Below are 64211 nucleotides of genomic sequence, written 5' to 3'. Positions count from 1 at the left end.
GCCACTAATAATTGGGAGAAAAATGTGTAAGTACTACAAATATCATAATACTACAAAATATCCAGGAGATCAATACTATATATGCAAGAGCGGTTAGGGTCAATGTAAGTCAGGAAAGAAGTCACAAAAAAAAAAAAAAAAGTCATGAAATGGTTTGAAGACAAAAAGATGGGTGTTCAGGATTGGCCCAGTCAAAAGTCCAGAACACAGTCTCATAGAGAATTTGTGGCTGGGCTACACAATCCTCATCTAACCTGACAGAGTCTGAATATTTTAGCAGAAAGAATGACATAAGATGCAGACCGGATGCACAGCCTGACTGAGAACAATCAACACAGACTTCCTATTGTGACTGCAGCCAAAGGTCCATCTAACGAATGCTGACTGGCAGGGATGCTAACATTTATGCAAGCACTTATTTTATGATTCACTGTTTTATTTCATTGTCATTATTCAGAAGAAATCAGTTTTCACCTTGACAATAAATAAAGAGAGTTTTTTTTTCTTGTCCTTCTTTCTTTCATTTTTCTGAACAATGAAAAGGCTAAAACATCTAGACATTAAAGTAAATCTTCTTTATGTTCCAATGATGAATTTTGGTTCAGCTGGATAAAGACTGATGGCAATAAATATCTGCTTTTACTTGCTGAAAAATACTGACAGAAGGACAAAATAAGAACAAACTCTAAAGAGTCCCTGAGACATCATTTATGCACTTGGATCATTTGCTTCACCTGTAGGAAACAGTCACAGTCCTGCTGTTATTTTGACCACTAGGTGGCAGTAAGTAACAGTGATTTAGAAAGTGTTCAACGTTATTAAATACATACTCAGATCTGTATTGCATCAGACGAAACACATACAAATCATTTTTTAATGGAATCATGTAATTACTCCTTTGTTAACGTTGATCTGAAGAGACTCACTCAGAAAAACTTTTTAAAGATCAACTAATTTAGCCTTGTGACCGGACTCTGAGCAACAATTTTATTCTTAAGAATGAAAAAAAAGACCAAGAATGATGTCTTAAAGGTTTCAGCTTTATCTCTGTTTCTGCTGCTTCTCTCTACTGATCACCTGTGATGTGGAAACTCAATGCTCACTGATGACACACCGCTCATGACAATATTGAACGCCAGTAGAAAACGTGGCCTTAAGATTGATCTATGCCTCCATGTATGACGGCAACATTCCTGTTTTCAGTTCCGCGGCTCCGTCAGCTCATTTATTGACAGTCTGTTCACGTTCATGCACGCCGTGTCCTGTGCCTTATCTGCGCGTCTGCTGTTCATCAGAGCAGGAGATGGATTCACTTTCTTTTGTTATTGTTTTTCTTGTTTCAAATACTCACATGCAGGTTTTCTCCACTGGCTCAATAGAAATGTTGAACTTGTTTTGCACAACTGAGCAGGGAAGACCATCCTAAGATATTTCCCAGGTTTTTTTCATTTGGTTCTAATTTACATTGACCCTTATTGTCTCATGTGTCACCACATGCATTTGAAACCAAATGTTTATATAGCTTGAATATAAAAGCATAAAACATTTTTTCTTTCTTAATAGCTGCATTTTTTTTGACCTTATAATTAAGACATTTAAAAAAAAAAAAATTAAAAACTGGCTCATTGAAGCAACAAGATTTTTTTTCTGAGTTTTAATAATCAGACCACTCTTAGAATTATTGAAATTATTTCTATTTGTTAAATGCCATAATAATAAGAGAACGAGGAATGTGCCAATAGTCATACCATTGAAAAAGGAGACTGGTTCCGTGTGCCGGAGATAAGCAGGTTTTGAAATGTAATTTGCTAATAAAAACAAAAACAAAATACCTTGTGAAGATGCTGACTGAAACTGATGAGACAGAGTCATTATCCACTATGAAATATGGCTGTACATACGTAGAAAGGCTATTCTGCAGGAGGAAGCCATTCCTCCACAAGAAGCATACAGAACCCAGATTGCAGTTTAAAAATGTACTTTTTTTCTTCTGTCTGATGAAACTAAAGTGGAACTGTTGGGTCATAAAGATCATTGTTACATTTGGAGGAAAAAAAAGGAATGCTTGCTACCCTGAGAACGCCGTCCTAGCTGTGAGTCCTGCACTCATTGCGAACGTCTCACAGCGTACCATCGAGTTGCATTACTAATCTTGTACTATTTCAGTGCAATGGCAATAAAGGTTTTCTATTTATAAACACTTCTTGGGCAGATCTGAAATGGCGTCTGTGAATTATGGTTTCTATGGTTGCTGTTTTATCTGCTTTTTAGTGCTGACAAGTGGATCCAAACTGAATCCCAATAAAAACTCATTTACAATCATATTTTTATTTTTAGGTCATTAACAGCAAAAGTCATGACTTTTGTTTCTGTTATTATTGAAGCTGTGTAAGGAACTTTACCAACAAGAATGGTTGGCAAAAGCAAATTACAGCCGATAACTTTACATTTGCTCTTTTGACAGAGTTTTCTGCAATTCAACAAGAAATTACGCATAAACATTTAGCAAAATGCAGACCTTCCAATTGCAGCTTCTGACTTGATATTATTTATTTTGCATCTACCAAGTTTTATCTTGATCATCTTTAATTTTCTCTAGTTTCAAAACTTTAATACTTAGATACTTCAAACATAATTTTCTACTGGAATTCTACTAGAACTTTTAAAACATGTTTTGTGATCCGTGAAACCTTCATTTGAGTTGCGAACACATGAATAATGGACCTTTCATTGATTTTTTTGTTAAGTGCTTCAGGCTGACATTTGGTTGGAATTTGTCACCGTACAATTAGACTTAACGGAACTGAACTTTTCTCCAGCATTCAAAATAATAATAATAATAATAATAAAAATAAAAATAAATTCCTGGAATTATCTGAATAGACAATTTCCACAATTAAAATAGTTTTTTTTTTTAACTTTTTCTTAAATGTTGACGTTTTTCACTGGTCAGCCCTCTCTTGCTTTCATAGCAGTAAATGAGTCTATTTTCAGCCCCAGTGTCCACAATTTCTCTTTAAGTCTAACTTTTGGCAGCCCTGAAATGTTACGTCAGCCTGAGCTCTATGTAAGCTGTTAGACACCATCCTGCCCTCTGCACAGCCTCAGTCACATTTCAGCTGTTTTATTGTTCCCAAAGAGATGAACCAAGACGCAGCAATAGTTTTGATTCAGTTAGTCTTTATTTCACATGTACTGTGAAATAAAGTGTATTGGTTTGTGCTGCCTTTCTTCAGCGCTGACAAGCAGGGCTGACTGGAGGACTGTCATTAAGAAAATGTTCATTTTGGACGTAGTGGCCATCGTGCATAGCTGCCATTATTATTTGCGAAGAAACGTACCGCCTGAGCTCAGTCAGTGACTGACAAATAAGATTCAAAGCTGTACTCTCTGAATTATCTGATGAATAGGAAGATAGTTAGTTCCATGGACAAACATCAGATGCCAATTGAAGCTGTGAGTTTTAACTATTTGAGGATTTCGCGCCAGTTTTCAAAGCTGAGCACCTGCAACTCAGCTGTATCAGTAGCACAGCTCACACAGGCTGTCCTCAGAAGATTTTGCAGAGTACATGCTGTAACCCGGTGCACTTGGCGAGTCCTTGTGAATCCTGGTGACATTCGAAGCTGTTGGAAATGAGTCACCTGTCCTAAAGAATCAACCAAAGCCTGTCCGCCCGCTAACATAGAGTAATCTTCCTAATGATCTCAATGCTGCAAACTCAATGAGTAGGCCGCCAAACAATAGCACAAACTTATTTTTGCCACAGGCCTCGGGTCAATTCCACTGAATCTGCGTCAGGACTTCAAATTACCAGGATGGAAATTAACCCCAGCAAAAGGTCCTGTGTAGGAGTTTTTTCATTTCCCAACAATTGAACAATTGATGGAAACATGGCTGCAGTCAAACGACTCCACAGATTTTTGTTCAGGTTAATTCTGCCACATAAAATATATGCACATTTTTCACTTTCATCAGAGAACTATGGTTATAAACTACAGTAAATGAACTAGAAACTGTAATTGTTTCACAAGACAAAAATTTGAATTTAAACTTATTGAATAATATCACTATTCAGAATGCTGACAATATAACATGGTAGGTACTTGTTAAGATGAAATGAAAAGGAAAAGCTGCAGCTAGAAAAGTCATATAAGGTGAAACATTTGCAGAGATGGAAAAGTGAGCAAATGCATTTATTCAACAGCATGGCATGAATGTAATACAATGACTGCAGTCACTGCGAATCAATACATGATGTTTGAATTCATAGAACAAAGGACTTCAATGAGAAAGAAAAAAACAACAAGCAGCTGATGCTGATTTAGTGAGAGTGAAATCCAAACACTGATACAGGCATGTTGTCTTTACATGGGAAATTCAATCCTATCTCTGGTTAAAGCACAAAAACATGCAGAAACAATTCACACAATGATAACACCGAGAGACAGGAATCATGTAAATTGAAGAGCAAGTGGCTGGGAAGAAAAGCTGCAGAGCGTCGTCTCAAGAAAGAACCAATGTTCCTCCAAAGGCATTCGCAACAGCAGGTTAACGCTGAACATATATGTTGGATTTGACAAATACTGATTTCAGTCTCCTCAGTGACTTTGAAATAGCTTCGGTCTTGTGTAAATTATTTATATCTCACAGAGTTTTCACTTTGTTTTAACCTGCTTTATAAGTCTAGAATGTAGTGTATGCCAGTAAATCAATTTGGGGCAATCAATAAATAAAAAAAACAAAAAAAACCAACATGATTATTCAGGAAGAAATGTGAAAGTCTGAGCATCCATTTAAAGACTCTAAGATTCAATAGAGTATAAGACGTCAAAGGAGTGTGTTGTGGAAGTTTAGTGCAAACTGATTATAAATATCAAACTGAATTTTTCAATAAATAAAAATCATTTTGTTATTATTTGTTGGTAAAAATCCCAGAGAACCATTCTGACAATAACTTTGCCATTAGCGCACAGAAACATCCGCCAAAAGGCTATTGATAGCAGATCACTGGCTGATGCTGGAGAGATGAACAGCCAGAAAAAACTACCCCAAATGTAACATCTGGCCAAATGTCAGTTTGGTGGTTCAGAGGTTGAGTTCCTTTGGCAGCGAGTATGAAGACAAAAAAAAAAAGACAGGTCGTCATGAATTCAGTCTGTGAACAGTAAAATGTGGAAGAAGTCCGACTAGAAGTAAAGAAGCATCTCTTACATGTTCAGAGGGAGAAAATGTTTGACCCCCACGTTTGAGCAACCAAGTAATAAATTAGCCTGCACTTAAAAGCAGGGGTCCACCGATAAATCTGCCAGCCAAAAAATTGGCCCCAATTTTATGAATTATCAGTAATTGACTATATTTAAATGTAAATGCTGATCTCATCTTCCTCTGCAAAGGTATAGAGCCACTGTTCATGTTTGCTCCGCTGTGAGAGAGGTTTGACTGTTGGCCCCGCTTTGCAGTTCATAATAGTCACCCAACTGTTACCAACTCTGTGACGATCTTGCTTGCAACATTTCAGACAAAAAAATTGGTATTCACGTCTTATTCTTCATACTGTTAATTTGTTTATGCTTCAAGTTGGTGGGTTTTCATTTTTAAAATCACTCAGTTATTTCAGTTTATGAGGCTGTTTTTAAACATGACAACAGGAGAGTTAAGACACGATATGGAAAGCAGCATGAGCTCAAATGTTTTTATCCTTTTAATCATCAGCTAACATAATTAAGTTAATTTGCCTCAATGGGAATAAAATGTTTTTTTTTATTATTATTGCTGTCTGTTATGCAGAATCATCTTTTGGAATAATTTTGTAAAGGAAAGCCTCAACACATTTTGCGACTTCATTCTCTCTTCCAATCAGTTACTTCTCTCTCTGTCTTTAATAAATTGAGATTTATCAACTTCACTGCCCTCAGTTGTGCGAAAGAATTGACACGTTTATGTAACCATCGTTTCTTTTAATATGTGCATTTGGCATTAGTTATATTAAAACGGTGCCATTCATGGAGAACCCGTTCCCCAAAAATCCCACACCGTGATGATCAATTCACGCGGCATTAAGCGAGTTTGTCTTTCCAAGCTGTGAGATGCAGCCATGGATCAACGCAGTTGCACAAACCTCAGCTGCTTTTTGACAACGGACCGAGCAGCTGCGTGTACGAGTGATTAACCGATGTGCATGCCATTCGTCGTCATCTGTGATGCGTCCCTCATCGGCAGCTTCACTGCCATAATCACAGAGCTCTTTCAGAGCAGCAGCTTCCAGGAGCGGCTGCTGTCCAGCTCTCATTCAATTCGCTTCGCTGACATTCCGGAGCGTCTCATGGAACCAGCCTATTGTGAATCCATCTGTGCCCTTTCTCTTTTAATGGTGGCAAATCAAAAATGTTTGCAACGAAAAAGGTTTTAATCCCAAGCTAACGCGGAGTGAAAAGATAATTACATTTTAACTACACATTTGTCTATCTTCATGCTCTTAGGGCTTATTAAATAAGGTTTTTTATTTCGCTGCTTGTTTGTCTGGGTTCTACATTCTAGGGATTTTGAGGACGACTTGTCCATTCTATGATGCAATACAATGATAAAATGAAATAATAACATGTCATGATAGATGAGTTTGGAGCAATTTCAAAATGAAGAGAAGCAATTGGAATTGTCACGTGAGACATTATTTGATGAAAGATACAAAAGTTACATAACAGGCGATAGGTGACAACATGGAGGGAGAGTAACAAAGCGCTATGAAGGAACCAGTGGTGAGTTCAGGGAGGGAAATGTACAAAATTACTGATATCAGGGAGCAGACAACAGCTGTGGCAGTAGAGTAAATGGCTGTGTTTCCATTTTAAATGTGTAGAAAACTGTAAATATTTCACTGATGTCAAAAAAAATAAATAAAATAAAATCAAAATTTCCATTAAATAAGAAACACAATTAAAATTCCTCGTGAATAAGTTTGTTGACACACTATTATTTAATAAGAAACATACCAAGCCATCATCCATCCATCCATCCATTTTCCGGTCACCCTTCTCCCTAACGGGGAGTTGCTGGTGCCCATCTCCAGCTGCGTTCCAGGCGAGAGGCGGGGTTCACCCTGGACAGGTCACCAGTCTGTCGCAGGGCGCCATCATCCTCCAACCACTTTTTTTTCTGTGGTCAAAGTCAACTTTATTTATCTGATTTTTAGTCTCCTGTTTGTGTTCTGGGAGCAAAGACGTGAAACCAGCATGATAAACTTCACTAAAGAGCCTCGTTGATTTAACTGGACCAATAGAGCAGAAATCCTGAATCTGTTGCTAGAAGCTAATCATAGTTTAGTTTTTATGTTTCAGAGCAAAGTTGCAGAAAACATCAGAACCAAACAGAAAGATCCAGAATCTGAAAAGCAGGTTACTGCAGGATGCTACAGGATGTTGGAGGATGATGCAGGATGTTGCAGGATGTTGGAGGATGTTGCAGGATGTTGGAGGATGCTGCAGGATGTTGCAGGATGTTGGAGGATGGTGCAGGATGCTGCAGGATGTTGCAGGATGTTGGAGGATGGTGCAGGATGCTGCAGGATGTTGCAGGATGTTGGAGGATGCTGCAGGATGTTGGAGGATGTTGCAGGATGTTAGAGGATGCTGCAGGATGTTTGAGGATGCTGCAGGATGTTAGAGGATGATGCAGGATGTTAGAGAATGCTGCAGGATGTTGCAGGATGCTGCAGGATGTTCCAGGATGGAGCAGGATGTTGCAGGATGTTGGAAGATGCTTCAGAATGTTGCAGGATGTTGGAGGATGTTGCAGGATGATGCATGATGCTGCAGGATGTTGCAGGATGGGGCAGGATGTTACAGGATGCTGATGGATGGGGTCCTCCAACAACTTACTGTTTGTCTTCTTTGTCTTTTCTGCCAATAGTGATGTCCACTTGTTGATCACGTGACTTTTGTGATGAAAAAAAAAGTAGTTTTTTTTCCATTGCAGTTTTGCAAAATGCATTATATGACAAACTGAATGAGAAGATGGAAGCAAAAGCAAACCCAAACAGTGACAAATTAAAATAATAAATCTAACAAAAACAAATAACTTATAAGAAATAACTAAACTAACTGAAGGAATAAATTAACATATGAGGATCAAATGAATGCTAACTTCAAAAGAACAGTTAGCATTGAGAAATAAGTGAACTAAGAGAGGGATGTGGAAAATAAGATAAGGGAAAATAATGAACTTAAGAAATAAACACAAGGAAATATCAGAAACAAAAATCCATAATAACAAGAGGTGATTCCTGGTGTGCTGAGTCTATTCTTTGACACACTTTAGTCCTAAAACATTTCAGGTTAATGCAGCAGAGGCAGTTTAGTTCTTTTTACTTTTTATATTACATTAAGACTTCTATTGTTCACATTGAAGATAAGATGTTTGTTCACCAGCCCTCTGTACTCAACTTATATCAATCAATCAAATGACTGAAACCAAAGCTGTATCAGATGACAACAGTGACAGGTCTTCTGGAGGGACATTTAGACTCTCTAAATTATGAATGTTAACCTGTTGCATCTTGATTGATTGAAAGCTGTGCCGTGCAATGTGATGTTGCAGTGACACTTTTCCACGAATGTTGATGTAATTATAAGACTTTTCACTCTTCTTCACCAAAGGTACTAATAAGGGTGGAACATATCGATTTGTTTTGATACAGAACTTTCATTCATCCGTGAAGTTATCCTTCCAAGGGAATTATTTCCCATGTCCTGCAGGTAGATCCTGGGAAATTCTCTCTGCTCTATTTCAAATATCACACCATAACCAGCTCTCATTTCATTCTTCTATATTTTTGGGGGGTTAAATGGCCCTAAAATACTTCTTGTCTGTGGAATTAATTAGTTTATAGTGGAAACAAAGCACAAGTCACACGAACAATAATTTTGACCCACAAAAACATCAGAGAAAAGTCAGATTCATGACATTTCAGATTTTGTGTGCTCCCCTTTCATCCCTTTCTCACTAACTTTAACAATAGCTATGATCCCATTGACTGTAAAATTGTCTTTTATGAATCAATTAATTTGCTTTACGGCAATTTAGAAAAAAACTTGCTATTTGCACTTGGATGAGGAGGGTTTTTGGCTGTATCAACACAATGTTCTTTGTAAAACTGCAATGGGTACACTTTTTTGTTGTTGTTGCAATATTTCTACTGGTGGAAACCAAAGAGAAGACAAGAGGAAGATAAGTGTTTCTAAATGACTCACCTCATTTTCTTTCTTATTTAATGGAAACACCACAATTGCAACATTGTTTTTTTGCCATTAGGGGGATATTATCAAAGTTTTATAATAGAAACCCCATTAATGACTATAAAAAGACTGAGAATTCGCTTAGGCAATACAAGATGAAGCGAATAACAGACCTGAATGAATATCATGAGATCAGGGACAGAATTGTTTAATTCGTCTCTTCAAAGCAAACTTAGGGACGATGATTAATCTGTTTTAAAACAGATGGAAACAAAATCAAGATGATATTCAAACAACAGAGACTCAAGATTGTTAGATGGTTGGAAAAGAGGGCCTTTTTTTGTAAGTTGATGTATTTCTGAGGCAGTAAAATGATTTGCACAGCAAGTTTGTTTCTCTCTGCAGTTTTGTCTGAGAAGCAGAAGGCCACAGAAATTTCTATGTAGTTTTCATGTATATGAAAATTCATTTCAAAGTGTTTCAGTCACATTAAAATTGTTTTAAAATCAGAAAAAATGTTTCAGTTGCGCTTTAGAGACGCAGTTTGTTGTCACACCCTGCGGTCCGGTAGGCTTGGTTTGATCGGCTACCAAAATTGCAACATTTGTTTCATGTCAAACAAACTCAACCCTTTGAAAAACCTTTGAGACAATTCCTGAACCTCTATCTGAAAAAGACATGAGTGCAGCTTCTTTCTTTGCTAAATGTAAATGAAAATAGTGTTCGCTTCACCAGAACTGAGACTGAGGTTTGCAGCTTCTTTGGTGTGTATTAGAGTTGGATTCACTCCCCCAAAACAAACTGCATGTTTTAGACAAACTAACTAGATTTTGATTAACGCAGAATAAACAGAGCTGCTCTTGCTTCTATTGGATTTGTATTTTTAAAGTTTCATGAGTTATTTTTCTTATATATATATTATTATGTTTAACTATTTCTTCCTTAGACAACTCAAGCTAACATTTTCTGAAAAAAAAAAAAAAATCCCAACAAAAGAAAAAAGACAACTGAGCAAGAACAATACATGAAGTGCAGCTCAGAGCAGATGTCTGCATTTTGCAGAAAATCCACCCTTGATTTTCCCTTCTGCCAGACATGTTATTCACTAGATCTGGATTTTAATCATGCCATACCACTACCATTTTTTCCAACATGAAGGTCTCATTTCAAACCAGACCATCTGGGTACTTAAACTCCGTCTTATGTTACAAAAGACGTCCTGATAAACAAGCCTGATGTAACAATAGCACCAACAAGCACTGAGGAAGATATTTTTGGGTGTATTGTAGCAGTGGCTCTCATAGATCCAGGTTTACAGTCCATCAAGCAAATTCTCAGGAGTGCAGAAGAAAAAAAAAATCACTATATTCTGAATGCCGACTGGACACCACAGCTTGTGACCTTTAAAATATCCTGTCTACATCATCCATCCCTCATCACCGCTGCAGCTCAATAAGCTTCTTCCCAAAAACAAGTTTTTATGAGGAAAAAGGTGGAACCACCGAGAGTGAGAGCTGAGCAGGAAAAAAGAGAGAAGAAAATGCAGAGGCTGGCACTCACACCATCTTTGATTCAGCGCATGACCAATCACTAAAGTAAGGAAGGTCTAGACATTTGGAAAACAACATAGAAAATGAACATAAACTATGTATTTTTACCAATTCTCCTTCCTCATGTTTTGTTCTGTTCTTTTGCTTAATGGTTCTAAATGGAAAAGTAACTGTTTATCTCCAATCAGCAAATTCCTATAACTCATGATAGTACACATTACATTAGAGGGACATTACTCATTTGTCGTTTACTGTTGCTATGGACACACCATTACATTAGCTATTCTTCATATACTGACAGTACTGTGAGTGAAAGGACATTTGTGGGACTGAAGTGCTGTGCACTTCTTAAAGGTCAACTTAAAGAAGACAAATTATGAAGCACAGGTCTTTTTTTCTTTCTTTGTCTCTTTTTTTCCCCTTTCTTTCTTGAATCTACGTATCGGACTGTCTGAAGGAGGATAGTAACAATCCTCTAAAAAAAACTAACAAAAACCTGAGCCTGACAGTCAAGGAGGGCATAAGGGATTTCAGTGGTTCCAGTTTGCAAGATTTGGTTTAATTATTAGCAGGTAAGATTGAAGTTTATGTGCATATAAAAAGGCATTGGTTTTTATATGCACATAAAACCATATCAAAAACAACTGTCCTCATGCCTTCATTTTTTATTGTGAAAAAAGGGCCAACCTGTACTGTTGGAAACAGAGTCCAACTGCACTGCATGTTACCTGCCATGCAGGAGAGAAAAAAAAGATGGAGGACATTGCCTTCATATGGATGGAGTTAGTGCAGGACAAGCAAAAATTTGCACAATCCACGCATTGACACACACACAGACCCACGCACACACACACATTCACAATTTGCAACCTTTCAAGTGACTTTTTGGTGAATCAAAAAGAAATGACTGTTATTTTTTTTCAATGCTTGGCTTCATCAAGAAAAATGACTAAGTAGTATCTCTGGAGGTTTAGCAAGACTTTCAGAGCACCTTTGAAGGTCACGATGGGGGCTTTGAAGGAGGGCGGGCAGTGTTAACACTTGAGTGTGGTAAAATGAAACAAAATAGCATCTGAGACACTCATGGAGCATAACATCAAAGGAACACAATATTGCTTTTGGTCAAAATAATTGTATTGAGAGGAGGAGGTCATTATCACAGTGGGTTGGGTGGAGGATGTGTGGAGATGGAGGAACAGCTCTGAACCTAAGTTAACAAAGTCTGACAGACGTTCATCAGGAAAAAGTATTTTACAAACTCAGTGTTGATGTTTTTTCAGTTTTGTCATTGCATATTTCATAGATGTTTCAAGCATATTCTGTCTATATATGGGCATAAATTTTAGTCATATCAATTTTGCAAATCAGACTGCGTAGTTGCAAATAAAACTTTGTAATCTTGGAAATTAAAAGGGCTGACATTTTCATGTTTGTGTATTCATAAATGAGGGTACATGTGTGTAGGAGGATTTGTATGTGTAAAAACTTCATTAGATGGAACATATTTTTAATGTTTGTTTCCTGATACAAAGCAAGAAGCTCTGAACATGACTGTGCTTTCAAGCAATGGTAAAAGGCAGAATAAGTATTTAGCAAATCTACCACTCATACAGAATATGACCCCTCGTGGGGTCGTCAGGGCTGAAGGAGCCTATCACCAACTATCAACAGGTGAGATACAACCTGGGACAGGACAACAAGCATGCACACACAGAGCAGTGTGTTTCAAGGCATAAAATTACAAAGTAAAATTTATTTTCAATAATATTTTATATATATGACATTTTTACAACAGCTGAAGATCACATAGTTACTTGATTAATGATATACTGCCCCTTTGCTTCCAACTGATTGGCTGTTCCACTTTTTACATAGTAAAAAAAAAAGAGCAGGTGAACCTAATAAAAGGGCTGATGAGTCCAAAAGAGTGAATTAAACTGGGAGTTAATAATAGCTCAGACAGAAACACACTGACCTTGGCATTTACCAACAGGTTTATTAAACCTCACAAATGTTGCTTTAGTCATTTTAGCTTTGCAGATTTTTCTCTGAATTCACTTAATTCTGCAATACTACATTCATTTTCTAATTTCTTTACTGTCTAATTTCGGTGTTTTTTTTAAATTATTATTATTATTATTATTTTATTTATTTATTTTTTACTTATACCCATTAACCCCTTGCTTCTAATTTGGAGTTTCAAGAACTTTTACTCCTCAGTAGAGCGAAGGCAGCTGAGACTGAGAGGTTTATTTTGGTCTTCTGGTCATACTTCATCAGGGCCGAGATGATGAAAACAGTGGGGAGGCCAACGGGGAGGGAGACTTAGGCTCCTGATTTTTGCAAAAGTAAGTGAGTGGGTCTAAAAAAATAATTGAAATGAGGAAAAAACATTTAAAAAATGAGAGCGACGAGGATGAGGGGTTGGGACAGGCAGGAATGTAAAAATAATAAGCTTCTCTTTGAGAGTCCATAGTTTATTGAGTGCAGTGAAGTTGTGATGGGTCTGACTGAAACCTTGGTGCATGCGCCGAAAAAACAAGGCGAAGCCCCGTGTCGGTGCGCATATCTCCACAAAGAACCATAAAGAAGACGACAGGAAGTGGTACGAGGACGGCGGAATGTTTTTGTTATTTTCAATGTGCCGCTGAAAATAACTGGCTCCACCAGTTCTCAAAACACCACGCAGTTAAATAAATTATTCAATGGAAACACCGCAATTGTTAAATTGTGTTCAATAGCATTGATTATGAAAATTATTACTCTGCTTCCCGTCACTCTTATGCTGAGCAATAAATGAAGACTTACATTGTCATGTAAACATTGGTACAAGCTAAATTAAAAGCCTTTCATAAAGTCTTTCCAGTGATTTAATGGTTAACCTCTTTGTCTGTCAACTCAAATTAGTTTGCGTTGTGTTCCCTTTTCTCCAACCAAACCAGTTCAATCGAGATCCAAAGCTGGTACGACCCACATATTCATCAGCAGTGCCAGATGGAACAGCTGCCAAATTCAAGGTGGCAATTGTTTACACACCGTTAAACTCTAAACTCATCCAAATACAAGATGAAGGTCTAATTGTTAACATATAGCATTTAGCAGGTATATTTTTCCCAAAAGGTGTTTAGGTTTCATGTTAAGGTGTTTAGGTTTCATGTTAAGCTGGAATTTTGCAGCACAACAGACATGACAACATGATTTTGTTTTCTAAGTATCTTTCTCAGAACAGACATCATGCACAGGCTTCAGTAAACAACAGGAAGGAGCTCTTTACATGCTCTCAGCAGAGAAGTCATAATCTATGAGTGAAAACTTCAAAGAATACAAAGACTTCAAAGTACAATATGAGATTTCTCTTCTGCTGCAGATATCCACCCAGCAAAGCAATCTTTTAACGTCGACGGGAAAGACGGATCTCACTGATATGTGGGGGATACTTTACTTCTTGGCATGAGACATCCAAGTTATCAGCTGCAGCAATACCTGAAATCATTCGTAATAAATGCATTTTCATAAACTCCACCATGAACAAGCGACAGAAAGCAGGGATGTTGGTTTGACACCACAGATGAAAGAGAGAGAAAGCCAATGATCCTATGTAGTAGCTGTGGTGTTAAATGGCACAAATGAACCTGGGTGGGCAAAAAAAAAGTTAGAGATATGACTTGTGCTGAGCCTATTGTTGAAGAGTGCTTGTTTGGCACATTTACCAAAGACAAAAAGAGAAATTCTCCAACCATTAAAGTCTGACGCCACTATAAAAAAAGAAGTTGTGCTCAAAGATTTTCCTGCTGTTTCCTTCAGTGGTTCTTGGTGCAGCGCCTCCACAGGTAAGGAGGTAAATAGTTTGCTCAGATGGTTTGGTTTGTTTGACACAGTGCAACATGAACTTCAACTGCTGAAAATGTAGCAAACTTTTCGATTTTGGTCTCCAAACGAACCAAATCTATCAGACTATGAGGTTTGAAAACACCCTAACTCTGATTGCAATGATAGCAAACATTAGCTGAGCGATCATTTCCAGGTACTTACCTTGATTTACTCGACTGATTTTCACCCTCTTTTTAAAAATTAAAGTGATATTTTCTTCTCGTTTGCTTCGTAGCAGCTGTTCTATCTGCAGTTTAACTGGTACTCTGAGCATCCCGATTTCCTCCAAAAAGTTGCATCCCTTTGTTAGTCTCAGTCACATGGTTTTGGTGTCTCCATGAAGCTTCACAATATTTGTCTCTGTATTTCTGAACCCAGGAGTGAGCAACCAGTCCTGAGGGGATTCTGTGTTCAGCCTTAGAAAACAACTCTGATGGAAACGTCTGTTTGTGAGGAAGCTCAACATGCAGTAGCGTAGTGTGGTACAAAAGCAGAAGCCCCATGAGATCAGCTTGCCAATCAGTTTCCCGGGGGAGATAGTATTGATTCCTGAGCTGAAACCTGCAAACAATATTTTGATCTCACACTTTTTTTTTTTCTCGGTCTGCAACAACAAAGCACAAAGCAAAGCAATGGTTTCCAGTTGCTACCACCTTTTTCTTCTATTACTATTGAAATGCAGCTCAATTGTCTGGATTAGGATGAACTTCAACACTCGGGCAGATCAAATTGTCATTCACCAAATTTCCATTTGGCACATCATTTTTCTGCCTTAAATAACACAAAAATAGACTCAAATAAATGCTGCATCATGAACTAAACAGCTAATTAAATTCAACTTTAACTAGCTATCTCTAGCTAACTAACTAGGTTATACAGACAGACAGATAGATAGACAGACACTCACACCTACTCATCTAATGTAATGTAAGATCAACAAATTTATTTTGTCATCCATGTTTTACCATTATCACCTGTGTGTTAAAAACATAGTTTGTAATCGTAGACAGGGTCTTTGCCACATCTTCTTAAAAAGCAATATGTGACAGTGCCCTCCTCAGTGTCGATAGAGTGTTTGAAAAGTTTAAATGTTCGGTCATTTTGTTGGCTCAAGAAAAATAGACTTTTAGGTTCTTCGTGTGTGGGTGCTTGATATTTTCCTGTGGTATCTGTCAAACACAGCTGTAGATTTGATTTACCTGCTGCTGAACAGTCACAGCAGAACAGAAGCAGCTGCACCAGATGGACTACTTTTTCTTTTCTGCATAGCTAATTTTCAAGTTAAGTTTTTGGATTTATGGAATAAAAGGGAAGCTTGCAGACATTTCAGCACACATCTTGGAGGCTCACAGACAAAGATGAGAGTGAAGCATCTTCAGACAAAACTGAGCAAAAGTCAGTTGTCTTTGTTTTAGGTCTGTTGTAGTACACATGACCGCTAAGAAGTGTCCGCTGTGCACATTCAGTATCTTTGTGACAAACCATTTAATGAACTCTTTTATGTGTGTGTTCAGTTTTCTGCATGTGGGTTAAATGGCTTCGTCAGAACATGACACTCTGCAAAATATATCTAGCGAACTTTGGGGGCTTGTGTTGTAGAGTTCAGGCTCATGGGTGGATCTACCCATAATGCTCTTTGGTGATCATTGGATCACCAGAACATCCAAAAGCAGCAGTGTATCAGTGTTTTATCTTCCTCTCTGAATAATCAAAAAATTTGTTCTTGTGCCAATTTGCCCAACATTTGCAGAAGGCAGAGGCCGCCAGCCTTTAGACTCACAGTGAGCTCACTGTTGTTTCCTGCTGGTCTGTGCATAATAAATACCTACAGATATCATCTCCTCTGATTCAATTATAAACATGTCCATTTAAAAAGCAACAGACCAAAGGCTGACAATTAAACCAATTTAGCATGGGATCTGATAGGAGTCTGCCTCTTTAAATGCCACAGTTGCATGAATTTTTTTTCCCCATCTACTCTTAATCAGAAATACCACCTGCGGTGCACAAAGTCACATTATGAGATAAAATTTGCAACATTTTTTTGTGAAACATTAAGCCAGGTATTTCAGTAAAGTCGAGCAAGAGTAGTTTCTATGCATAGATGTTTTGTTTCGGACGCAAATTGTGGGCAGCATAATTGTTTTTGCACACAAAGGTATGCAATTATATGTATATACTTAAAAACCTAAGTACGTTCCATTGTCTAACACATGCTGTGTAATTGATGTCCCCAGAGATCATACACAACAGGCAGCTTTGGTCCCCACACCTTTTTTAAATACCACACTTTGTTGTTTTTAAAGAGAGATGCTTACAAAAATCGGCTGTAGCAGTAGTTCAGTGCTTCCTTTTGTTTTATCCTCAATCAATGCTAAAACACAAAATATTACTAAGTCTCCAGCAAAACAGATAAAAGTTGCTTGATTCTATCAATAGTTATTTTATATATATATACACACAAAGTCTACAGAGGTGTCTTGAAACATCACAACATATAACGATAAAGTTGCTGAGTGCCACTTTCCTCCAGCTGCGCTTAGCTCTGCCACTCATCCCCAAACTCTGTCGTTCCTCTCCACCTCTTGGTTCCACCAAGTTTGTTGGAGTTTTTCAAAATTTTGGCTTACGGTTTCACAGGGGGAATAGTTGCACTTTTGCCTTATGCTGCGCAATACAGAAACTGTCTGCTCTGTATTGAGCAGACAGTCGAGCAGGTTAAACTCTTGGAGATGCTCCAACAGCAGCGCAGCGTGACCTACTTTCTGATCAGCATTTTTAGCTGACTTCTTATTCAACTTATATGTATTTGATTACAAATGGCATCTGTAGATTGTGGTCACAACAAAAGCTTTCTTTTGTCCTGATGCAGTAACAGACGACACGTTGAACCCTTCATCCCAGTAAACACACATTCAGATGGGAGAGACTTTACGCTTCAATAAATGTGATTAATTGTGTGTGTATTACCACCTACACCAACACACACTGCAAGGCCAGGAACAGCACACCAGCAGCCTGGGAAAAAAATAAGATGTACACAAAATTTCAATTTGATATAAACTTATCATTTTTCACTTTGCATCTGCTTTACTGCTACAACAGTGTTTCCTAATTACCCAGGCAGTCATTCTTTAACTGGTTTTAACCTTGCACTGAATTTGTGCAATTAACACATTGCGCAGAGCAATCTTTTGTAAGCCTTTTAAATTTCATTTTCGACCCAACGTACTTTATTTTTTCTTTTCTGCTGCCATAATTTTCATTTCGGGAGAATGAAAGGACCTTGAACAACTGTGAAGATGTGTTGAGAGACAAAAAATTTCGATTACTCTTTAACCACATGTCTCGGAAACAGTGTCTTTCACATCATGTGTGTTTGAATTTTCTTCAGGTAGACATATTTCTTGTTTAACTATGTATCAGTTTGAAAAATATCAGCTGCCGTGAATCTCTCGGAAGATGTCACCTGCAGCACCCAAACAGGTGCCTTAATGGTGAGAACCATTTGTGTGGATGCAATAAACATGATTAAGTGTGTGCTCGCAGGTGAAAGTCCTGCCCAATAAAGAAATGAAGTCATCCACAGCATGGGAAGAGCTGCAGACACACCACTGGCTGCTGAAGAGTGTGGAAAAAAACAACCTGCTTTCTGTTAGGTTTGTTGGCAGTAAAGAGTCAGAGCTGCTTTGCAACCCTGGTTTGAACGCTGCCGGTTATTGCCAAGTAACCATTAGAGCAACATTTCCTCCTCTCTTCCAGTCCAGCGGTAATATCTCTGCACGCTGTGAGTGGATCATTAGCCATAAATGAAGTCCTGAGCGCATTGTGATGCATTGAGGTGCGCTCTATGTTTGTCATCTGACATTATTTCTCTGCATTTCTGTGACAGAGGAAGAGAGGAATACTCTGCAAAAACCCTCCTTAATTAAAATGCTTCTACATCAGTATATTAAATCCTTTTAGATGAGAAGAGAAAGATTATAAAGGGCAAATTTCTTCAAATGATTGGGATTGTTCTCTGCTTCTTCATAATCTAATGCTGGGTAGAAAAAGAACTCAATCATTTTTTCTTTTAATGGTGGGACTGGGTTCAGATTTTTAATCATGTTAATTACAGGGTCTGTAATTAATTAACTGAAGTCACATTTTTAATAAAAAGCCATTGATGAATGAAAGAAGAGACATTTTCAGTTCCAAAATCCTTTTGCTGCTAAATGATTGAGTCAATATGAGCTCAACTAAGACATGTGTTGTTTTTAATCTGTTAACAAGATTACTCAAATAGCTAATTAATCGAAAATAGGGCATCAAAAACCCTGGGTGCTTTTTTTTTTTTAAACATAAAAAAAAATTGCAACATCCACTTTAAAGCTCAATATTTATTTCTTTACTTGCGAAACCAAATATTTTTCTTTTCTCAGTATTTAGCCCCCCAAATAAAGTCTTATCCCCTCTTTGGCCACCTCTTGCTAAAACTCTAGTTCCGCCTTGGGAGCAACTTTACAAAATGTATTGATAATCTACCCATTCACAGATGAAACTCTCACTAACTGTCCACGCGTCATCAAAGCGGCGCCAATAGCCAGCGCGCCTCCCTGCTGTGCCAAACATAAAAGCAGCTGCGCTCTGAACTCCACGCATCGGTTCGGTCTTCCTCAAGGAGCAGCAGCTCACGGATCAGCGCACAGACCGTGATCCTTGGATGCTCCATATTTAAATTAGAATGGATTTAAACTTCACGCTCTCGGAGCGCAGCCTGGCCGGCTTTGGCACGCTGGCGCAGCGGCTGTTTGGGAACAAGTCGCTGTCTCCCGTTGGGAACGAGACGGGCGCTCCCAGAACCGAGGAAGACGACCTGGAAGTGAACACCGACATCTACTCCAAGGTGATAGTCACCGTTATCTACGCGGCTCTTTTTGCCGTCGGCTCTCTGGGGAACTCCATCACCCTGTACACCCTGCTGACCAAAAAGAGCCTGCAGAACCTCCAGAGCACCGTGAACTACCACCTGGCCAGCCTGGCCGTGTCCGACCTGCTCATCCTCGTCCTCTCCATGCCCATCGAGCTCTACAATTTCATCTGGTTTCACCATCCGTGGATGTTCGGGGACGCCGTGTGCAGGGGCTACTACTTCCTGCGGGACAGCTGCTCCTACGCCACCGCGCTCAACATCGCCAGCCTGAGCGTGGAGCGCTACATGGCCATCTGCCACCCGTTCAAAGCGAAGAGCATCATGTCCCGGAGCCGCACTAAGAAGCTTATCAGCGCCATGTGGATCGCGTCCTTCGCGCTCGCCACTCCGATGCTCTTCATCATGGGCCAAATGACCCGCAACGGGGAGAAGATCTGCACCACCATCGTTTCCGCTGTCACCATGAAGACCGTGCTGCAGGTGGGTGGAGATGGTGCGTGTGCGTGGGTGAGTGTGCGCTTTCAGCTGCTGGGTGTGAGGAGCTTTGCGCTCCCGTCTTTGCGCAGCGAGAGTTATGGAGTCTGAGATATCCAATGTAAATATTAACACATCAGAACTTATAGAATAACCGCCCGTGAAAGGACGGAGTGTGTTTGTGAGCGATGGAGGAATGCAATGATGAAATGTGTGGCTGAACTGTGGAGTGAAGGCTTTACGCACGGCTCTGTGTCTGACTCCAGTTTGCGCTCTGATGTGTGCGGTCACAAGACTGCACAGGAATTTACAACGTTATGTAATAGGGTTTATTTTGTTAAAATCTGACATTAACTGTCCCATTTATCGCATTGTTTCCAACTGCATCAACATATAACAAAAAAAAATCATATTTTTTTTTCATCTGAAGTGATGAAAATGATTTAAGGTTAAATTCATCGCTGTTGTGTGATTAAGCTATTTTGCTCAATTCTAAGCAAGGGTAACGATAAGGAGTTAAAATTTAATTGTATTTATTGTAAAGATAAAGTGTTTTTTAAAAAACTGCTCTCTTTTGTACACAGTACTCTCTGTTGTATTTTTAAAACAGGCTTCTTCAGGACACCAGTTGCATAAGAAAATCTGGATTTAAGCATCAAGCTTCACATAGTGAGCAGAAATGGGTTTTTTGATTAATGATTGGTTTAGATTTTTACCAAGAAAGTTATGGCCTGTAGGTGTTTATTATAATCTTTAAATAGAATGTCACTTAAGAAATCCTTAACTAATGTTGAAAATAAAATATTTAGGTTTGGAGATCTGAAAACCTTTTCTTTTATAATCAAACTGTTTGTGTGTAATTAGCATTCTTATTGCCACGGTGACTGAATTTTAATGCACATTTTGTCTCTTCTTGATCTAATGAAGCAATATTTTCAAACAGATGGCAAAAGTATAAACCTCCCAGGAGGAGTGAGAGAATTTTACTAAGAACTCAGAGAACTATGTGTCCTCTACATTGAATGGTGGGAATTTTCAAATGACTTATAGGATATGAAATTTGAAATGTTAAAATTATTATGTAAAATAAATTAGGAATGCTGCAAACAACTAATAATACCCAACAAACAAATTTGCTCACACATTAGTACACTAAGGTCTAAGGTTTAAGGAGTTCTTACTATGTTTTATAAAAACCATTGAACTTATAAAGAACTCTGCTTTAGAAATTCAGGAGGTTTCATTGACCTTTGAGTGGCTTCAGAGGCCACCAACTAACAGATGTGGCACATAATGAGTTTTTGATTTATGCCTGTCTTCACACCTCCCTCTCTTGGTCTAACATTTTCGTCTGTTTAATGCCACTGCTGCAGCTGCTTCTCCTCCTATCCTGTTTCTTCTTCCTAACATCTTTACATTGCGCTGACTTGAAGGCAAGAGAGACAGTAAATCCTTTATGTATTGTGGTGCTAAACTTTCAGTGGTTTATAAACTAACATCAGTATTTTTTTAAGTGTATTTTCTGAGCTACGGGGAGCCAGTGGAAGGCCTATAGAACTGCTGTGATGTTCTCTGTCTTCCTGGTTTTAGTGAGAATGGCAGCAGCAGCATTCTGGATCAGCTGCACCTGGAGGATTGATTTGCTACTCAGACCTGTGAAGACGCTGTTGCAGTAATTGATGTGAAGTAGATAAATGCATGGATGAGTTTCTCCAGGTCTTTATGAGACTTTAATGCTCTAATCCTGGAGATGTTCTTGTGGTGATAGAAAGCCAACTTTGTGACTGTCAATGTGGCTCTGACGGTTCAAGTCAGAATCCATCACTGCACTCAGATTTCAGGGCTGATCGCTAGTTTCTGGCTGTAATAACTAACTATTGATTGTTCTTCTTTTACTCCAAAGATAATAACATCAATTTTGTTTCTGTTCAGGTGGAGAAAGTTATGTCACATATGTCAGGTTTAGCGTTCAGGCTGTATGACAGCACTGAGACTGGAAGTCTTGATAACTTTATGACAGCAATGAATATCTATTGCATCTGTATAAATGTATAGTTCTAACCCAAATGTTTGTCACACTTTAATGGAGTCTTTCCGCTGCTTTCGTCTCTCTTTGATGTCTTATTTTGTCATTGATGGTTTAAGATTAGCTGAAAACCACTGAATTTTGCTTCAGTGGATTATAAATTGCCAAGATAACTCGATAAAATACTGCAGTTTAATATAGTTTTTTATTTTTTTGCCACTCTGTGCCAAGTTGCTCCTCCACATCAACATGCTGTTTGCCTCGTCCCCTCATTCCCTCCCTCTCCTCTTTGTTCTTCTCCTTCTATTCACAATGCCAACATAATAATCACCAACCGGAGCTGCAGCGTGGCTGAAAGATTGTATTCTAGGTTACTTTGGTTAAATTTATACATAGAAAAAACACAAGCATATATTTTCACTTCACAGAGGAAAATCTCTTCCAAAACAGTAATTCTACAGAAGAATCAGTGACCAACACTGTCAACACCTTGCACAGAATTTTCTAAGAGTGCATGTGTTCCTGATGTTTGGATGCACTGAAAGGTTGTGCCTGCTGGTTTTAGCACCAGAGGCGCCACGCATTTAGCCTCTTACCACAGCAATCAGTAGCTTTGTGCGGCGAGACGGTACATGTGTGCCTCACCAGGCTTGCAGATGCTTGGAAAGACATAGTGCAGAGGGGAGGGAAGAAGATGGAGGACGATCCTTTGTGGATTAATAGGAGCATAGAGTGAACTCTGCTCAGGGGTAAGAGTCCAGCCGTCTTGAGTTCTTTCGTTGCTTAATCTGCGCCGTAAATGGCAAAAATAAATAATGCAGAGGATCGAGAATTCCCTCTGTAAAGCAGACTCGTGGCTGGCAGACATGCAACACTTGGAAGATGACTATTTTAATTTAGTTTCCAGATTTGGCATTTATTAATTATGGAAAAGTTTAATATCTGTTTGGGATGAACTAAAGCTGGCACCTGTCAATGCTTTGTTCATTGTAGTTTTTTTTTGTAAAATCTCACACAAACATTCATCACTGAATACACATGGAATAATTTTCATACATGAAATACATTTGTTTAAAGGTTCACTATTCTGAAATTTCCAGGCACATTTTGCCTTTTTGTAGCATTAACAAATAACTATTATCTGCAGTTGTTGCAAAAATGTAAATATCAAATATGACAAAGAAGAAATTTGACTTTGTAATTTACCGCCTCCAAATTGGCTCTTTCTGTTTCTTTAAACACTCCTGCTCTCTCTGAAGCTCCACTTTCAGAAAGTCATCATAACACACCTCTTCAACAATATTTTGCCAGCTTTGGACTGAGAAATAGCTCTATCATGAATTTGGCAGAAAGAATAATAAATAATGAGTAATTTTCTAATTACCACTGGCTAGTTTGGAGGAGCTGTATGGGGGAGGACTGCTCTGGGAAGCTTGGAAACTGCGATCTTGAGGAAGAGCCGCGCCTGGAAGACGGCGCTAGATCCACCCGAGAATTTTTAAACAGCTGAAATTAAAGGATTTTATGCACAAAATAATCAAGGCAAAACTCCACGTATGTTTTTGATGATGTAATGATATTATAATATATTGTAGAGCTCAAAAGGAACAAGAACTGCTCCTTTAAATGTATGCAATGAATGTCAATTTACATTCAAGAACATTTCGATCAAAGATCTTAACAGTGGAACCAAAGGAACAGAAAAAGAATAAAAAAAGAATGAAAAGACTTTAGAACAGAAAATGTTGAGAGAAAAATTGCCACCGTTCCAACTGATTGAGTATCGATGCAGAATAATTAAGAAACAAAATCTGCTGTAGAGCAATGAGAGGACACTAAAGTTCTGTGAAATGACACAGCAAGTGCAGCTTTTCATATGCTGAAAGTCAGACAACAGAGGCTGGTGGAAGGCAGTTTAACTCACACTTTAACGCTTCCTGTCTTACCTGCTCTGGCTGCCTCTTCCAGTAGATGGCACTTGAAGTTACCTGCACATAAAAAGTTGCGTCACAGTTTCTAATAGTGATACTGATGAGAATTGGAATCTAGGAAAGGATATGATGAAAAGGACATTTTTCTTTTCTTTTTTGCTCAAAGAAATCAGCGTCTGCATGCATGTTGCTTCTTTCTTATTCCTCTCTTTCTGACCTGACAGTCCATATGTCAGTCTAATCTGTAAAGTCCTGTGTGTGATTCTGTGTTTAAAATAATACTCACTGTATCTCTCTCATCCTCAGTTGTTCCTGCACTTGCCCCATCATCTGTTGTGGATCAGCCAGATTCAAACCTAAATAAATTCAAACCTAAATAAAACAATACATCTGACAGTTATTATTGTGCTTTGGTCTTATACTAATGTTAAAAGGGGTAAAATAAGAGATAAATAAGCAATGCGTCTCTGCTGTGGTTAATTACTATAATTTTAAACTTTGACCAGGCGTCACTGTTGAGTGTTAAGTGCCATTTTCACAACAGCCCACAATGAATATTTGACAGAGACAGACACAAGCAACAGTTATAAAACAAGAATAAAGAGATTAAGCACACACTTCAAAAACACACACACCTCCTTGAATTTCCATCAAAATGAGGACTTTGTGTTGATTTCAGTTTATTTTATTAACTCCATTCATGGCTAACCCAGACAGTTTCCCCTAATCCTGACCAGTTCCTAACATTAAAAGAGCTGTATTCTGCAAAATTGACTTTTTTGAGCTTTATATTATATTAAAATGTTATTCACCCATCAAAAACATTCCTGGGGTGTTGCTTTGATTCTCTCCATGCATGTTTAAGAAATCATTTGATCTCCCTTGGCAACCATTCAGCTGTTTAAATTGTCTGTTCCAGATAATTAGATGTGTTATTAATTCATGAAATATCAGTGCAGCTTAATGTGGATTCACCACGTTGCCTTGTACTGATCTGCTTGTCCCCTCTCAGGTTGATGTTGATAAATGCGTATGCTTCTTTGCCAAAAGTATTTGCCCGCACTCTGCAGGTCTGACAGCTTCAGCTCTTCCGAGAAACGTGTCTGCAAGGTTTATGAGAATGTTGAATGTCATCCTTGCTGAAGAGCATTTGAAAGGTCAGACACCGATGAAGTACTGTGTCACAAGCTTCCCTCTCATTCATCCCAGATGTTTTCTGTCAGTTTGACATTAGGACTCTGTTTTTACATACTAAGGAGAATGAAAATGATCTAATATGTATTGTTATGTTGGAGCATTAAGAATTCATTTCTCTGGAACTCATGGTCTGAGCTCAACTCCTGAAGAACGGCCCTACATCGTTATCCCATTTGGGTCAAATTTTCCTCTTGACCCGGTGAAGTCACCAAAGTCCTATTCCCACAGTGGGGCTCTGGTGATTTTCAATCACTGCTCTCCTGAGAGGAGTTGTCTTATAGAGGAACATTCTCAGCACCAGAAAAGCAGCTAAATGAGATCTGCATGTAATACAAACACAACACAACACAAACAATGTCAATGTCAAGGAAGAGAGCCAGGAAAGTCTGCGAGCAGTGAGACAGTTTTGACAAGTGATGGGTCAAATTTTTGTTTGGCGTTTGTCCTTTTGATGCAACTAGCCCCCAAACTTCTTGTGAACATTTTCACTGTTGCAAGTCGAGTCCAGTCTGGACGACGGGACAGTTTCTAAATGTTTACCCTCAGCACCTTAAAAGTGTTGGTGTAGTGCCGTAGAGCAAAACATTGGTCTGCTTAAGATTGCGGAAAATGGACTGGTTTCCTGACTGAGGTTTTGTGCTTGGAGATTCCATGTCAGCACTTCCTGTCACTCTTCAAGAAGCATGCATGACATACATATTATTTAGAATAACATATTCTTGAAAAATATTAGGTGGAAAATATGGACTCAGATTTAGTAACCAGATCTGCTTTAACGCAGAAGCAAATTTTATAGCCCAAATAAGAAAACAGTCAAACCCAAAAAATTGAAACTGTGCAACTGTCTGTTATGATCTACATAAATCTGCATATGTGGAAATTATTGAAAAGAGCACGCCGTTGGAGGAAAGTAAACTTTCTCCAGTTCCCATAGTTCCTGTATATTTTCCCGTTAGATAAATGTTTTTATTCCGTCGCCTCAGTGTGCACTTAGAGAGGAGCCTGTGCACTTTTGAGCTTGTTTGCCTTTGCAACAGTAAGTGGCCTCATGCTGTGATGCAAGGGGGTGAGTTGTTTGTGCAGCATGGTGAGTTTGAACTGTAAACCTTCCAGTTCATCCGTGAGGAAAGATTTTTGCATTATTCCTTCTTTGCTTGGTTACGGTGCATGTTTTCTTCTCTCCGAGTGGCGTTAGTTTCAACATTATTTGCATTTATCCAACAGGTCTATAGATTTCAGTCATAATCTATAGACTGAAAATTAGTCCATAACCATGTAAAAATCAGCTCAAGCTCAATCAGTGTGGACTAAGAGCGTCTTGCCACATATCAGCCTAAAGGATTTAGTTCTAGATTTTACCTTACATCAAATTGTAAGGTAATATCTAAATTACCTTACAATTTAATGACTTAATTGTAAGTGTTTCCACTGAAACCCATGCTCTGTGCTTAAATTTGTTGTCACACTGGACTGTCCCAGTCTGGCCCAGTCTCGGGTTTTTTGGAGTTCAGCAGGTTTTCTTTCATGATTTTCCAGTATTTAGCTCGACACATATCCAATTTCCTTGTTCATGCTGAAAGTTTCTCCAGAGCATGATGTCGCCAACCAGCATGTTTCATAGTTGTGATGGTTTTTGGGGTAATGTGTAACCTCCACATATATTGTTTCACAGGTGTGCGTCCTCCTCTAAATATTTTCTTCATGGCTGTAGCAAACTTTTGAAGGAACTTTTTCTTTCTGTTGCAATATGCTGTTTCAGAGATGGTGGTTGATTTTCTGTGAGATGCTAACAGCTAGGAATACCATTTTATAACCCAACCTGCTTTACACAATGTGTTGTAATGCACTGATGCAGACAAAGAAATAAGCAAAATTTAGTCTGTCTACTAACCTGGGTCTCAGTTCTGTTGAAGTTATTTCTGGTGCAGTTTGATTTCATGTGAATGGCAAGTGGATTAGAAACCGCTTCAAAAGCAGGAAGTGAACTAAATCACAGTCTATTCTGTGTAAATACAACTAAAACAATCGTCCAAGTCAAACATTTGCAGATGAAATTGTTCCTGTTTTTTTTGTTTGTTTGTTTGTTTTTTTGTCAGCTTTAGAACAAAAGAGAAATCCTAAAGCTGCTTAAATCTGACACCACTTCATTGTACTTTACATTTTGTGAACAATGAAGTTGTGCTTAGTGTCTTCATCACAGATTTTTGTGTCATTTCTGTCAGTGAATCCTGGTCCGTCCCCACTATAAACAAGTCGGGACCAGATTGTTCAGAGAGTTTGGCTGGTTTGACATTGCAGTGTGAAAGTGAACTATAAATGTTGTAATTCTGGTCCCCAATCAGACTAAGTCTACCTGATCACAGGGTGTGAGAACATACCAGATTTCACTGAATACATTGACGTTTTGCGGTTGTGACAAAATGTGTACAGTTGTTGAAGTAAGAACAATTTTTGCAATGCATAGTAGCTTAGTGTGAGCTGGAGTTTTGATGTGTGTAATGTTATGTTTTCCTCATGCATGTCTGGTTTTTCTCTCTGTATTCCTGCATCTATCTGCAGCCAAAAAGCAGTCATGACCAGTTGCTTGGTGACTGTAAAGTGACCTTAGTAGGAGATGCAACTGTGGATGTTTGCCGCTGCACTGAACTGCAGGTACACCACAGCTCTCTGTGGTGTACCCCACCTTTAAACATGTCAATTGTATCAATTGGAGGTAATTCCACTTAATTTTATTTCTACGCCCTATTTTCTGTTTTCTGTCTTTCCAGTTGATATGCTCTGTGCTTTCAAAAGTTTAATATTCACTTTTGAAAATAGCCAAAGTGTTCATTTAGCTTATTTTATGTAAGATTAATTACTATGATGTGTTCTTTTTTAGCTCAGGTGTACTGAACCCCTGAGTGTCTCCTTGTTGTTAAAACATGTCTCCTTACAGCTTCAGGAATTTCAACTCTAAGGGATCTGCTAAATATCAGAGTTGTGTCAGTTGTGACAGAATGCAGTAACTCTTGAGACTTTTCTTTCTAGATTCGCCAGGGCTACAGTCAGTTCACTGTCCTGCTGTATGGCCTTACTGAGACGACTTGGCCAAGGTCTTGTTGGTTTGCCAACCTAACAGAATGGCTGTGTGTATAAAAAGCAGCTCAAATCTGATTCCTCAATCAGCCAGAAAGGAAAAACTGCACATTCACTGAATGGATGAGCTGAATCTAAACCCTGATTATGTTTTTGAGACATAAGGACAAAGGCCGAGATGACGTACTTGAAAATAAATTATTTTTTTTTCTTTTGCAAGAAACACATTAAGTTCATATCTAATTCTAGGACAATGTAAGGTTGAAGTTTTGCAATAAAAGCAAAAAACATTCTGGACATTTTGACTTTCCTTTAGAGTAGTTTTCTATGTCAAATATCTTTAAAAAGAAGAATATCCAGTAACAGCAGGTGAGCAAACAGAGAGACAGACAGATTTGTGTAAAGCATCTTTGTTTCTATAAATGTATTTTACTTCTCGACTGCTTTTCTTACAAATGTATGATTTTAAATTGTTTTCAGGCCCATCATAAGTCTCTTATCATGCTCACAATCCACTGCATTGTGTTTTTACAGCCTCAGAAAACCTCTTTCGATATAACTAGTTCACTCTTGCTTTGTCAGAACACAATAAAACAAAATGCCTAAAATAAAAACACTCACAGTGTGTATGTCTACAGACAGGTTTATCGTCGAGACCTTACTGAAAATTTGAAAAGGTATTTTCCTAAAAAAACACCTTTTGTTTTCAAAATATTCTGAAGAAATTTGGTTCACATGTTCAAGCAGTCTAGCAAGGTGGCAGCTCTAGAAATCTAGACATACCTCAGTTTTGAAGTCACATGTGAGGATGGCCCATGACAGCATCAAAAGACAAAAAAAAAGAGCATTGGACTTTGTTTCAAATAGTGTAAACAGAAAATGCAGAGATGGAAAAACAAGCCCTCAGTTGCAGTGTGAACTCAACACACTGCGACAGAAAGTTCAACTTCAAAATTCAAAACTACCTATTTAAAAAACACATAAAAAATGTCAAGTAGTGAAATGAATAATCTCTCTCAGCTTTAAAAGCATGCAGTAAATACAGTGTTAATGTTTAAAAGCCAATAATGTTGCAACGTAGGGAAAAAAATACCTTATTAATTCTTAATGTATTGACAAGGGCACCTATAATAAATATAAAATACGTATGAACTCATTTTTCTGAAAAGGTGTCAGGGTGCATGCTCGAAGTGTATTTTCTGTTATCTTAAAGATACCATTTCAAGAGGAGAAATCTGCTTTTGAGACCCTGATTGGAAAAACAGTTGAAATTGACTTTTCAGCCTGAGAACAGAGCAGCTTCATTTGTTTTCTTCTGCTTTTTCTCCAGTGAGTTTTGGTTGGAAGCTCTTATTATTGCTATTTATTTCAATTTTAACAGGTTAACAAAAGGATTACAAAGCTTCCTATGGATATTGCTAAATGCACTGAGTTCTGTATCGTTCATGTTAAACTCAACACCAGACAGAAACCAGGTTCATTTATGTCACTGATTGTTTCTGCTGGAAACTGTAAAACAGCAGAGGACAGGCTGTATTTGGCTGTGGAAAGACTTTGGTTTAAACACTGTCATAAATGTTTAAATATTTGGATTATTCCCTGTTGAAAGTGCGATGAATACCGTTTATTTACACACAAAGTCCCGGGTCAGGCGGATCACCAGGGACGAGAAAGAAATGTTGTCTAACAGATATTTTAATAAAACACGTGCACATGTTCAGGACGACTTTGCCTCTAATGTTTTGCTCGCTTCCTAATTTTTAGTGTTTCTTCATATTAATGATCTAAAATGTTAGTTTATGACACATCTCAGCCATGTAAAGATTCAAAAAATAAACAGTCATGAAGAAACAGTAAATGAAGCAGCATCTCATTTTCATGTCTTTTTGACACAAATAGACATTTTTATGTCAAAAAAAGAACCAAAATACAACATTAAATTCTGGGTTGTTCATTTGGATGTTTAGAAAACTGAAAATATAAATGAACAATAAAAACTGAAGAAAAAGTTTTCAAAATTTATGTTACATCAAGAGAATTAGCAAATGTTGCCCCTACTCATAGTTTCCCTAGGAAACTTGACTTGGTAATTATATTATTCACAAACCGGCTTACAGTGTCTTAAGACAAACACAAAACACAACATACTATTAAAATAAATAATGAGTGAGCATATTTGTATGTTCTACTAAAAATTCTTTATTTATTCGGTTTTTTTGTGTTTTCCTAAATAAAGTGCATTTTTCCACTACTGCTTGCATTCCCTTCTGTAATTGTTGGTTTGATGAATGCTATATTGAAAATAATTTATTTGGAAAATGATTTCTTCTGTTTGAATGTTAGTTGTATTTAAGCATATTTATTCATTTCTTTATTGTTGTCTCCAAATACCAGAGATTGGACATTATTTCATCATTTTCTTTGTTTGTCTGATTCTATCATTTCTGAGTATTAAATCAAATATTCTCATCAGCTTCTCAGGTCTTGAGTAATCTTTTTACAAAAAACGTTCTTACTCATTTCTTCAATGGACGCTTTTCACTTTTAGTTGAGTAAAACTATATTAAAGCTTTGCTAACAATATTATATTCCTGAAATGTATTTATATACTTTCATTCTTGCAATTTGCCTAGTATCATTCATTATTAATAATGATTTGTATTAATTAATGCTAATATTTCTGATGTGGTTCCACAGCAGACACGCTGGTGTTTTGCTGATTACCGCCTTTACATCAAAGATGTAATTAACGATGGGAAACACATCATTTGTTGCGGTTTCATTGTGGATGGAGCCAGACATTAGCAGTGAATAAAATAATTAGCACAGACCATGTGCCTGTTCTGGCTGTTGCTTTCTATTTGCAGGAATATTTTCATTAGTAACAATAAATGACTTAATGGGAGATGTTGGATGGCTGAGATAATTGATTTTTCCATCTTTTTATTCATTTAGCTGACAAGTTCTGTCAATTATGCTTTGCACTGTGTTTAACATGGACTTCCTACGCTAAATACATATTTTAGTTCTAGTTAAAGTTCTGTTGTATCCTTTTAAAACACGCATCAGGCTGTCCATCCTGATGTAAACATGTAGGAGCAGCTGCAGAGGTGGCCTCCAGCGACAGGTACCTGTGATCTCAGCTGGAGTAACAACACTTCCTGTCTAGTCCTGAGGAGCTTCTATCGCTGTGTGGTGGAGTGCATTCTCTGCTCCTGCATCACTGTGTGGCAAGGCAGCTGCTCTGCTGCTGAGAGAACGACTCTGCAGAGAGTGGTCAAGGCTGCACAGAGGACTGCTGGGAGCAGCCTTCCCTACATATAACAACATATCACATAAATTATATTATTATTCATTTGTGTATTTGATTCCTAAAATCCAGTACTCAGTATAAATTTGTTTTGAAATTCAGACTTGAATTTCAGACTCAAATTTGTAATTTGAGTCTGAAATTTGGACTTGAGACAAACAGGTTGAGGTGGTATGACAAGAAAATGTCCTAGAGAATAGAATGTTTCTCAGGTTTGAACGTATTGCATCCTTTGCCTCTTAGCTCCTGTTTGACCTGAGGATTGCAGGTATTCATGGAATATAATGTGCACACAGAAGGCAGAGAGGAACGGAAGGCAAAGATACTACTATACATAGCCTTGGCAATCTTGTACAAGACCATTAACACCTTTCATCAAGATTTATGTAAGAGAGTATTTAAAAGGCTTAAGAGAAACAGTCTGCATGGCCAAAATGACTGGAAGTCTGACACTCTGCACCTTTTCTAACCATAATCCTGGCAATAATGTAATGGTCTTCTGTATTTAAAGACTGATTCAAATATGTGATTCATCCACAATTATGTGAAGATTTGAGTTACCTTTCACATCTGACAAACTTTAAATCTTGTTGCTGAGCCAAAAGACGAGTGTATTCTGAGTTATTTTGTTGTACCAGACCATGTTTAACATTTTGTTTTGCGTTAAAACACTGACTTTAGAATGATTCCAGCTGAGAGACAAATATTAATGCTGCATCATTCATACAGGCAGGTCCCAGGCATGACAGACAGCCAGGCTGGTAACACCAACAGAGGACATACCGTCTTGTATGTGTTGTAATGCAAGTTGGACTTCGTTTCTGTGTGAAACAAATGTACACGTATTACCCATTTTAGTTCATTTTCTGTTACACTGATGAATCTAAGGCTTGTCAGATGTGAAAGGTAACTCAGTGTAACAAACGTTCTTTTTATTATTATTATTATTATTATATATATATATATATACATCTGGCAGGAATCCTGTATTCTGCACTAAGATGCTTCATGACTGTTAACTGATTTTTTATTTTTACCAAGTCGTTGTTGATGTTTTAGGTATTTTGGTGCATTTGCTCATTTTAAATATAAATTTGCTCAAAACAAAACGTTTCCTTTTTTTTATTTTGTAATGATATTAAGTCCCTTGTGATTGTTGAATGCTATCTTGGTAGTAACTCATTAATTCTGCTAATGAGGCTGGACCAACTTAGGAACTTCAACTTTTTTATTAATGGAGGTACCTGACTCAGCAATCAGCTATCAGCAACATTAACATCATTACCCAAAATCAAATTCCTTCACTTTAAGCACTAATTAACCACTAACTGAAACAAAGCTAAGAGTTGATCTCCATCCCAACATCTGAATATAAGAAATAACCACCCCACTGCCCACTAAATCTTAGATAAGATTTAACAACACTAAAGCAACAGCAACACTGAGCTGCTGCACAAATAAAAACAACTGATCACTACAGTACAGTCATTATTTCTCCATATCTTTATTACCTTTGTATAGCTAAAGCCTGCTGTTGTATTAAATGAAGATACTTTTGAAACATGTGAACATCTGTAAACAACTCTGTTAATGTTGCACAGACAAATAAGAAGAGTAGTGTTAAGATGCTGGAGGTGGTGCTAATGGTTCAAAAGCTCGATCCATTAAAACACTTCATGTAAAACTCAATAACCAGTCTGTTCCTTTCACTCTGCGTGTTTATAGTTCAGAAAATTGTTGTGGCGGTAAAGGACATCCATTCTCCGGGCTGTTGCCGGGGATACGTTACAATGAGATAAACAGTTCTTTCAAAAAGTCTGTAGAGCCACACTGAAGGGTTTTCATAATATGATCAGCACATTTATGGTCACAATGCAGCATTTCAATCAGATGTGAGTCTAAACTTTCTCTTGGCCAATTCAAAACCTTCACTTTGCTTTACCTGCCCCACCAAACTAAGCATCCTATGTTTGTTTTCTACACCAGTAACAGTAGAAACATTTTAATCGAGGTTTACAGTTGACACACTGAACTAGACGTGAGGGGGTGTGCACCAACTGTGTCATGTGTACTTTCGATTTTTTGTAGGTTTTAAAAAATTTTAAAAACAAGAACATAGTGGGCTCCTAACGGCCCTACCACAAGGCTTAGCAAGTTTTCTGGGCGAATTCCCCGTGTCTGCTAAGAAAACAACAATCATTTAACGACTCACCAAAGTGCAAAAACTAAATTGAGGACTTAATTTTGCACCCTGGATCATATTCTAAACTGGAGCTGGCTGGTTTAACCAGGCTGAACTTCACCTTTGTTTTAAAGGTCAGGGAAGGCTAAAGTTGATGATTGAAGAAAAAAATTGTCCTTTCCAGTCCAGCAGGGCTCTCAAAATCTGGTTCAGTCAAGGGGTCAGGGGGTTTCTGCAGCAGTTCAGAATTCAAGTGGACTTATGAGAAATGCAAAAGAGAAATTGCAGATCATTGTACACATGAGCTGAAGTTTAGCAGCACTCTATGATATGAATAATCTAACAGTGTGACCTGAATCTGGGGGATGGTTTATTACAAGAGAAAATTTTGTCCAGTTGCATTTCTATTTGCAGGAAAAAAGAAAACAAATTGAAAAACATATTGTAAAATTATGCTTCATAGAGGGCAAATTATTCTGGCCAGCTTATCTAAGCCTGTGTATCAAAAGAATGATAAATAAATACAAAGTGTTTTATTTAATAGAAGAGAACTGCTGCCTCCTACTTTAACAATAGTTTGCGTTACCAATGTGCACAAAACTTTAGCGATATTCCACTAAAGTCGACAAAATGCAATTTCACAATTGCGTTTTTTCCAGTGAATAAGAATTGCAACTAAAATCACACATGTTGCTCAAGTGACTCGTGATGTGGAAACTGTTTCCATCGCAGTTTTGTAAAGGACAATCATTTCGATGGGGCCAAAAGCACCGCCTCATCCTAGCACAAAAACATGAGAGTTTTTTTTTTCGAAATAGTCGTGTTTTATTTTCATAATTTCACATTTTTATAGTCAGTGGAAATGCAGCTATTGTTGGAGGCCAACAGAAGACATGAAGACCCACAACCAGTTCATCATAAATTTGTAGTGACAGAGATAAATCACACCGAAGGTTCCTGAACCCATAAAGTAATCGGTGTTTATGACTCCCAGATGTCTGCTGGCGCTCAGTGACAGTGACATTCAAGTCTTAATGGAACCAGTGGTGGTCCATTTCAAGTCTTTTTGACCTTCCATTGACATTTTCTTTTAATGAATGTAAAATCTAAAAAAGACTCATTTTCACTGCTTACTCCTTCATCCTCCACCCATTAAATCTGCCTAATATCTCAGTTTCCTTCCACTTCATTCCTAATTATCCACATCTACCAGCTATTTGGCTGCTTTTTTGTGATTTTCCTCCCACTCAGCTGGAATTTGGCACTCGCAGAGAAGCCAGAGCTCACCTTCCAGATCCCCCCCTCCTTCTTCTCCCTTTCAGCTTCAATCAGTCATCAGAGTCCAGGAGGAAAGGAAAACTTCAGAAGTCAGCCACCTTGTTCATTAAGACCATTAACATTTTTCATCTGTGATTGTCCCCTTGAAAAACACCATCAGTCTGTCTGAGTGTGAGCCTCTCTGAGTCACGTATTTAAGGGAATGTTGTCGGGAAGGAATGATGGGAAGGCCATTACAGGTGCCTTGATTACGCACATGCTTAGCCTAATTACAACTTGACACATCTGTATGCATTTTAATCAGACAGCCAGCTTCATCATAGCTGTCAAACTCCTGTCTGGCTCCTCATTTTCTCCCCTTCGTGTCCTTTTTCTTTCTTGGCTTTCACTAATCTCCTTTGCACATGCCCTTTTTTAGTTTCCATCAGCAGCAAAGCCTTTCAGTTTTTTCTTGCTTTGCCCGACCTCAATCTTTAATGTATTTTGTTGTTGTTCTCCATAATATACCAAGATTTTGAGTACCTTGCGCAGCAGCAGTTTGATGTTTCACCACCATGCCTCGTAGTTTCTTAAAAATAAACATCAAATTCACAGAGTAATAACTCTGGATCGACGACATAAGGTGATGCCACCAGACTGGCAGTATATTTTGTATTTTATATTATGATACATTTTTCAACCACATCATTCAACCCTACATTCAGTCTTTCTCTTCTGTTCCTTCTCTCCCAGTTCACTGATCAAAGATTTCTGAATTTCTGACTACTTGCTCACTTATCAGGGCTAATGAAGTTAGTAATGATCTAATCCTGGACAGCAGGTGTTAGTTATGGATTGACAAGTATAACATTCCAAATTCTAAGGCAGTTTTATTTTTTTATTTGTTTTTTTACATATGGGACAGCTTGGAACATCTATGAATCAGTCTCATGGAGTCCTTGTTTCAGAACCGCAATGTCAGATTTAATGAACACATTTCCCATTTATTAGGCCTTGTTGTCATGGCAGCCCATGCAAAAAAAAACTCAACCTTCTGTAGTGCAGGTTGGTTTTGATATTAGAGATCAGCTTTTTGTTCATAATTTCTCACATGAACTGGCTAAACAATTTTTTTGAAAAAGTCCCCTTTTTGAAAATAAAGAAAAGTGTTTTCTTGAAAACTGCATGAAAAGGAAGCATCAGTACATTGTCAGAAATGCACATTAAACATTATTGATGTGCAAGTTCTATTTGATATCAGTCTTTATTATTTCAGAGATATAATCTGTTAATAACCAACCCACTTCCTCCTCCAACTTCAGATCAAATCAATCTGAAACAAGCTCCGTCTAAAATTGAAATTGCCTTTTTTTATTTTCTTCACTCTTCTAATCTTTACCAGGGTCATGGAGGGCTGGTGCCTTTCACCAGTGAACGATTGTCAACAGTCAGAAACAACCCAACAACACTAATGCCAAGTTATTAAGAATAAAAGGTACAATCAAAACTTGACATTGCATACCATAATGTTTTTTGTTGTTGTCGGCACCAAAAAATAAATAATAAAACAAAAAAAAGTCAGGCTAATGAAAAATCATAATTATAGTAATGACAATAGCTATACTTAAAATTAGAACGTGACCAGCATGTCGATATGTTAATGCTAATAATCAACATAAGTTATACATTCACAGAGAAAATGATTAATCCACTTTGCACCTCTTCAGTCTCCTTTATGACACCTACTGTTTTGACTAATTATAGTAATGATGTCATGATGGGTCCTAGTTTCTTTACCCACATACAGAACAACATCAGGAGAACAAATGATCAGATAACAATGACGAAAAGTAAGATTGTGTAGTTCATGTCCTTGGGGTTGGCAACCAGGGCCGTCTGTATTCTGAAAAGCAATGAGAAAGAGATGGTAAGTTTGAGGTTGTCGGAAAGTGGAAATTCAGGAAGAATTATCTTGAGCTTACTTGAGATGAAGATAAACTTCCGCCAGAGGAGAATACCATGGTTTCTGGGGCATGGTCTCTTTGTGGGTGTCCTTGAAGTGATCCGGGTTCCAGCATGAGTTCTTGACAGAGTGAGGTCTTGACAGAGTGAGGTCTTGACAGGTAGATGTAGAAGCTGTGGTGGAAGACGGACAGGTAAGTTCAGGTGTGGAGGAGCGAGGAGCGAATTGACTGCCCGCTGGAAATCCAGGAAAGGCTTATTGAAGATCTGCTGAGGCGAAGAAGGGACTCGGGCAACCAGTGGGTAACAATCCATAGTGTCATGAGGGGAGAAATCCCAGAAAGCTTGGACTCAGACTTCACAGGGGAATTTCAAGGCGTCACAAGGAAACACCTGAGAAAGAAAAAAGAGACAGAAGCAACAAGGACTAATTACTAGAAGTAATTTCAGAGAAACACAGAGAGCTAGTTTGGAGGTGCGCAGAGTACCATAACCGGCAAACACTCAGGCAACGAAGTGTTGGCAGCCTGCCTCTCATATACTTCCAGATAATTAGGTGATGAATCACAGGTGTGCTGACCTGAGTCAGCGGGCACGCCCTCCAACATGTAACAACCTCTACACACCATCTAGTGGATGAAAAGGGAAGCAGCAGGCAAACAGAAAATCCCCACAAAGAGCGAAAACCCTAGTTCCCAAAAATTAATAATAATAATAATAATGCATTTAAATGCAGTCACCATTGAAGTAACACTAATCTCCTCAAACCAATAAAAAAATTGTCTTAATTTTTTAAAAGAAATTTCTTTTTTCATTCATCTAAATGCTAAAACTAAAAAGCATGTTTTTTTGTTTATTTTTATTGATATCTTCTAAAGTCAGAAGTCGACATGCATTTCTTTCACGATCAATAGCATTACCTTTAAAATTAAATAACGGGTTAAACAGTTTTGGGTATCCTTTCGCAGTTTGAAGTGGTTTGCTGTAATTTATACTCTTTTCTCCAGAAACATTTGCCGTAACGGTCAGTGACTGGATGCAATCTGCTGTTTCCTTGAATAGAAAGGTTTTAAGCTACACTGATAGCTTACTGCTCTGTTTGGGCTGTGTGTATAATTCAATTGAATCAATGTTTTTTGGTAAAGTACATTTGTTATGAATTAACGCTATACAAATAAACTGAATTGAATTGAATAAATAAGTTTGATCTGTAGGCTCCAATTTTCTCTTGGTCTGAGATCAGAGCTTTGTAATGACCATTCCAAAACATTAACTTTGTTGTTGTTCAGCCACTTTGTAACTAATTGGGTTGTAGTGACAGGGCCATTGTCAGTTCAGATGATTAATTTGACCTGAAAAGACCAACTTATTTTCAACAATCTTCCACCATTTGATTGAAGGCCTGGCACTTTTAGTGCATGTAAATGTGTTAGTGTATGTAAAATATTCCTCACCATTCTCCCTCTTATAGCGATTATATATTACTTTGATCATGCTTACTGACTTGGGACTGAAAAAGATTTGTCCTATTTAATGTCAAACCTCTGGTTTTATTATTATCTGAGTAATGATAATGTCACCTATTATATGTCCAGACTAACTCAACTAGTCTTTGACATGTTTCCCTTTCCTGAACAGGTAAATGCATTCCTGTCCTTTGTGCTGCCGATGGTTGCCATTTCCGTGCTCAATGGGGTCATAGCCAGTCAGCTGCTGCGGATGTTCCAGGAAGCTGAGCAAGACAACCGCATGTCCATCACCAGAGGAAACCCCACCATGCTGAACATCATAGTGGAGTCCAACCGCGCTCAGTCGCTTCGCCATGGAGTTCTCGTCCTCCGTAAGTACAAACTGCTAAAACTTAAAAATCCACAGAAAAGAGATTTCAAGGCATCAAAAATACTTTTGTCGTCTGGTGACAGATTTTCTTCTTCCTTTCAAGTCTCAGCTGTTGCAACTGCATCTTTTTGAATTCTTGTGCTCACCTTTAGTTTTCAAAAGCAAATCATAACGTTAAGGTAAAACAAGTTTTAGTTGAAAACGTTTCACAATCAAAGTTTGAGAAAACGGTGGAAGCCATTTGAACTGTAAGTAAGGTAAGAATTGGCTCTACAAAGAATCTTTGGCATTTTCATTTTTTGGCATCCAGAAAAATTTCGCTCAACGCGTATATTGTAAATGTGCAGGTGAATAACAATAAAGTCTATGTCTGTGTTATCGCTGCTCTCACAAGTGGGTGAAAACGAAGCAGTCAAAGATTCCTTGTCTCAGGCCGATGAATCCCTTTTGTATTTTCTGTATTGTCTGCAGAGAAGCCCTGTTGAAATTCTGGGGACAGGAAGGTGACTGTCCAACCTGCATTCAGACCATGATCTGCTATAGACCACTGGTGTTTGAAAAGACCACATTCACCGATGGCCAAAATCCACAAAGACTTCAGACCTCCTTAAAGATACTAATAACAACATATTGAAATAGCTTTTGTTTTGTAGTAACTACTCTCTGCACCATGTCTGCACTTGGTTCACAAACCAGGGGAAAGACATGCTCATGTAAATGACAGATTTCACAACTTCTTTGGCTTCTGGTTGTAGTTTTCTCTCTTACAATCCAAATCTAAATCTACAACCTAAATACGGTCTGCCATGCAAACTAGCATACAAATCTCATAGAGAAAGCGCCAAAAATGTTTGGTAAAGGAACATTTTTGGCAAAGGAACAAAGGCGTTTTTATAAACTCACTTTAAAATTTCTACTCAACACCCAACTATTGTTTTTAATCTTTATAACTCTACTATAGCACATGTGAGTGTCTTTAAAACTAAGACATAAAAATTGTTTTCCCACAAAACACAATCAAGATGCTTCGTTCAAATGTAGCTAAACAGCACAAAGATGTTACGTTTGCTTGAGGGACAAATATTTATTACTAAAGACTTTGATTGTATGATATGTGTTGATTAAAAAAAAAAAAAACACCCAGAAATTGGTTTGCATACATTTGTGTGAAATTCTGGATTTTGACCATCTTTGTCAATGAAAAACAAACACTTTTTTAAAAAAAAGTTTTGTAGTATTATTGAAAATAAATAATTAAATCTGCTCTTCAAAAGTGTTCTTTTCGTCCGAGTGAGAATACTTTAACATGTAACTGCTAAGTGTCTGGCAACAAAGACAGCCAAAAAAAAAAAAAAATTTGTAAAATTACAGAGTGAAATGAGAAATTGATTTCCTGCGGTAGGGAGAATATGTACAAGGCCAAGTGCACCATCTGCTTCTCAGTTTTCATTATCAGTCATCAAAGAATAAGCGACATATACAGGATGAATCTGGAGAAAAACCTGGAGGCAAAGGCTATGAAAGGCTCATAAAGAGCCTTTTGACATTCATTGTATTAAGATTGAGATTGCAAAGTAAGAGCGAATAAGGATCCAATTTATCTTTGGTTAAATATGTTGATGTTCAAATCTCACCTTGGCAGCAATACACTAATGCAAAATCCCACCAATCGCAGACTCTAAAATTTCCTTTCTAATCAATTACCACAAACAGACTTAGAATAATTTACTTCAGTTTGTTTGACCTCAACGAGCAGCTGTGGACTCACATCAGCACCGCCACCAAACTGAGATGGAAACGACATTTGAATACCTCAGATTTATGCTGTTCTTGTGATTTAATTGAACCAAATTGAAACACATTTCGCATAAGAAGTCGGCAAAAAATTAAGGTCCATGTTAAAAGGATTTACCTCAAGGAGAAATGAGGTGGAGTTTGAAATAGAACAGCCTGAAAGGGTCTATATTTGACTTTATTCAGAGGAAGACTTTTTTTTTTTTTTATACCAACACATTAGCCAACCAGCCAGTTGGTTACCTGTTGGGAGCTTGTTAGAGGTAATGTGTTTGTTCGGAAACATAAGACTTTTAAGAGCCTTTTGGTGACTGCACAATTTGTACTTTATAATGTATTCTAATGATTAAATGACCAGCTGAAAATGTGAGCTATTTTCTACAGAAATGTGGGCAAAAATGATCTCTCTGAATGTGACACATGCCTCAAGACCTGCAGCTGTAGCTGCAACTAGATGTGGCTCAATAATGAATTTCCCCAAGGAGGCTGAATTCAGCAGAAGGCACCCTTTTCAGAGACCATATAATATTTTTTATCCACTTCACCATGACCATTCCCATACTGTGCAATTAAAAAAAGTTTTGAAAAAAGTTCTGGTTTCCAGCCCAATCTTGGCTTTCTCCACTTGACTTGGATGTCTTCAGTCGATTTTTGACCGAGCCAATCAGCACAGAAAGTGAAGTCATGAATGATGACACCAATTTTCTGCACCGTTTTAGAAATGAAGCCTGCCTGGCAGCGGAGGAAGTGAACAAAGCCATTCAGTCCATGTTTGCCACATTTCCAAATACTGAATCAACTCAACAGCCGCCTCGTTGAGATTGATATTTCTCTCTTCACTGTGGAGGGTGGTTGTGTACAGAGCAGGCAATTTCAGGTAATCTTCACGTCGAACTGGTGTATCACATTCGTCACATTATCAATTAGGTGAAATTTCAAACTCCAACAGAATCGACGCTTCCAGGATGCATTCATTTCTCAATAGCTGAGAGCCCAGACCTTGTGGATGAAGCAACGTTTTAGACAAGGGGCAGTTTTTTTTTTTTTTTTACCAGGCTACCATTATGTAGTGCTTTAAGTTGGTTTTTGGCAAGAAATCTCTATAAAATACAGCATTGCCGTTTGCAACATGACAACATATAAAAAAAGTTAGTTGAGAATAATCCAGTGCAGGTTTGAAGAGTCTAAATGATGTCGGGGTTTTTTTTGTTTGTTTGTTTTGTTTTTAACTAGAGTAGTTTGAAGATGCTGAAGGTACTGAAAAATTAGGTGGAATCGCCCTTTAGCCATTTTCCAAATTGAAACTTCAGTTTCTTATCTTCCTGATCATGCATTTTCGGCTTGAAAAAATAGCTAAACAAGAACAGTAGAAAACAAATTCTTCATTTTTTCTGTTTTGAACCCACGTCATCACCTAATTAGGATGAGATTCTTGGTACATTCTTGGTATCTGAACTCTCAGTCGTTTCTTAATTGCTGTTATTTTGGTGTTTTTACCACAATTGCTGACTATTCAGAAATGAATCAGCAGCACATTTACAGGCAGATTAATAATAAATGTCCCAAATGACGTGTTTCGCCGTTGCCAAATCGAGTAATTATCTTCACCGGTCTCCTCTCTGTTCTGCTTTGATGCATGTGTGTAGTCAGTGCTTAAATCTGCTTGCTGTGTGTTCTTCCCACCAGGACGTGCGAAGAGTATTTACAGTCTTTGAGTGGAGCTTATGAACACACACACATGCACACGCTGTGTAAACACTGTAACACTTGCATGAAATGAAATAATGCGAGCCTTCCCTGCGTCTGTTGGCACATTGGGAATAATATGTTGATCAATGTTGGACACGCAGCTGCTGACCTGCATATTGATGGAGCGGGTTGGTTTTTCCCCAGCTGTTGCGTCGTTTCACACACACACACACACACACGCATACATGTTAAACAACATCTTGTGTATATCTTAATTATGCCATGAGCGGTGAAGCTTAGGCACCCAATACAGAATCTTGTTACTGCAAATGACTGAATGACAGAGTATTGCAATGTTATTTCTTAAATTCAGTCCAGGCAATGTTGTGTTTACAATGAGTTTGGATAGAAAAGGAAAGGGATGAACTGTTCCCCTGTTGCTGAACAGAGATTTTTTCAACAAAAAACTGGATCTGTGCATCCCTTTGTTGTCTCATGAAGAGGATGCTCATGGTTGACCGTAATTTTCTTGATTTCATGAAGAATTCTTCTTTCCTCAATAATTTCCAGGTGCTCTGGTGTAGTTTTAAGGAAAGAACCAAACCAGTAGTTCTCACCAAGTTGTTTCGTCTTTTTAAGACCAAGGTGTTCTTAAGTAATACAATCTCCTCTGCCCCATCAGTTTTGCGGTTGGATCTCCAGTCCAGTCTGTTGCCCATACAAACACAGAGATATTTATATTCCTCCACCACCTCTACTTCTCCCACGATCGACGTAGATGAAAAATGACTTGATTACATGAAGAAAGCAACATGACTGGGTAAAGGTAGACGCCATGTAGTCAACAACTGAGCAAACCAGTTGTAAACTCTTCATTAAGAGGGTTGCCATTATCAAAATACTCAATAAGCATCATATTTGACAGAGAATGTTTCAATTCATTCATTGTGGTTCAAAAGCAGCTCTAAACAGGTTGGACTTTTTAATCTTGATTCTGGAAGTTTGTTCCAGATTTGCGGAGCATTCAAGCTGAATGCTGCTTGTCCATGTTTGGTTCTGGTTCTGGGGATGCAGAGCCTGATAGCAGTTGTCGCTGTACGCTGTAGAACAGACTTGCTTTTTGTACATATGAATGTTTAAGTGATTTTTTTTATCTAAAACACTTAAGTGTGACAAAAAAATTTAAAGCAGCACACGCAGAACACGTTGAATTTGGACTGAAAAAAAATTACTGCGAGAAACAAAAGTGGCGGATAACCAAGGACTTTCTCAGCATAGATCTTTGAGTCTCAGTTACATGTAGACCACTCCAAATACCTTCTTATGATTTCCATGAAATCATGCCAAGTTCTTTCTAATATGTAAGGGAGGAAATTTAATTTTCTAGAAAAACAAAGTAATAGAATTATTACAGAAGCTCTTTCATTTCATTATTTACAAGGACAGACAGAAACCGAAGTCTCTCCATCTTTATCTTCTCTATTTGCTGATCAATCACCTTTCAACCTTTTACCAATCAGTCTGAATTACTCAGGTCATTTTTTTCTTTGTTTTCAGGCTGTCTTCGTGGAAGCAATGCACGTTTCTTTTTGAAACTCATTCATTCTCCTCACATGCTTGATCATTTTTAGTCTTTTAGTGTCCTGACTGTTGGAGAGGCAGTGCAAAACTTCAATCAGCAGCAGTTGATCACAGTCAATGAACTGACAAATTGATAACCCGGAATGCCGGATGGTTCATTTAGACAGATGGTGGTGATTTTTCATATCCCATATATCTATATCTATATCTATATGTATATATATATATCTATATATATATATATATATATATATATATATATATATATATATATATATATATATAGATAGATAGATATATATATATATAGAGAGAGAGAGAGCGAGAGAGAGAGAGAGAGAGAGAGAGATAGATATATATATATATATCCAATCTGTGAACCTAACTGATAAACCATGTCACTAAATTGTTGTAAGTCGTTGCCGGCATTAAATGTAGAGTGGCTCGGGCCCCCCCATGGTTTCTGCCCCATAGGTGTCTCAGCTGGATAGAAAGTTAATCCCTGAGGCCTATTACTTGCAGGTAACATGGGTGAGGCACAAAAGTCTGACCGAACTGTCATTCCTGATTGGAGAGTGAGACCCATTACTCCTCTACCTCGCCCAAAGGAGGGTTGACCATACATATATTCAACATTGGGTTGAAAGGTTTCTGCCATTTCAAAATGAAATTACAAAAAAAATAAAACACATTCAGTTAAAAATTAGTAGCTTATGTTCTTCCTTTGATCCTTTACTTGTGGTCCAGGTGAGTTGATATGTCTTGTAGTAAAGAGGTAGCTTGTAGATGACAGCAACCCGGGCGAACAGCATCAAGCTGATCAGGGATCACGGAGTCACGGCACCAGTGTAACTTTCTCTAGAGTGATAAACAAAAGACAAATCTTCAAGACTTGACTGCCTGCGAGTGGTCCCTCAGCTCCACCAGCACTCCGCAGAATTCTTTATTAATTTTTTTTTTTTTTGTGTGTGTGTGTGTGTGTGATCGTATAGTGTAAATCGAACAGTTAACAATTTCTTAAAATCAAAACAAAATATTCTCATTTCAAAATAACTTCAACAAAACCAACAGTAAAATAACTGCCATCACAGCCAACAGTTAACAGTTATAACATTTGGAAAACATTTCTCCTTATACATATGTTTTTATAACCAGAACCCACCTAGAGTGATAAACAAAAGACAAATCTTCAAGACTTGACTGCCTGCGAGTGGTCCCTCAGCTGAAAACAAAAGATATAGTTAGCGTCATGACTGGTCAGCCAGGAACACCAACTGACGCAGCTCTCACACATAGGGTCATATTTTTCCAGCCCAACCACGACAAAACTTCATAATTTATATTTATGAATGTCAGTTGTTATTATAGTATTTTGTTAAGTACTGAACCAGAAAAATATGACCCCAAGTAAAAAAAATAATAATGAAGAGCTGCGTCTCTCGCACCTACCTCCACTCCGCAGAATTCTGGTGGGGGAAACTGCGAGAGCGCCTGAAGGACCCGTCGCATGCAGTGCGTTATCATACCACTAGGTGGCTCCAAAACATGGCATTACTCAAAAATCTCATCAAAAACAAACACAACCTTCATTATTTTGGGCAAAACTCACACAGACATACTATACACACTTTGCTCTCTGTTACACTATCAATGCAGTCATTGTACTCTTGGAAACTGGTGAAACTCCATGTCCCGGCCTCAGGTTATAGCTACCAGAATTACCTTTGTTACTCAGACAATTGTCTCGGTTGGAGATGCAGAATGTAGAAGCGCTATCGTAAGTGACAAGATGGTCCAAACATCTCATATCAGCATGTGCTTCCAGAGGAGCTAAGAGCTACAGCACTTAGGAGTCTTCATCATGATATGGGCCACCTTGAGTCAAACGAACAGTAGATTTGGCAAGAACTAGATTTTACTGGCCAAAAATGTATATGACCATAGAGAAAATGGTTAAAACGTGAGAGATGTGCTCATAGAAAAACACATCCATAAAAAGCTGCTCCACTGATGAACATTAAAACCTGCCGACCTAACTTTTAGTTCCTGATGATAGAAGACTTTCAGCTGAAGTATTATCTGCAGCAGTTTCCTCCATCTGAGGAAACACTTTTTCTTGGAGGTAACCATTGGTAACACAAGAACACCTTCATTTTCCCCTCTTTTCCAGCAATCAGTTTGCTTTCTAGATGGATAGGTGATTTCAGCTGGACTCTCACAGCTTCAGCTAAGTATTATTATTACTATTGAAATACAATAAAAATGGACTCCAGTTGTCCACTATTAAAGAATGGGAATATTATTTATATAGCACTTTTTTATCTTGGTTCTCAGTCAATAAGATCTGCAAACATGCATTTATTGAAGTTTGTGGTGGTGAGTTGGGGCCTTTTTCTGATCAATTTCAACTTTAATATGAAAACAATTGTCTTGCACTTTATGCTACTGTTGCTAAAACTACAGCAGCGTCGACGCCAAGATTATGAGTAATGGCTTTATTAACAAGTGTACCTATTTCATAGCTTCTTGATGATTCATCAAAATGGCTGCATTAGGTAATACACACATGTTCGCACCATGAGTGTGTTACCTAATGGACTGGCCCATGTTTTGTCTCATTTTCCGAGAAAAACAAACTGCGCTCTCTTCAAACCACGGCCAAATCAATGTTGAGCATCACCACAGAGAGAACAAACAATATTTGCACCAATTACCAATTTGTTGCACTTACTTTCTGTTTGTTTCAGGATTGATTTGAAGATGTTTTTATGGATTTCAAAAAGTGTTAATGGTCTTCCTTAGCTTTAATCCTTTAAACTTTGTTGACCCTTCAGGTTTCTGAACGAAACAGACAGTGAAGCATACTTTTATTATTTTGATTCTGGTCACGGCTCCGGCAATTTTTGATATTTTTGTATCATTCAGTTTTTTACATTATTTCTTCATTTTTATTTATTTTTTTTTATAGTACTAAGATTACTCTTATTATTTGTAACATTAGCTGTTAGCGTTAGTCTGAATGCAAATTAATTAATTTATTTATTTATTCTCTAATCTTTTAGCAGTCTGCCTTTTTTAACATTAGTCATTTGTTATCAATCCAGATTGCTATCCAGTCTCTAGTGTTTCCTTACTTTAACATTTTTAATTTTCAATTAAGAATATGACTACATAAGTATGTTCACCAGTTAGTAAAGTATTGATGGATTGTGATGGATACGTCACAATCTTCCAGGCACCCTGACGTCTATGGCCTGTACAGCCAATCTTCAACCAAGCATTACCGGACCAAATGAATCAGAATCAGCATTTGGTTCTGTTACTGCATCAGAACAGAACCAATTGTCCAAGACTATTTTTATTGTCTTATTACAAATAAGGAGCTAATTGTGTTGGAAAACGAGTGTGTTGTTCTGTCCTCAGAGCAGGTCGGGCCTCACTTCCTCTCAGTTTCTCCAATATCCAGGGTAAAGTTAGAGAAACATGTTTTTGGTAGTGCAACAGTCCCCATTTATGTCATTATTGGAGACAATAATAAGCATGATCAAAAAAGTGATATCAAGAATAAATGGCCGTAAGCTTTAGAAAAACAATCTCAGCTGCACTTTCTGTGTGTTTGTTCAGTAGTTTGCAGGGACGTTGCCTCTTCCTGTGTCCTCAAATCCAAACACATGTTCATTTGTGGAGGAAATTCTTTCATGACCCTCTTAAAGATGAATATTGCTTTCTGTCCCAACACCAGTCACTCTCTTACTATTCTACAGATATTAAGAAGACTTTAGAATATCAGGTTTTTGTGATACAACAAAATGAGACCATTAGAAAAAAATATTTTAAGCATTCGTCCCCTTCAGTGTGACATATATAATCTACAATTCAAATAAATATTTTTGTTTTGTTGTGGGTGGAGGTGTAAAAATGAAAACAATGCTGTGATATCCCAGTTAAAGAAGTGTTTTGTTTTAGCAAATACTTCATCTTATTCACTTTTTGGTCCAATTTCCACATTTTCCTAGCATCAGTTATTTGGTGGAACAAATATGACACCGTATATAGGAGGTTACTCCTTTAACGTACTATCATCTACACTATCTAGCCCTCCACCTGTGTTTGCTTTCACTGCTACTGGTGTGTAAAAAAAATCTATTTAAAATGAATAAAAAATTCTTAGCCTGGTGGGGGATAAGTAAAGCCCACTGGGCTTTTAATATACAGAGGGAAACCCTGAAATGCCTGGAATTTAGCAGACCAACAACTTCTCATAGTGTGTGGTGCAACTCTGCATACGGACTATTCTTAAACCAACACATTCAGCAGACGGAGAGAGATATAAGGTAATAGTTATTGTCTCAGGTTCATCTATCAACAGGCTGTTCCATTTTACATTTCTTCAAGGGACTGTTGTTAAGCTCTGAAGCATGAAATTGCTTTAAAGTGCCAGTCACAAAAATGGAGCCATCAAATCTCTTGACTCAGCACTTACTCAACACAAGTTGGAGCCTTTGCAATATGGCACAAAAACCCCACAATGAATAACAGCAGCAGTAGGGGTGGACTAACTGCTCTGGTGCATCGTGAGAGGTTCGTAATTTTGACATAGCCGTGTCCCTGGAGCATGGGTTGCCATGGTTTCAACATCGTTTACTCTATGCGTTGATTGAATACCCAGTTAAGACCAATTGGTGGGGAAGGATAGTAAAGTACCAAATGCTGAGGTGTGCCCTGCCAATCTCTATCTATTTGTGAGCATCTGGAGAAACAACGTTCACTTCCTGGCCTCTTTTGATGGACTCCACACAGAAGAACATTCAGTATTCATGCTGCTGAGGTTCCACTTCTTTTACCTCATTTATTCAAGCACTCCACTACGTTTATCAGCTCGTGTTTTTTGGTATTTGAAGGTAGCAGAGAGGCAATTGGCCTTTTGAGATGTGCTGCCATTTTGGCAAATGCTGCACATTACCTGAGCTGTGACTTTGCAGTCTGGAGGGAGTGTCAAAAACAGCCAGAGGAAGCTGGCAGGTCCAGTGGAACTGAGAAACGCTGCTCTGTTCAGGGGGTATTCATGACCCTCTCAAGGATGAATATTGCTTTCTATCCCAACACCAGTCACCCTCTTACTATTCTACAGATATTATGAAGACTTTAGAATATCAGGTTTTTGTGATACAACAAAATGAGACCATTAGAAAAAAAATATTTTAAGCATTCGTCCCCATCAGTGTGACATATATAATCTACAATTCAAATAAATATTTATTTGAATTGTAGATTCTAATAAAAGAAGAAAAGCGAATTTGAGAGGTGACTTTAAAGCAAAACAAAAGACAGCAAGTTCCTCCAATGGGTGGGGTTCATCATACCGCATGCGTACCTGTTGATCACAGTTTCTTCTGTCATTTAAGATGGCATTTGAAAAGCTACTTCAAAACAATTTGGAAACGTTATATCATATTCAACTATTTATAAGTTTTTGTAGCATTTTCACCAACAAATCACTTTATACAGTGAACGAAATGTGAAAACTTGTATAAGAGTAACAAACACAAAGCTTTTAATTAGCCAATAAACAAAAAAAGGTGACCACAAGCACAAAAGTAGCTCCTGTTAACATAGAGACAAAAGTGCACATTTTGTAAAGTGAATACAGACAAAATATGCGTCTATAGAAGAATGTGGCGCCACTGAAAAAGCTGTTTGGTTGCACTGCAACACTGCTACAGAATGATGCAAACGACATTTGTTCTGGGTTATTTGTGAGAGATTTGTGACGTATAAGAGTGATTAAAGTTCTCATGTTAAACACACTTAATAAATTAAGTTAGCAAAACTTCTGAATGAGTTGGATGATCATAATATATTTTAAGTTGGTCAGACATAGGATACGAATTCGACACTGAGCTCAATTCTTTCAAGTAAATCCAAAGTAAAACGTTTCTTTAAATTAAAGATTTGTAACTTTTAAGACAACTGAACACAAAAAAAATGTAAGTTGTCATCACTAAACGAAAAGAATTAAGTGAGATTAATGTAAGTAAGTCCATAAAATGAGCTACAACCAAAAACACTTTTTAGAGCGTATGCCTCCTACATAGCTGCTGTTAAAGCTGAGGCAGGGAAGAAGTTGATTTCTTATAGACTGTGTCTTTATTAAGTTTTAGCCTCTGGAGATGGAGTGCTTAATGTTTAAGTGATTACTGGCTCTCAAATCCTAAATAGTCCCAGGATTTTTGCTTTGGAAGGACAAGCTACTCAGAGTAACAGCTATAATAAATCAGATAGGATGCAGACACAGCCAGCAAGACTTGTGCCGTTTTATTTAGTTAATTCAGATCTAGACAAAGATCTGCACTGAAACCCTTTTAAAACATCATGGTTATTCCACCAAAGATTGATTTCTGAACTCCTCCTGAGTTAAAACATTAGTATTTTTGTTTCTAAATGAATATGAACTTGTTTTCTTTGCTTTACTCGTGTTCTGAATGCAGTGCATCTTTTTTTGTTATTTCGACATTTAAGAACACACAGAGACTGTTGGCTGCATGTCCAAGGGATTTTAACCAACAGACATTAGGTGGAGTCTAAGGGTGGGGAAGCTAAAGTGTTTGTGGAGCAAACCCCTTATATCGCTATTTTGATTTGATTTTGTTGTAGTCCATAGGGGGGCCCTGAAGAAAATCTTTGGGAACCACTGGATTAGTGGATGATTTGAATAAAAGTACATTTTATATATTTCTTGTTTTATGTTTATGGAGTCTTGCACAAAATATGTTAAAATTACAGTAGTTATATTTGTGTTTCCTGTTCCTAACAAATGCTGATGTAAAAAGGTTTTTGTCATTGGTGCAGGAGGTTGTGTTAAATAATAAAGAGAAGAACAAGAGAAAATGATGGTAATGCTCTTTGCGGTTCATCAAATAAATTTGACAGTAATTCTTTCTAGTGCACAATTCATCGTGCCATCATAATTGAAAACTTTTTTATGACTTGAATCTATTTTTGCTCGAGGGGTTCAAGTGCACGTCACAGCACTGTGCTTCTGGATAGCATTTAAACTTCAAGAATAGCAGCTGGCTGCTAATTACTTTGTTTGAGCCTTTTAATCTCATCTACAATCAAATACAAATTGCAAGTAATTTTCTTTCTGGAAGGGCAGGCTCAGGGGTTTTCAGTGCATCTGGACATGGGGGTGTGACCCGTTTGTCTTTTTAATCAAATACTTCAAGGTCATAATTAAGTCTATTATTACTGCCTCAATCACAGCTTTGCTCATTGCTTATTCTTGAACATTGTTACGTCAATCATCCAAACATTGTTCATATTTTAAAAGGGGAGACTTTTCACTTTATGTCTGTGTTCTGTTTATTTGCATCTGATTCTCCCCCTCTCTATCCTGTGGTCAGGAGCCGTGGTCATTGCCTTTGTGGTCTGCTGGCTGCCCTATCACGCTCGTCGTCTCATGTTTTGCTACGTCTCCGACTGGTCAGAGTAAGTAGCTGTTTTTTTCTTTTTTTCTTTCTTTCTTCTTAGTCTCTTTCGCGTTGCATGGCTTATTTGCCAACAAGGCACCAGTGTTTGGAGACCCACGTATGTTTGCTTATATCTATACTTTCAAAAGAACACACACACAAATGAACCTAAGTATTGACAAAAGAAGTCATTTAGAGTCATCGGTTAAAAGCGGCTGAAAAGAGGAAGCAGGAGAACTACATCTTGCTAATTAGTTTCAACTCTTGTTCTCTCACTTGCTTTCTTGCCTTTTCCATCTCTTTCTTTCTGTTTTTAGTCCATCAAAATATAATTTGTCTGATTAAATCAAACAGAACGCATTTGAGAATATTAATATTAGTCACTCGCATCTGCTCTTACATACACAGTGAAAAGCAACAGACATTAAAGTATGAATAAATGAATAAATAAAGCATAAATGACCATGAAACAGTAAAACACAAGACGCTCTGGTACATCATGCTAAAAGTTCTCAAGGTGTAAATTTATCATTCCTATTTTGTCCAAATTTCTGAGCTATTTCTTTTGTTGCTGATGGTTCTGGCCTGGTATGTTTTCACCAAGTGTGATTTCTCAGTTAAATTAAATTTAAAGGGGCAGTATTATGTGTTTTCCAGGAACATAGTGACATTTCATAGCACAGTCAAGTAACTGTGTTAGCTTCAGTTGTCATAAAATGCTACATTTATCAAAAATGATTTAAAATAAATCTGACTTCTTAATTTAATGCCTTGAAAATTGATCTAGGCTTCTGTAAAAATTCCTGCTTTTTCTGAAACTCCACCTTCATGAAGTCAGCATAACATTGCTCCTTTGTTAACCCTTTAACAACATTTTTGTTAAAGGGTTTCACCGAGAAGTAGCTCATATGAGCGCAGCAGATTAGCAGTTTCACTAGGTGTTTGCTAACTGCTGTGGGCTAGTCTGAAGGAGCTGAGTGGGGAGGGGAGGAGGGCTGCTTTTGGGGGAAGCCTGGAAACTTCGGAGCTGCAGGTCAGATGAGGAGCTGCGTCTCAAAGGTAGTTAGGTCCACCCAAGTGTTTTGCACAGCTGGATGTTTGCCAGAGACTAGAGGATTTCTAAAACAAGGTTACTTCCACTTTAGCTAGACTGTCATCACTTACATGCACAAGTAATTTGTGAATAAACCTTAAAGGTCTTGGCTAGCTTAGTTCCATTTCAGTCGGTATAATATGGGGATTTTGTCCTCACTTTTCCCTGTACTTGCCCCAGTTTGCACATGGCCTGCCACAACAGTACAGCATTTATTCTAGTGGTGCCCAGGCCCAGAAATATGGAACCTATTGTCCTGGTGAAGCTGTAGACTGATAATCTTAATGACATAATTCAGAGCACCAGTACGTCTTCCTCACAAAGCTTACATGCACTCCTGAGCAAGAGCAATTAGCATGTAAGGCAGGTCTCCTCTTGACTTTTTGTTGGTCTAACCTTACGTTCTTACCTTCCATTAGTGCCATCTTTCATTCTCACCATTTCCTCTAACCACTGTTGAGCAGAAGCGGCTAAAGTTCCTCTGCACATGGCAGCCCTTATGCATGTAGACTGACCCAAAACCAGACTTGTGCCAGACGGACCAACTGTGTCTGTGCTCTGCTAAACCGGATTACTGGGAAAGCCCTGACAAAACTGTGTTTTTCTCACTGGCTGGTAGAGGGTATTTACCATGGCTGAGACAGTAATTATTTATTTACATGATTCATGCATCCATGGCTTGTGATGCACTTGGCCCTGCCTTTCAGTGTTAAACCTCGTCTCATTACTGGACAAAGCCATTTTCTTGAGCTGTCTTTTTTTCTCCCACAGACTTAGAAACCAACTCTGATTTTTCTGTTGGTCTGTGTTTCTCTGCTACTGCTGCCACTACCTCTCTACAGTTTCATTAGCATAGCAGGTTCTCCTGGTTCAGTGCTTGTATTTTTTGTGTGTATGCTCTGTTTTCTCAAACCCCAGTCATTGGTGGCAGACGAACACTCACACTGAGCATGATTCCTCTGGAGGTCCATTCCTGTTAGAGGGGAGTTCTCTCCATCATCATGTCTTGCATACTCAGTGTGATTGATTGCTACAGTTAATGTCTTGTTTTCTTTATGCACATTTTTTGAAGTATCGCTCTAGGAAAGGTTAAGGGAATTGGTAAAATTCAAAATAACTTCTTCAATTTTGCGAAAAGTTTTTATGCTAGCTTGAGGTGGTTTTTGGCTTTTTGAAAACAACAGTTAATATTCTAAAAACACATTTGCAAAATAAATTCTGACTGTTACCTTACGTCACTGATCAGCTTAATTTTTCTATGTCTCCATACAGCATTTCACATCGCCAGTACTCGCTGACATGACAGAACAGTTACAAATAGCCAGACAGCAATACAATCAAATCAGAAAACCTCTCTCTCTTTTCTGAGATGAATGCTAGCTTCTATCCTCTACTTCCTGTTCATTAAAGCTATTTGTAGAGTCAAAATCCCATGAAATTCTGATTTGTGTAGCCTGGTTGATTCTCCCAAACCAGCAGATGGAAACACGTCAAATTTGCTATTTTTTCTATTTGGTAACATTTTCACATGAGCTCATGACTGCTTCTCATCTCTTCTTTAAGTTCTGCATCATTTCTTGATTTCTTTATTTTTATTTTTGCCTACTTCATGGCGTTAGATTCCTTGTATTAAAGTTATTACTTGATTCTTCGGGTCTGCTAATGATCAGGTGAGCGTTGCTAGTGCCCTCAGCTTTTGAGTTAATTCATGATTTAACAAATGCATCATTTACTTTTTTGGAAAGCTTTTCTCCCCTCAGTTAACTAAATCCTCATTTTTGTATGTGTTCAATTTATCTTTATCAAATGTTCAAATTTATTTGATGATCTGAAATGGAACAAAAATAAAAGAAATGTGAACGGTGTACCCTATGACCATATTTTACACCCTCATGATATTTTCTTCTCTTTTCTGATATCGCTCAGCATTTGTGTGGGCTTATGTAACTTTTCCTCCCCTTCTCCAGCTCTGCAGCTTAATCTCCTGCTTCCTTATCACCAGTCTCTACCAGAGATAGATTCACTCACTTTAAGGTTTTCTGCTCCTTTTAAACCTTTTTGTAGCATTTAGAAGATACAACATAAATAGATCGCATCAAATGAATTTACTTCTTCTACAACACTTTCACGGTGATCCTGGCAGAGTTGATGTGTCTGCTATTTCCATCCCTCTGGAGATTAGATTTGTACCACATGGATTTGGAAAGCTGACGTACGTGACTGTGTATGTGTGAGCATATCTTCCAGCGGAGAGGGGCGCGCTGAATCTTCTTGCCATTCGTTTCCTGCTTTACCAGCATTAAGAAAGTTAGTGGCTGGCAGGAATCCCGAGGCCAGATCTTGAAAATCTTTCTATAATGGCTTGTGTTTTTGGAAGTGGACCACAGGCTTAGAAATGTGCATTATTAGTTTACACAGCTCCATCACTTTGGTAATCAGAGCGAAAAGATCACTTGAAAGATAATTAGTTTTGGTAATTATATTAATGCATTTGTGTTTTAGGTCTCTCAGCTATTTTGTCAAAAAGACTAAACTTCCAAGGGCGAGCCTTTAATGATTCTCCGTGCGCATCAGATGTACTCTCATGAGTTTGATCATGTTATCAGTTTGTCATTAGGTTGTACAGAAGTCTGTTAATGACAAACATATTTGAGCCAGGGGTCATGTATGATATCACAAAAGTTAGTCAAATATTACCAACAATTTGGATTATTTAGCCAGTAATGGGAGTTCATTTCCCAAAGTCATATTTTTACCAGGTCTTTCATTCTTTTATAAATGTCACAGTTTCAAATGATTTAAACTTAATATTTAGCTAATATGCAAATTTGCTAAATGAAATCTGGGTCTTACAAACCAGCTGGCAGGCTGGTGTAGTTACTGTTGCTGTAGAGATCCACTGATAAAAATCTGTACTGCCATTAAGACGGTTCATCCTATGTTTTAAGTTGAAATGTTGTAAATGTTGAGAGGAAATGGAACAATCATGAAGACGTGACATGAGCAACTCTTCGCCAGCCAGCGGAGGAGCCAGATAATGTTCATAGGAGTGGTCAGACTGGGACCGTTGTGGTCAGACTGGGACCGTTGTGGTCAGACTGGGATTGCTGCTCACTTAGGCAGGCCCAACTGATTGGCGCCAGAGCCACTTCATCAGATCACTTAAATTATTTCACTAAAGTCAGAAATTGCTTGTTCCATAGGTGTGCTCCACTGGTAAGTTACCTCCCCATTGGAGCAAGCAATCACTTGGCATAGGATGGCTGGGCCTCCCCATGGTTCACAAGACCCAGCTTTTATTTTGGTAGTCCATTTCCAGTCATCAGCAAGTGAATTTGCATGTTAGCTAAATGTTTAGCTCTGAGCTAAGTGAATAGCTAGCATGCAAAGTTTGCGTTGAGCTAAATAGTTACTGACATCTATATTCGATGAATATTTGACATCAAACAAAATATTCAGTGTAAAGCTAAATATTTAGCATGTTAATCCTCTTAGCACAACGGTCAGTGACATCATGGTTGGACGGCGGGGAAGTGAGAGAATCTTAAATCAGATCATTAGATCCCAAAAAAACTTCTAAAAGTGCACATGGGGTCAAATGTCATTCACCAGAGGGTGAGAGGGGGGACAATTGGTGCGTTAAAACCAAACATTTCACATTTTCACTTTTCTTTCTTCTCTCTTCTCTTTATTCTTGCAGCAACATGTACGACTTCTACCACTACTTCTACATGGTGACCAACGTGCTGTTCTACATCAGCTCGGCCATCAACCCCGTCCTCTACAACCTGGTGTCCGCTACCTACCGCCAGATCTTCTTCACCACGCTGCGCTACTTCTTCATGCCCTGCCGCCACACACCCAGGAAGCAGCCGCACCCCCTGACCCGCCACTCCATCAGCATTTCCAGCAACCACACTTTCTCCACCAACATGATCAAAGAAACAACGTACTGACAACACGGAACTGTTCGCTGCTGCGTTGCGGCTCCAGAAGGAAACCTCTGTTAGACGTTGGGTCGCGGTGCTCTTCGTGGAACTGTGGTGATCATCATTTGTCCTGGTAAACCAAGTGCCCACCCAGAGACCACTGTCATTTGACTGCAACTGCACAATGTCTTGTGACTTCATCCAGCATTGCATGAAGTTGTGCCAAAAACCATGATAGCATAAAACTTGAAGAAGGAACAAGAGATACTAACTGGTTCAGTCATTTGTGAACATTTTGTTTCTTATGATGTTATGATGTATGAACTTCACAGACTTTGTAATACTTTGGCAATACTGTCAGTGCCACGGCAGCACATGGTGTAACCATCATCTGTGAGCATCTGTGGGTAAACCTGACTTTGATGTTAGATGAAGATAAGCAGGGTAAAGGACGTAAAGTCTGTGGAGGAAAACCCCTTTCATCATAGGCTCTTTACCCGTCCTGCATGTCTTGGTTTTGGTCAAGCAAAACTCTGTTGCCCAGCTTTCAGCCTGCAGGAGGTCCTTGTTGTACAGCTCACCCTCTGATTTCCAGCAGGGTTTTGTAAATACCCTCACAGGGAGAATGTTCATTTCTGACATTTTTCAGTAGTCATAGCAAAAACCTGTGAAAGCATAGCCAGAACAAAAGAGGCTGTGACTGATTGTTGTATTTGTGCATAGCTATGTCAGAAATTATACACTCTGGAAATAAAGTCGTTCCTAAACTCAAGTGTCTGCATCTGTTGAAAGAATTGATAAATCAAGTGAAGGACTTCTTGCCGAGTTCTCCAGCCAGCTGCTAGAGAGATGTCCAGAGATCTCTGGATTCTTCTTTCTGAGCGAAGCAAGGATTGAAAACAATCTGGGCTACTTTGCAGCTAACGCACAAAATAACTTGAACAGAGGATAAAGGAAGAGCAAGCGCTAAGAGACCGACAGAGTTTTCAGACTAGTGTGATTTTTTTTTTTTTTTAACATTTATTTTCCAAGCAAATCAGCAGCTTGTTTATGACAAAACAATCAGAGGAGAGAGATTTGCTTATGTGAAAAGTAGCAAAAATTCCAGTTTGTCTTGAGGTCACACAAACATTCTGTAACATTTTATAAGGAGCATTTTCAGGGACTCATTAACATTTAACACTTTGGTTACTTGGACTGTAACTTTATAAAAAAAAAAAATAACTAAGCAAATATAAAACTACTGAGAAAGTCATTATTTGTCAATTAGGAAGTAAATGTTAAATGACTTGTACTTGTTTAGAACGTCATCAAGTCCGCATTTATGAACCTATGTGTTGAGCGGCACCACTGGGCCTTTTGACCACCACCAGCAGCCAAGGCAGGTGACGTGTCCTGCCTAAGGACACAATAACTGAGACGGATAAAATATGGATCCAAACCAGTAACCCACTGATTATGAGCAAGTGAAAGGTTTTCACAATGTTTTGAAATGTGGACTAATAATAACTGAAGTGATTATTGTAAGGTGAAACCAAACATTGATTTTTACAATTCACTCAATCATTCCCCTTATGTCATAAATATTCTGGTGACAGATTTGCTCCATCACCAGTCGAGGGATGCTTACGATTAGGACTACCAGTTGTACATAACACTAATAAGCATTAAATGTGTTTTTTGTAGTTTTGTAATTTATCAAAGGCTTTGCAAAGTGAAGACACTTCATTCTCTTAATTCCAAATTCTTCTTGGCTACTCCATTGTTATAATTCTTAATGTCGCCAGGTTGGATTAGCCATTAATCTACAGCAAACATGGAAAATGTTGTTTCTTGTTTATTTCTTGTTGAACTTTTGTCTTATAAGTTGTAAGTTTGGTAATCTAACCTCAGCACTATGCATAGCAGGAAATGGTCATACACCGTTGTGCATTTACAGAATGTCTGCAGCAACATTATGGACTTAAGCAGGTTGTGTTGGTGTGTGGACAAGTTCCTGCTAATCCCTGGATGCACACATAGAAGAAGCAAATCCTCTTCCCTGAAACCCCCGACCAGTGTCACATACTGCATATTTTGCTTTTTCCACGCTACCAAGTTCCTGGCAGTAGGAATGTGTGTGAGTTAATCAGTTGTGGGTGGATACGGTCCAATGGTTAGCATTAGCTTAGACGTTTTACGTTCAGGCTTTAGATTAAGCAACCACAAGTTGGGTTTTAACAGAGGGAAACAGTTTCTAAGCACATTATCAGGTGTCATGACTCACATTATTTTTTCTTTTCAAACAGAAAAGAATACCAAAGTACAAGAATTAACATACAAAGTTTGGAAAAAAAACCCAAAAAACTATAACAGTGTTAATGTAGAAAGCATGAAATAAAAATAAAGAAAACCTATGTAAATTACCTGCTATATTCAATTGTTTAGGTTCTAATGCAACAACCAAGCACTTTAACAAATAACAGGGCAAGACATTCTCATTGCGTGTAAAACTTGATAATCCAGTTATGTCACAATAGTATTGATAACCCAGATCCTGACTGGTTACTAAACTGCTAAAAAATTATCAAATAAAATTGGTGTGAGAATTTTCCACAAATAAATATAATTTGAGTAAACTTTCATCAATTGTTCAGGATAGAAAGTATGTCAAATTTCAATCCATCTTTATGTGACAAAATTAGTCCATGCCGCGCGAATGTTAGACGCTAGCTAGGTTTCTCTAATTTCCCCAATGATTTATTCTGATCTTGTTATCTTGTGATCTTGTCATCAACAAGTAACATTACTTAATTGTTTTACAGCAACAAAGAGTTTTTGTTGTTGTTTTTTTAGTGTGGTTGCCTAATAGTCTAAGTTTTCAGTTTGGAACTCCAACCCCGGCACCATGCACACCAGGAAGCAGTTACATAATGCAGTGCATTCACATCTGCAGCAACATTATGGACTTAAGCAGGTTAAGTCCATAACCTGTGTTGACGAGTTCCTGCTAACCCCTGTAGGCACACATAGAAGAAGCAAATCCTCTTCCCCGAAATCCCTGAATCACACCTCCCCAAACAAACTGGGTCTTCCTAGAAAAATAAACAAAACAGGGCTAGTTTGAATGCAACCTTAGTTTGTGGTAAGGTTTTTTTCTTAAAAAAAAAAAAGCCCTAACTAAAAACAGGCTTTCATATCAAGTTTACTAGGCAACAAGTGATTCAGAGTTACAACACTCAGGCTGTCACTGTTTGGAATTCCTCAGTAAGGAATTAGCCATTGACTGAGTCCAAAACTCCACAAGGTTTGTTTTCGATTAATCAAAGCTGCTCTTTTATTAAAGAGGAGGACTTTCTTCCACTCTTGTAGAAACTCTGTTTGGTTACTTGTTTCTGCCATGACTCAAAAAAACCTTCCGAATATCAACTTTCTTTAAATGCACATAATAAAAGCACAACAAAAATATAACTGCCAGCATGTTTCGCTGGCGTTCTCTCCTGCTGCGCAATATATTATATCGGGAAGGTTTCACCTCCACACAGACTGCTCGTTTGTGCAAACACACCACTTAGCAGAGAAGTGTTTGACCTTTTGTGAAGCACAGTCATTGAATTTAATCGCTGTATACTTGGAAAAAGAAATACCACACATAATATACACGAAAGTCCAGTGTCTTACTGAAGCTACATCAGCTGTGGACGAGTACTTTGAGTTTTTACCACAGGCCTGTAATTAAATCCGTCATCTGAGCCTGCGGGATTCAGTTTGGGTTTGTTCTGATTCTCAGAAGGACAATGGTGTTGCTTCTCAGACGTAGCCTGCCTCATCAACACGCCAGAGCAAAATGAAGCTGAGAAGCAGCTTGTGTTACCTGCTGCAGGAACTATCCATCAATATCATGATAGTGATGTGTCCAATTAAGCCTTTATGATTTTGTATATGTTGTGAAATATAGGATCTGAGAAAAGGGCTAGTTTGTGAGGTTGAAAATATGCTTGAATGACCATAATTAATATCTGCAGAGAGGCGAGTCCATATATCGATATATTAATTGCTTTATAAAAGGGATCTGCAAGCATTACCGTCCAAAAAAAAACAAAAAACATTTTGGGCCTCTGATGAAAGTAAAACTGGTTGAGAGCCGTTAATATTGATCTGACCTGTTGAGAAAAAACACAACTTATGTATCAAACAAGCTGCAATTCTTCCAACAACCACCATTTTTTTTCTATTTTTAAATCCAGAAAGGAAGAAAAACTTAAAACATTTCCAAAAAAAGAGGATGGATCAGGTTTCGTTGGTGGAATTCTAGTATTTGTGAAAAACGATTTTAAAAAAACTATGGTTTCCAACCTGATCACACAAAAAGAAATTCTAAAACGTGTTTAAAAATGCTCAATTGCATTTCAACCTGGATGTGAAGTTGAAGATAGTTGGTCATTTCTGTTAGTTCTTGGAATAATGACTCAATGAGAATTTAATAAACATCCATTTTAATTGTAATTAATGATGCTAAAAGCACTAGAGTAGACACAACTGAGTGTTATCAGTCTGTAAAATGAGTTTCTTCACTTAGGATCACATTAAAAATAAAGACTTTTCATTGTTTCAGGATGAATAGAAACTTCATTGTTATAGTTGTCCTAATGTAAGTTGTTTTTTAAATGTTAGCAGTAGGTTATTTTAGTTTTAAATGACACAAGGGCAAACAATTATACCAGAATGTCCTCATTTATGAGACCATTTAGACTGAGTTAATAAACCAGGAAATACTTCCATTACTGTACACAGTTAGACAAAAATGAATAGAAATGGAAATAATTCTCAATTCCTCCACTCAGCCCCGAAGCTCTGCCGCAAGACTTTTATATTTAACAAGAAATAATCAGATCTAACCCCTCTTACTAACCATAGGACATCTGTAATTGTCAGCATTAATACTTTGAAAACTCTTTTTTTCTCTTTCATTGTTCACATTTTTTTTATTAAGCTGAAATAAATAATCAGTTTGGAATAGAAAAGACTGACCGGTGAAACCGAAAAAAAGATCCATTTTCCTCCATCACCATGTGGAATGAGTGTCCGGTCCTCACTGCAAGAGCAGAACACCGAGGAAAGTCTGACTGCAGGGCAGGAGCGGCAGGAGAGGGAGAAGTTAATGTGCAAGTTGAAGTGATTGAACTGTTGTTTGCAGTGAAAGAAAAATGAACTTGAGTGTAGATAATTTGCAGAGACAGACAGCAACTGAGCGGCTGCTGCAGTTGTGAACAATGAAGGAAAATCAACAGCAGACAGAAGCAAGTCAGAGTGTTTACTTGCTTCTATTCTACATCATGTTTGTTTCCTCTGCTTTTGTTTTTGATATGAACAAATGCAACATGTGAAATGTTTTCCAGAAATGCTCTGTTGGAGAATTACATATGTCCCTGTCAAAAAGATCAGAAAGCATTAAAGAAAAAGAAAAGTGGAGCTTTGCATTGCAGTTGCACAAATTTATTTGGAAAAACATTTAAGATTTCAACCTTTCATTTCATTGTACACACTGAGCAGACATGTTATGGAAATAATTTTCAAAATAAAAGTGGCAGTCCCAACAATCCCTGCAAACTTGGTTTGTGATTTAGATTTTACTTTTTTTAAGTGGATCAATCAAGGAACTAATCACTCAGTTTTGTCTGCCATAAGTAAATAAAATAATATTTCAAGTATTTTCTTCCCATTGCAATTAAACTATAATTAAACTATAATATAAAATATATGAACTTCCCAAATATTGTATGGTTTTTGTTTTGCAGCAACATATTTAATGTTTCTAACACCGAGAACAACAACAACTGGCTTTCTGAAAAACATGAACCTGCAAGGAAAACAAAGACGCTCCATAAAACAGGATCAAAAGCCTTGCAAGCTCAGTCTGAAGCTTCTTCAGATATGAAGCATAATCCCTCCCTCCTTATTCTGCCTCTGCACACCCAGAGACAGAATAAAGTGGAATGTGTGAAGGATAACCCTCGTTGTGCAGAACAGAGGTAATCTGTTGCTCACTTCAGACCTGAATTGGGTCTGCTGGTCAGAGTTAAGGGTATGACGGCATTCAGAGCTGCTTGTCAGGCTGCAAGCTGCGGTACGATAACTACAGACTTTAAGGTAAGCATGTTGACAGCTGCCACGTAAAGGGAAAGATAAATTATCTCAGGATATTATTAATTCATTCAGACGTTGCAGAGTTTCAGTGGGATTAAAGACAGATAAGTTTTAACTTTATTTAATTCTTTTGTACCCTGAAGTTGCTATGTTTCCATAAAGACATGGAACTGACTTTTAAATGAGTAAAGTGAGACGGAGAGCAAAAGCAAACAAGGGCAGCCAGTAAGAGCATGTTACTGATGTAGTAACAGGAAGGTAACAGGAAACATCAGTTTGGAGAGATTTTTCCTTTATTCAGCCGATTTTATTCTCCTTCAGCTTTTATTTTGGATGAATTTAAGTCTTTTGGGTTTGATTTTTATCTACAATGCAAAAAATGTTACTTACAATTGAAAAATAGGGGTAAAAAGATATTTTTTTACAAGCAGTTCAAGAAGGTCTGTGAGTTTATAAGAAGCATGAACATAAAAAAAAACAAATAAATGCAGTGAAATAAATTACCTGAGAAATCACAAATAAACCATCAAATGCTCACAGATACTTTGTTTCCAGCACTTGTTAACTCTGAATAAATAAATGTTGGTTCATATATCCTGATGAATATGTAACTCCTGATGTCCACTGGGATGGACATTGTTCTTAAAATAAATAATCCTACAACTCAATGGCAGCAAACATTTTAGAAATAACTTCAATATTTCTAAATGAAATTCATTTAGAAATGTACGACTAGAAATTCATAGCATTATATTTAGAGCTATTTTATGAGGCTACAATCAACTTCAGTTTATATTTTTGATGGAAAATTAACTCTTATTCCTCCCCTTTTCAAAACATGTTTGTCTTGTCTTATGCCTGAAGCTTTAGAACTTCAATTGCATTGGTCAGTGAGGACTTAGTCAATGACAGGAATCATTCAAATGATGAAATCCCTACATTTTTGTTGGTTTAAACCCACAAATATATTATGTCAAATCCAGTTATTGGAGAGTCTGAGGAGGTTAATTAACTTTGCTTTACAGTGACGATTTACTTAAGAAAAGGCTTTCACTCCGAATCTATTGTGTAGTCATCACTGACCTTGTCCAACTACATAAGTCTCAGCCTCATTACATTCCTCCATTATTTCACAAGAAATGCTTCAATGCTCAAGTTGCATTAGGACATTAGGACAAATTTGCTGTTTTTTTACAGATTTACATATATTGAAAAATAATGAAAAGCACATAAGATTTCTCCATTCCAAACTGTCACAGAACCAGTAAAGAGATTATTAATAAATATACAAATGTGCAAGATGGCCCATAACCTCTTCTTGGGAAGAAGACAGGAAAGCGAGTGACTGGCAGAGCAAACAGGAAGTACTGCAAAAACAGGATGTGGTGGGATATTCAACAAAAACTCTGTTTCTGTTACAAATTTACCCAAAACTTTGTCAAAATTCTACTAATGGCGAAAAAGACAATTTTTCAATTGCGGTGTTTCCATCTAACAAGAAATACAATGAAAAATTGGATGTGATTAAGTTTGTTCATGTGATAAAACCATGGTGCGGCATGTCTTCTTCTCCTTGTGGTCTACACCAGTGGCAACATCTGGTTGTTGATTATGTGAAATCCATTGCAGCTTTGAAAAATAAATTAATTTCTATGCTGCAAAAAAAAAAGCACCCACCTCATTCTAAAGTCAAAACTTTTTACTGAAAA

The 64211-nt window shown here is 37.8% G+C and overlaps 1 protein-coding gene and 1 long non-coding RNA gene across 2 annotated transcripts; one reads left to right on the top strand and one right to left on the bottom strand.

Moving 5' to 3' along the window:
* Window positions 1-19292: 19292 nt before the first annotated feature.
* On the top strand, window positions 19293-57129 carry ntsr1 (neurotensin receptor 1 (high affinity)). The gene is made up of 4 exons (XM_055048725.1): window positions 19293-20048; window positions 38621-38822; window positions 51289-51373; window positions 56148-57129. Exons 1-4 carry the CDS (start codon window positions 19380-19382, stop codon window positions 56401-56403), a joined length of 1212 nt encoding a protein of 403 aa, XP_054904700.1. The 5' UTR covers window positions 19293-19379; the 3' UTR covers window positions 56404-57129.
* Window positions 36271-44803, bottom strand: LOC129371874 (uncharacterized). The gene is made up of 3 exons (XR_008607206.1): window positions 44622-44803; window positions 37003-37375; window positions 36271-36923 (listed from the first exon to the last, which is right to left on the bottom strand). It is a non-coding gene; the product is annotated as an uncharacterized LOC129371874 (long non-coding RNA).
* Window positions 57130-64211: the final 7082 nt, after the last annotated feature.

This window comes from Poeciliopsis prolifica, unplaced genomic scaffold (genome assembly GCF_027474105.1).
Source record: "Poeciliopsis prolifica strain line A6 unplaced genomic scaffold, Auburn_PproV2 SCAFFOLD027, whole genome shotgun sequence".
NCBI lineage: Eukaryota > Metazoa > Chordata > Actinopteri > Cyprinodontiformes > Poeciliidae > Poeciliopsis > Poeciliopsis prolifica.
The sequence above is the reverse complement of the archived record's forward strand: the minus strand, read 5'-3'. Positions and strand labels throughout refer to the sequence as shown.

Coding starts and splice junctions, on each gene's coding strand:
- ntsr1 (XM_055048725.1), top strand. CDS start 19,380: ATGGATTTAAACTTCACGCTCTCGGAGCGCAGCCTGGCCGGCTTTGGC. Junction 38,823..51,288: donor CCATGGAGTTCTCGTCCTCC/GTAAGTACAAAC, acceptor TCCTGTGGTCAG/GAGCCGTGGTCATTGCCTTT. Junction 51,374..56,147: donor TACGTCTCCGACTGGTCAGA/GTAAGTAGCTGT, acceptor TTATTCTTGCAG/CAACATGTACGACTTCTACC.